We start from the raw sequence: 72,089 nt of genomic DNA on the forward strand, positions 1-72,089 counted from the left end.
GGAATGAAGATTAACAGCTTAAGAATGGATCTAAATACATTGAATAGGCCACTGACACAGTGTGTGCATAACTGTGTTTTAATTATGATATATTTTCAATTATCAGAACAGTATGTTGGATAATATGTATGTTGAATGTGTCTGAATAAATAAAATACTAATCCAAAAAAAAGAATGAATTCAAAAACCAAATTTCTATATGTTTGCTGAACATCGAAATAGAAGACATCCTTGATCATTTATGTTTGAAGACCCATGTGAAGTATCCTTAATGATTAGGTAAGTTTAGGTGTAATTTATCTGATGGCCAAACCAAATGAAATGATGTTTTGATGCTTTTATGAGAATACAAAAATCCATGTCTCAAACAAAAATTTATAGATTTTGTCAGTTGCATTTAATGTGTTAGTTTTATGAACTATAACATGGCAAAGAAATACCTTTGGTGGGCTTATGCAAGTGTTGCCCTTGAGAAATTACACCATGCAACAGACCTAGTATGAAGGGATTTATTGGGAGACGGTAGAGGAGTGAGGAACTGGGAGAGGTACAAAGGCATACAGACAGAAGCAAAATCATTAGGTCAGAAAAAAGTGGAGCAGAGAATAGATAGAGGGGAAGCTGGGAACAAAGAGAGAGCCAGAGAGCTACAGAAACAAGAAAAATGGGCATAGAGAGGCTGAGCCTGGAACAGAGAGAGGGGGCTAATCAGTTCTTTTATTCTGCCCCACAGTTAGTAGTTTAGTTTGTTTCAAGAAAGAAATATAATTTCTTTCAATGAATTTTTTGAGTAAACAGAAAATATTTTCATCTCTCAGAGCTGGTGGTGTTAATTTTATAGTTTTTATAAATTTTTTTTGTTGTTTTTTTTTTTTTTTTTTTTTTTTTTGGTGGGACTAATTTCTTAAGAACAATATAAGCCAGGTATGTTGTCACATACCTGTAATAACACCTACATGCAATGCTGAGATCACGTTGATCCTAAATATTCTAGACCACCCTGGACAATACACAACATACTAAGTGCCTATCTCAAAAATGAAATAAATCAATCCAATTTACCTTCTATATTTGTATCTTGTACCTTTGGAAACTAATAAGATAATGAATCAAAAACAAATTTCAATTATCTGTATGAATAAAAACAATAAGAAATGTTAAAAAGTTTAAAAAAAAAAAACATGACAGTGATGGGGAGGGAGGAGCCTGGGTGGGAAAGGGGACAAGAAGGTGAAGAAAGGAACATGATCAGGTATTGGGGTGTTGAACAGTACTGAAGCAGTGAGGACAAGCAAAAAGAATGGAAACAGGCAACTTTGTCAGATAGGAGGTGAAAAACCCTCTAGAATATATCAGAGACCTGGGATGTGAGAGACCCTAAGGACCTGGAGGAGGGACCTAAGAGGAAATGCCCTACAAGGGGGAGAGGGAACTTGTAGAGTCCTCCTCCAGTGGAGGTACAGGACATCAAGTTGAAAGATGGGATTATCATCCCAAAGTTAAAAGCTCTAACACAGAATTGTTTCTGTCTGAAAGAACTGTAGGGAAAAAAATGGAGAAAAGCCTAAAGAAAAGGAGATCCAGTGAATGGACCAAATTGAAATCCAGCTCAAGGAGAGGCATCAAGGCCTGACACTATTACTGATGCTATCATATGCTCACAAAAAATGAGCTTATCATGACTGCCCTCTGAAAGATCAAACCAACAGGTGAAAGAGTCAGATGCTGAAATTTATATGCAACAAATGGACAGAAGCTGGGAACCCCTGTGGATGAATTGGGAAAAAAAGCTGAAAGAATCTGAGGAAGAGGGCTACCCAGTAATAGGACCAACAGTCTCAGATTTCCCAGGATCACTCAGACACTGAGCCAGCACCTAGGCATCATACACCAGCTGATATGAAGCCCTCAATAAATATACAGCATAGGACTGCTGGGTCTGGACTCAGTAAGATAAGGTACATCCAATCCTCAAGGGACTTGAGGCCCCAGGGAGCAGGGAGGTCTGGTGGGGTAGAGGCAGGATGGTGGGGACATACTCTTGGAGATGGGGAGTGGGGGCTTGGGGGCATGGGGGTATGGGGGCATATGGGAAGGGGGTATGGGATTTCTAACAGTCAGAGGGTGGACAAGGGGGGCGGTAAAGTCTGAACTTAGAAGAAAGATTAAAGAATAAATTATAAATAACTCACTACAATAGTGTGGGAAAGTTTGGTCCAACGGGCTATTTTCCATTCACATATTCTTTTAGATTTTATTTGGAAGTTAATATAAATATACTCTTATAATTAAACAAGAAAATGATTAGAGATGTTAAAAAATAAAGGAGTTGTATTTTGACTCTAAAGGTATACCTCCTAGTTAACTTTGTAATCACATCATTGAAATTTAACTTCCTTCAGAGAAGCATCAGAATAACAAGGATTAAAGAACCTTTCAAACTCTGTTTTATAGGAGACAAAAAAGTTAGCAATTTTTTTTATTTGGTTACAAATGTACAAGCAAGTGAAAAATGTGCATGCTTCATTAGTCTGAAGATTGGAAATTAGAAAAGTACTTCAGAGTATTCTCCATGATGTCTCTTTTAAACACAGACATTTTTTCTCCGTTCACCATCTGTATCAAAAAGCATATCTTAGTTGTTGGTCCCCAAGTTCATCAAACCCTAAAACAGAAAAGAACTTCATTAAATAAACTCCCAAGGATACAAATATGAAAGATTCTGTGAAAATGATTTATAGGCTAAGGGTTAGGTAGGGTTGGGATTAGGGTTAGTGTTAGGGTTAGGATTAGGATTAGGGTTACTTTCAATGCTTGTTTTTCTTTTTGATAATTGTTCTACAAAGGTAAAAGGAAAACATTACTATAACAATTTTGTTTATTTTTGGTGTTACTGCCATGCAGCATGAATGCTAGGCTAACAATCAAGCAGTTATGTATCTCCAATACTAAAATATTTACATGAGCAAAAATAATTCCATATGAAACATAAAAGGAATAATCTTCCAACTGACTTAAATTTTTGACAGCGATTATGTCTAAATATACTTATATTTTTAAAATAACATAAAATAAAATTATGCTACCAATTGTGGGGTAAGAAAACTTTTTTTTTAATGAAAAAGAATTTTCCATAATGCACAGAATGACCTTAGCCTCCCAAATACTTATATTTATAGGCATGCACCATGCAAACATAGATTTGGAAATATCCTAGTCTGGGAAGCTTAACTCTAGCTAGCGTTAATGCTTTTACCATATAATGTCATCATTTTGCTAAATAGCATAAGCAATCCTAGGAGGTAGTTCACTACATCATCTCCGTATCTACCTCCCCCCACACACACACACATGTGTATGTGCCATGTCTTCTACCTTCTCTTCCATTCTTAAGGATGACATATACTTGTTTTTTACTAAGTTCAAGGTTTTCCTTTGTCTCAACTATTGTCAAAAGTTACAGCAATTGTAATTTTGATTTTACATTTATGACTCTAGCTGGCCGTCAATGTAATACCTATAGAACTAAATTTTATAAAGTTTGATTTAGAATGATCACAAGGTCATGAATACTCATGATCAATAAATATACACTGTCTCAAAATAAAGTATAAAAATATGTCTGAGGACAAATTTTAGTTGCTGATTGGTTTTCTCTAGGTTCCAATCTCAAGTAACACAGGAAAGTAGTAACATAAAGTTCTCTTTGTATTCTTTATGTTGGCACAGAACCATGGTAATTTTCATTTAAAAAAAATATTAAGACAAGCCCTTTACACCTTTTCTCCTTGGGCTATTACATACCTATTTTGTCCTTTATTCACTGTGATCAGTTTTGTACCTCACATTTCCACTCAAATCATCTTTATTAAGTAAATTGACCTCCAATTTGTTAAGTTTATCTTTTAAAAAAAATGCACCTGCATACATATGTAGACAAAGGGTTAATATTGGGTGTCTTCTTTGGTTGCACACTACTCTTTCGGAGACAGAATCTCACTGAACCTAGAATTCATCCATTACACTACACCTGGTTGCTACGAAGATCTGGGAATCTTCTTATCTCTGAATTAAATCTGAGTATGGTCTTTGTAAAATGCTCACCAACACACCAACTTTTTTGTTATTGTTGTTGTGTTGGTGGTGGCTTTTTTTAAGTTTTGCTAGTTTGTTGTTGTTTTTGGTGATGGTGGTGGTGGTGGTTGTGGTGGTGTTGGTGGTGGTGGTGGTGTTGTTGTTGGTGGTGGTGTGTGCATGCATGCTGATCAGGGAATATAAGCTCGGGTCTCCATGCCTACACAGGAGAAAGATTACCAACTAAACCATCTTCCAGCCCTGAAAATCAATCTTATTTGGCCCATTTGCAGAATATGACACAGTTAGTGATCTTTTCTTCCTCAAAATTTTCCTTCACTCACGGTAGTTTTCTTTCTACCAATTGTTCTCTTCCATTAATGGCTCCCACTCACCAGCTGCCTCATGCAGAGTTACAAATATTGATGTACTCTGAGGGGCTGTCTTTAGATTCCTCATTTACATGGATGATCACTCATCCTTGAAATTTCATACCGAGTTCAATGTTTAAAAATTGCCTTCAATTGGAGTATTTATTTATTTATTTATTTTTTATTTATTTATTTATTTAGTCTTTAGTTCCCATCACTTTCCTGGACTGACTCATAATGGTACCTTCATCAATGCCTTCGGAGGCAAGAATTGTTTTACTGTTCTTTTCCAATTGAATACTTTCCAAACTATTAACCAATCAAGTAAAAAATAAAATTAGTTAATAAGATCATCGTTGTCTCAGATCTTACTTGGAAACCATATGATGACTGCAGTGATTGGTACAGTAATGGAGAGATGATATAAAATGTTTTGGTGATAGTCTTCCAAAGGAATATTCTGCCAGTACTGTTGAGAAAGGTTGTTTACATCCACTGTTGTTACTAAATTTGTACTAAGTTTAAGATTGTAAGAACGTATTTGCCAATTTGAGTTGGTTTTCTAATATTAACAACAGAGTCCAGATGACAACAGTAAATAAGCTTTCTCTCTCCTTTCAGCTCTGGTGTATTGTGCTTCATTTTGTAGACACTGGTAATCCTCTCTTCATCTTTCTGCAAATGTCTGCCTCTTGAAAATTTATGATCTGGTCTACCATAAAACGCCTAGTGTTTTTCATTGATATAGTATGTGATCAGTGGTTTACATCTCAGTAGGACTACAACAGAGCCAAGGATAGATAGATATTGAAACTTAATTTAGTTTCATGTGCCCAAATCAAGGCATGTTTCTCCATTCCTACTTGATACTTAGTTATACTAGGTTAAATACAAAGTTAGTTATGGTACCAACCGTTGATTTTCTTTTTCTTCATTGAATTTCTATACATCCATATCAGACTTCTGAAATGTAGTTATATACTGATCACATAATTTTTTATTGATGTTCTTCCTGTAAAGCACAGTAGTGAAAGCAGTCACATTTCATACCAATATGAAAAAGAACACTCAAAACAAGTTAAATTGATCATTTCATATTATAAAGAGAAAAATAGCAGTATAAAATTATCTAATGGGAAATCATTATAGATTTTTTCCCATAACATATTATGAGAGAAGTATTCTTTTATATTTTAGCTTTTCAAAATTCAATTAGTTTGTGTGTATATATAAATATAAATATATATAAATAAAAATAAATATAAATGTAAAAATATGAATATGAATACGAATATAACTATAAATATAACTATGAATATAATGATAAATAAAAATGAATATAAATATAAATAATATATCTATGAGAAATAATTATATTTCACAATATTCATTATTTCCTACCAAATATAAGGTCTAATTTATTTTTCATATATTGCCTCAGTTAAGACTTAGTGTAAAACATAAGTCAATTAAAATATAGAAAATGCCCACATATGTAACTGTAGTTGTTGTTTTTCCATATTGTTAAGCATAATACTCCATAAATTACATTTCTAAGACTATGTGCAGGACTTCTGTATTTCCACAATGAATGTAAATTAAATTTAAAATCTCATTAACAGTTACTTAAAGAAGAAAATAAAAGTTTCACAGATTTCTAAGAATTTGATTTAGTTTCCTTGAAGGCATTAAGTTATAGGGTTAACTCTTTAGACAAAATCAAAGCCACATATTTTTACTAAAGGATCAGACATGATATATTTTTTAAACTTCAGCCATATATAATTTTTCAAATGATACACATGTGGTCCTACAAATCTAACAACTCTACCTCTTTCGATTTTTCTTTTTGCAAAGCCTTTCTAATTTCTGGTTGCTGCCATTGAAAGAATCTTTCATATACATTTTCATCCATTTTTTCTTTATGTGAAGCTTCTTATAAATGTCACCTATATTAAAAATTAAGGGTCATTTTGAAGAAACTTTAGGTGATTCCATGTATTCATAAAAATAGATATAGATAATAGATAAAATCCATTCAATAATGCCAAGAAAACTTAAAATTAAATGAAAGATATCACCAACATGCTTCATACTTTAGAATACTTTAGGGTTTTGAATGTTCAGATGAAGGATGTTCAACCAGTAAAGTCTACAGAAATGTTCCACAACACAGAAAAAACAACAACAAAAAAAAACACAAAACACTCCATGTATTTTAGACAAGAAATATCTAATCTTATCTGAATTTTAATTTCTGTAAGTAAAATAATTTTAAGCTTCAAGAACAGTTTCCAAAGAACAAGTGCACGAAACAAAGGATCAAATGTGGGCTTTAATTCTTCATAGGGAAACAGTTTTAATACTGGCTAATTCTTTTCTAAATCTACAAAAGATGATGCAACTGAAAGAACAAATTTGACTGTGGAACTGTTAGACTCATTATTTAAAATATTCAGTTTTTGGTTTCCCTGCACCCACAAGGTGGCTCACAGCATATAACTTCAGATGCAGGAGATTCAAAGGTTTCATCAAGACTCCACAGGTACCAGACACACATGTTGTACACGTACACACTTGAAAGCAAAACAACCATACCTATAAAATAAACTGTAAAAAAAAGTAATAAGGGTTACTTTAAAGAATTCAGTTTTCCACTGTGCCATATAAAGAAAGAAGCACAGAGGCGTCCTAGAAAAGGAACTGACTAAATATAAAATTAAAACTGGGTCAATGAAAATATGTTTCATGTACATAATTTTGTATACATATCACTTAGGTTTAAGTACATGGAACTGTAAAAGTGTTTACATCAATTTTTTTCCTCTTAAAATCCCTTCAAAGAAGTTATGAAGATGCCTCAATACTTGAGGGCCTACTGTGAAAAGAGGAAGTTCACAAATTAGAATCTAGTACCCATCTACAAAACCAACCATGGATGGTTGTTTCTACAAGAACAGCACTGTGGTTGACAGAGTGAGAATTGCTAGGTCTTGCTGGATGCTTGTCTACCTGCATGTTTGGTGAAAGACCTGTCTTAAGGAAATAAGATGAAAAGTAATAGAGCATCACCCAACATCCTCCTCTGCCCTCCACATGTGTATATATGTACCACAGACAAAAACATACAAAACATAAAAATTAAGTTTCATTAATGTCACACCAAAGAACCATTTTCACTTTCTGTATCACAGGAAAAAAATATTCCACGATGCTAAATCAAAAATATTTGCAAGAGTCTGTGTCATGAGTAGACCTTGGGATTGGACTCTGCACCTAATCCCACAAGAGCCAGAGGAAACTCAACTTCCAGGTGCTCTACCACTTGCAGGATCATAGGAAAGGCCCCCACATCAGGAGTAACTGAGTCCCAAAAGATCTAGGGACAGAGGAAATCCTGCCTGGCCAGTGGCCTGGATTTCTTCCTGACTGAACCTGTACATAGGGCAGACCTGAGGTCCTGGCTCAGAAACCACTCTTAAGACATCCAGAGGGAGTCCCACTCCAAGGTACTCTGAAGTGCCCAAGATCACATGATCACAAAGGAAGCTTGACTCTCAAGAGATGTGAAAACACACCCAGGAACACTGGAGTTCTGACAGAAGATTACAGCTGAGGACTCAGCATCTTTTGCAGCACCCTGTGTAACTAGGACCACCACAAGATCCAGGGCAACAAAAACAACCTCCCAAGCAGAGTCACGGGTTCCTTGTGGCTTGCATCTCTGTCCAGAGAAAACCTCGGGATCTGGCACCCCACCAAACCTTGCAACATACAGAGAAAGCTTAACTCCCAGGAGCTCTGACACAGCGGGATCTCAGGAGATTTTTCACACCAGGATTTCAGGATTCAAGAGGCAACTTGAGGCCAGCACCTGGGCACTTAGGCATGGAATCTGCAGACACCACCAAGGTCCCCACAGGACTCTCCACAGAATCTTAGAACCTCTGGTGAATTGAACACAACTTCTGCTCCAATCCAATCTTGAAGGACCTGAGACAGCATTAAGGAGGGAAGCAGAAAACCCGGCCTGACCAGAGTCACAAATCCCTTCCAGTTGGCACTAGCACTGGGGCAACATGGGCTCATAGTCTACGGACACCCCCAAGGTCCCCAGAGAAATTTCCATGGGATCTTAGGCCCTCTGGTGAGTGGAACACAACTTCTGCTAGGAGGCAGATTTGAACACCACATATCTGGGCACCTTCCCTGCAAGAGGAGAGCTTGCCTGCAGAGAGTACTTTGACGACTAAAACTCAGGAGAGAGCTAGACACCCAGGTTTTCTGATAGAGCCTAACATAATAACCTGAGGAACAAGCTCTAACCAGAGACAGCTATAACAACTCACTCCAGAGATTACCAGATGGAAAAAGTCAAACATAAGAATTTTTTAACAGAAACCAAGACCACTCACCATCATCAGCACGCAGTACTCCCACCCCACCCAATCCTGGGCACCCCAACAAACCCAAAAAGATAGACCGGGATTTAAAAACATATCTCATGATGATGGTAGAGGACATCAAGAAGGACTTTAATAACTCACTTAAAGATATATAGAAGAACACTGCTAAACAGGTTGAAGACCAAAAAAAAAAAAAAAAAAATCCCTTAAAAAATTGCCAGAAAACACGACCAAACAGGTGATGGAATAAATAACATCATCCAAGACTTTAAAAGAGAAGAGGACACAATTAAAAAAAAAAAAACCCAAAATGAGGCAACGCTGAAGATAGAAACACTAGGAAAGAAATCTGGAACCATAGACTTGAGCATCAGCAACATAATACAAGAGATGGAAGAGAGAATCTCAGGTGCAGAAGTTTCCATAGAGAACATTGGCACAACAATCAAAGAAAATACAAAATGCAAAAAGATCCTAACTCAAAACATCCAGGAAATCCAGGACACAATGAGAAGACAAAAACTATGGATAATAGGAGTAGATGAGAATGAAGATTTTCAACTTAAAGGGCCAGCAAATATCTTCAACAAAATTATAGAAGAAAACTTACCAAACCTAAAGAAAGACATGCCCATGAACATACAAGAAGCCTACAGAACTACAAATAGACTGGACCAGAAAAGAAATTCCTCTTGACACATAATAATCAAAACAAAAAATAAAGAGAGAATATTAAAAGCAGTAAGGGAAAAAGGTCAAGTAACATATAAAGGCAGGCCTATCAGAAAAACACCAGACTTTTCACCAGAGACTATGAAAGCCAGACGATCCTGGACAGATGTTATACAGACACTAAGAGAACACAAATGCCAGCCTAGGATACTATAACCAGCCAAACACTCAATTACCATCGATGGAAAACCAAAGTATTCCATGACAAAACTAAATTCACACATTATCTTTCCACCAGTCCAGCCCTTCAAAGGATAATAACAGAAAAAAACAAAACTAACAAACAAAACAAAACAAAACAAAACAATACAATACAAGAACAGAAACCACGCCCTAGAAAAAGCAACAAAGTAATTCTTCAACTAACCAAAAAGAAGGCAGACACAAGAACAGAATGCCAACTCTAACAACAAAAATAATAGGAAGCAACAATTACTTTTCCTTAATGTCTCTTAATATCACTGGACCCAGTTCCCCAATAAAGAGACATAGACTAACAGAATGGCTATAAAAACAGGACACAATATTTTGCTGTTTAGAGGAAACCCATCTCAGGGAAAAAGACAAACACTACCTCAGAGTGAAAGTCTGGAAAACAATTTTCCAAGCAAATGGTCTGAAGAAACAAGTTGGAGAAACCATTCTAATATTGAATAAAATCAACTTCCAACCCAAAGTTATCATAAATGACAAGGTGGGACACCTCATACTCATCAAAGGTAAAATTCTCCTAGAGGAACTCTCAATTCTGAATATCTATGCTCAAATACAAGGGCAGTCAAATTCATTAAATAAACTTTAGTAAAGCTCAAAGCACACATTGCATAGTGTGAGACTTCAACACACTTTCATCAATAGACAGATTGTGGAAACAGAAACTAAACAGGGACACAATGAAACTTACAGAAGCTATGAAACAAATAAACTTAACAGAAGATTGTATCCTAAAACAGAAGGATATACCTTCTTCTCAGCACCTCATGGTATCTTCTCCAAAACTGACCATATAATTTGTCACAAAACAGTATTCAACAGATACAAAAATATTGCAAATGCTCCATTGCATTCTATCAGACCACCATGGACTATGGATGATCTTAAATAACAACATTAATAATGGAAAGCCAACATTCATGTGGAAACTGAACAACATTCTTCTCAATGATACCTTGGTCAAGGAAGGAATAGAGAAAGAAATACAAGACTTTTTAGAGTTTAATGAAAATGAAGCCACAGCATACCCAAACTTCTGGGACACAATGAAAGCATATCTAAGAGGGAAACTCATAGCTCTGAGTGCCTCAAAAAGAAACTAGAGAGGGCACACACTAGTAGTTTACAACACACCTAAAAGTTCCAGGACAAAAGGAAGCAAATTCACCCAAGAGGAGTAGAAGGCAGGAAATAATTGAACTCAGGGGTGAAATCAACCAAGTGGAAACAAGAAATATTCAAAGAATCAATCAAATGAGGATCTGGTTCTTTGAGAAAATCAACAAGATAGATAAACACTTAGCCAGACTCACTAGAGCGGACATGGACAGCATCCTAATTAACAAAATCAGAAATGAAAAGGGAGACATAACAACAGATCCTTAAGAAATCCAAAACTCCATCAGATCCTTCTACAAAAGGTTATACTCTGGAAAACATGGACAAAATGGACAAATTTCTAGACAGATAGCAGGTACCAAAGTTAAACCAGAATCAAGTTAATGATCTAAACAATCCCATATCCCCTAAAGGAATAGAAGCAGTCATTATTAGCCTCCCAACCAAAAATAGCCCAGGACCAGATGGGTTTTGTGGAGAGTTCTATCAAACCTTTAAAGACGATCTAATTCCAGTTCTTCACTAACAATTCCACAAAATAGAAGCAGAATGTACTCTACCCAACTCAATCTGTGAAGCCACAATTACTTTGATACCTAAACCACAGAAAGATCTAACAAAGATGGATTACTTAGGACCAATTTCTCTTATGAATATCAATGCAAAAATATTCAATAAAATTCTTGCTAACTGATTCCAAGAACACATTAAAATAAACATCCATCATGACCAAGTAGGTTTAATTTCAGGGACGCAGGGATGGTTTAATATATGTGAATCCATCAATGTAATCCATTATATAATCAAACTCAAAACAAAAACCACATGATCATCTGCTTAGATGGGGAGAAAGCATTGAAAAAAATCCAACACCGATTCATGTTAATAGTCTTGGAAAGATTAGGAATTCAAGGCCCAAACCGAAACATGATAAAAGCAATCTACAGAAAACCAGTAACCAACGTCAAAATAAATGGTGAAAAACTGGAAGCAAACCCACTAAAATCAGAGACTAGACAAGGCTGCCCACTTTCTTCCCTCCTATTCAATATTGTACTTGACATCTTAGCCAGAGCAGTTCGACAACAAAAGGAAATCAAGGGGACACAAATTGGCAAGGAAGAAGTCAAAATATCTATTTTTGAAGAGGATATGATTGTATATATAAGTGACCCTAAAAATTATACCAGACAACTCCTAAACATGATAAACAGCTTCGGTGAAGTAGCTGGATATAAAATTAACTCAAACAAGTCAATGGCCTTTCTCTACACAAAGAATAAACAGGCTGAGAAAGGAATTAGGTAACAACACCCTTCTCAATAGTCACAAATAATAAAAAATACCTTGGCGTGACTCTAACTTCTGGGATCAAATTAAATGGAGAGAAACTTGATGCAATCCTACTAAAATAAGACAAGACAGGACTAGACAAGGATTCTCAGTCTCTCCCTACTTGTTCACTATAGTACTAGAAGTTCTACCCAGAGCAAATAGACAACAAGAGAGGTCAAAGGAATAAAAAATTGGAAAGGAAGAAGTCAAAATATCACTATTAGCAGATGATAAAATAGTATATTTAAGTGACCCCAAAAATTCCACCAGAGAACCTGTAAAACTTAAAAACAACTTCATCAAAGTGGCTAGATATACAATTAACTGAAACAAATCAGTAGCTTTCCTCTACTCAAAGGATAAACAGGCTGAAAAGAAATTATGGAAACAACACCCTTCAAAAGTCACAAATTATAATACCTTGGTGTGACTCAAACCAAGCAAGTGAAAGATCTCCATGACAAGAACTTCAATTCTCTGAAGAAAGAAATTACAAATCTCAGAAGATGGAAAGATCTCCCATGCATCATAGATTGGTGACCCGATTAATTTAGTAAAAATGGATTTCTTGCCAAAAGCAATCTACAGATTCCATGCACTCTCCATCAAAATTCAAATTCAATTCTTCATAGCGATAGAAACAGCAATATGCAAAATCATTCGGAATATCAAAACCCCAGAATATCGAAAAACAGTTCTCAAAAATAAAAGAACTTCAGGGGGAATCATCCGTGACATCAATCTGTATTATACAAAAATAGTGATTAAAAAAAAAAGTGTATGGTAATGGTACAGAGACAATGGCTTTATGAAATTCACAGGAAAATGGATGGATCTAAATTATATCATCTTATATGAGGTAACAAAACCCCAAATTAAAAAACATGGTATGCACTCACTGATAATTGGGTATTAGCCTAAAAGCTCAGAATACCCAAAATGTAATTCACAGTCCACATGAAGCTCAAGTAGAAGGAAGACAAAAGTGAGGGTGTTTCGGGCCTTAGAATGGGGAATAAAATACTACTGGGAGGAAATATTGAGACAAAGTTCAGGGCACAGACTGAAGGAATGACCACACAGAATCTGCACAACCTGTGGAACCATCTCATATACAGACCCACTACAGACACCAGACCCAGTCACCATTGTAGATACCAACAAGTACTTGCTGACAGTAGCCTAATAAGGCTGTCTCCTGAGAGGTTCTGCCAGAGCTTGGTAGGAACAGAGACTGAATCTCACAGCCAGCAATCAGACTGATCATGGGGTTCCCAGTGGAGGAGTTAGAGGAAGGACTGAAGGAGCTGAAGGGGTTTGCAACCTTATAGGAAGAATATCAATATGAAAGAAAACAAATCATCCAGGGTCTGCCCAACATATGGATCCATCCCATACACAGACAGCAGACACATTCACTATTGTCGATACCATGTGCTTGCTGACAGGAGCTGAATATGACTGTCTTCTAAGAGGCAGTGCCAGAGCTTGGCAAGAACAGAGGGTGATGGTCACAGCCTGATCATGGGGTCCCCAGTGGAGGGAATGAGGAAGAACTGAAGGAGCTGAAGGGGTTTGCAACCTTACAGGAAGAACATCAATATGAAACAAGTAACCCCCCAGAGCACCCAGGGACTAAGCCACCAAACAAAGAGGGGGACCCATGATTCCAGCTACATATATATTAGAGGATGGTATTGTCAGACATCGGTGAGAGAAGAGGTCCTTGGTCCTGTGATCCTGTGAAGGCTGTATGCCCCAGTGCAGGCAACTGCCACAGTAGAAATGTGGGAGTAGGTGGTTGGGAGAACATGCTCATAGAAGCACAGGAATAGAATGGAATAGAAACTTTCTGGAGTGAAATCAGGAAAAGGCTAATATTTGAAATGTAAATAAACACAGACACACACACACACACAATGATGGCTTTAACTGTGACTTCAAGTAGGTTTATATGTAATCTCAGGATGATATAAATTTTGGTACCATTCCTGCTAAGTTTTTGATAAATTAGAGTAAATGTCTCTGCATCTCAGTCTCCAAATGAAATCATGGTTGCTTTTATCACAACCAAGCTACTCAATCTTTTTCATCACAATAAAAACCTAAAGCAGATCTAAAATATAAAGTTCTTTCTGGTTGGACAAATATTTTACTGCTACAGCAAGAAGTACTGGTTTCAAACTTCAACAATGAAAATAAAAAGGATAAAAAAATAAATATAAAAAAATAAAATATTCATGTTTCCTCAGGTCAAGGTACATTTGTAAGGATGAGGACTTTAGGTTCAAGGCCAGTCCAAGCTGCAATTGAGGATTCAGACAATCCTGAGATATAGAGTTACAGCTTACTTCCCTAAACCAAAACAACATATAAATAAAGACTGCCTGGCCTAAATTATGTCTGAAGTCCCAGTACTTCTGAGGCTGACAGCAGCCTCTGTATTTTGAGGCAGTTTGGAGACTATATATAGACATATAATAATATATAATATATAATAATATATAATATCTGGCATTTTAACAACAGGTAGAAGAAAATGAAGACTGGTCTTTAGTTTATTTATAATGAATTCCTGTTGGGCAGCACCAGCAAAAAGAAGGTTTTAGTCTGTTGGTGCCAGTACCTGACATCCAGTTTACTCACACCTCACATCTCCAGGCCCCAAGAAGACTTTCATGGTCTGCAATACCCTGGCATTCCTGCTTTCTGCTAGGAGCTATTCTGTGCAAACTCCTGCCCTTAGTGAAGTTCTCTGTTTTTCTCAGCAGATGCCGATGGGAAAGTCAATTGTGAACTTGGAAGCAGTACCTTCCTGAGTCCAGCGAGAGTCACCTACTCTCCTTACTCCTGAAGTAACACGTCCACCCTTCCACCTTCATCCCAACACAGACCTCCAGCTCAAACAGGATTAACCATCTTTCAACAGACAATTGACTACCTCCACTGAGACTTCTCCCTACCATGCTTCCTCACGCACTTTTCTTCCTCAAGAACTGGGCTTCGTGACCACCACAAAGCATACTGGGTAACAGGGTTTGGATAGCAGGAAAGCAATCTCAGCAAAGACCCTTGCTGATTGGCCGTGTTTTCACATGTGTACTAAGGGCGAGTTAGGCTCTATCACTCATCTGTCATCCAAGCAGCAAAAGGGAGGTAGTATTTTAGCTGCTACTAATACCCAGAGGCTTTCCATTTTCCAAGTTTGCAATAATAACTTGAAAGTTAAAATAAATGAACCCCTAAAAAAACTCTCCTACTTTTTTTTTTCAGATTAAGGGCCTCTTGATTGTAATTTAAATTGTTTTATTTTTTATGTAATGTGTTTTTGTGTGTTTGTATTTATACAACCTGCATGTATGTTGTTCATAGAAACTAGAAGAGAATTCCAAAACCCCTGGATATAGAATTAAAAATGGTTGTGAGCCACTACGTGGGTTCTAGGAACTAAAACTTGGTTCTGTCCAAGAACAACAAGTGCTCTTAATTTCTAAGCCATCTTTCCATCCCTGTCCTTTGCATGTTTTAAGGTGTGCTGGATCATGTCTCTCGATAGATGTTCATTTTTACTATACAGGAGAGATCATAAAATTATGACACTTTCTTAATATTATCTATTTCAAGAAAGAGAAAAAATACACCATAATTTTACTGGATTGTGTAAATCTTAAAAAGAGTTTCGGCAAAAAAATGATGTGTATATATTTCAATATGAGTGTACACAAGAAAGCCACAAATAGACATCTACTGCATTCTAATCATATTCCAACTTACTTTTATTTTATTTTTTTATTCAAGACAGGGTTTCTCTGTATAGCCTTGGTTGTCCTGGAACTCACCCTTTATACCAAGCTGGCCTCAAACTCAGAAATCTCCCTGCCTCTGCCTCCCAATTGCTGGAATTAAGGCATGTGACATCACTAGCTGACCAAACTTAAAACTTGAGACATAGTCTCTCAGAATCTGCAGCTCACAAATGCCACTAGCCTTGCTAGCCAGCAATGTGTCTCCACCTACTCAACACTGGGTTGCAGCCTGCATTTTTTAAGTGGATTCTATGTCCCCACCTTCACTCCATATACTTTCGAGGCAAGCACTTTACTAAAACAGCTTGTAGCCACTCTCTTCTTTTTTTTTTTTTCCTCTCTCTCTCTAATCATGCCTAAGTTTAGGCTCCTAAAATGCTTAATGCTGGTTTTGCTCGTTTCCTTACAACAACAAATTAGGTTTCTTGCTCACTTTACAATCTGAAGTTGATTTGGAAAACTGCACAAACTAACATTTCATTTGAGAGGCTTATTTCAGAGTTTTGTTTGTTTGGTAGTTTTTTTGGTAATTTGGTGGGTTGGTTGGGTTTTGTTTTGTTTTTGTTTTTGTTTTTTTTTTCTTTTTTTGTTTTGCCCACTGAAGATGAAACTCATAACTTTTACATGGTATTTTACCACTGAGCGACATCTTCAGCTAATCATTCATTCTGAATGTTGGTTGAGAAGTCATCTCATATGGGTTTTAAAGAGAACTACAATTACTGTGAAATCTAAAATTATCCCCTATGGTATAGGGGTTATAGAGATCTGATTCCCTCTTCTGACCTCTCAAAAACCAGGCAAAAACCTCCAAAAACACATACCTCCAGATTTATCCAACATACTGTCTAGTTCACCTCTGTTAAGAAAGGAATATAAAATTAATGTAAGAAATATCGTGAACTGGTAGGACATTTTTCTTCCCCACAGAAAACTTTAAACAGAACCTTCTTTTAATTATTTATAATAAATATATGTTTGGTTCGGAACAAATGACATATACATATAAAATACATGGTGGACTACCAAAGTGAACTTGTATGATTTACTTTTTACAATTCATACATTTACACCCCACAGTAGTTTATTCATACCTCTCCGACTCTTGCTGAGACCCTTCTTCTTCCCAGATGGCCCCCCTCTTATTCTTTTGATGTTTTTCCTTTTCTTTTTGTGTATATCTGGGAAGATCTCATGCAGGTGGTCCTATTGTATGAGTTGCTATGGGTTTGTGATCACAATGTCTCAAGGACCTCAATCTGGGCTTGAACACAACATATAGCAGTGTCTGACTTTGAATTGTTCATCTTCCTGAATCTACTTCTCCAGTGAAGGGATCACAAACACTACTTATGAAGTACTCTATTGAACTCTATTGAAATACTCTATTGAAAATTTTACCCCATATCTCCATCGTTTTTTACGTGAGTCGATATATTCTCATCTTTGTCAAATGTTGGGCTCTTCTTTACTGTATGGACAAGAGAAAATAGAAACATTTGAATGGATGCTATATAAGTAATAGTTAATAAAGTACTAACGATTTGAATTTCTCTCAAGAAACTGCCCATGTGAGTTTTTGAAATAGATTTTAGAAAGGAAATAATTACATCGATGAAATCCAGGACACAAAGAGATGACGAAACTTAAGGATAATAGGTATCGATCAAAAGTAATTTTTCCAAACTACAGGGACAGTGAGTATATTCATCAAAATTATAGAAGAAAATTTCCCTAACCTAAAAAAAGTGTTTCCCGTGAATATACAAGAAGCATACAAAACTCCAAATAGTTTAGACCAGAAGAGAAATTCCTGCCATCATATAATAATCCAAACATCAAATGTAAAAAAAAAAAAAAAGGAAAAAGAACAGAAAAAAAGAATATTAAAAGCAATATGGGAAAATTCAAGAAACTTATAACGGAAGACTTATCAGAACTATACCTAACTTAACCTCAGAGACTATGAAAGCCATAAGGTCCTGGGCATATATCATACAGAAATGCCAGCCAAGGCTATAATACACAGCAAAAATATCTTACCATAGGTTGAGAAAAGAAGGTATTCCATGAAAAAACAATATTTACACAATATTTTTGAACAAACCAAACCCTCCAAGGGATAATAAAGGGAAATCTCCAATATAAGGAGGGAAATTACACTCTCAAAAAAGCAAGACATTTATCTTGAAGCAAACAAAAAGAAGATAGCTACATGAAAAAATTCCACCAAAATATCAGGAAGCAACAAAGACTTTTCCTTAGTATCTCTTAATATGAGGGGATTCAATTCACCAATAAAAAGACATAGACTAACAGACTGGATGTGTAAGCAAGACCCATCATACCAGAAACAAACCTCAGGGACAAAGACAGATATTACTTCAGAGTAAAAGGCTGGAAAACAATTTTCCAAGCTAATGAATGGTCCAAAGAAACAAGCTTGAGTAGCAATTCTAATATCAAATAAATTTGACTTTCAACCCAAAGTTATGAAAAAATACAAGGAGGGACACTTCATATTCATCAAAGTTAAAATTTACCAAGATGAACTCCCAATTCTGAACATTTATACACCAAATGCAATGGCATTCACATTCCTATAAGAAACTTTAGTAGAGCTCAAATCACACATTGTACCCAAGACAATAATTGCGGAACTCCCCTCTCTCATTAATAGACAGATACTGGAATCAAAAATTAAAAAGGGACTCAGCGAACCTAACAGAAGTTATGAAACAAATAGATTAGTTGATATCTATAGAACATTTTACCCTAAAACAAAATGATGCCCATTCTTCTCATCACCTCATGATGCCTTCTCCATATAATCAGTCCCAAAACATGCCTTAACAGATATAAAAATGTTGTAATAATCCCATGCATCCTACCTGATCACCAAGGACTAAGGTTGATTTTCAATAATGTTATAAATAATTGAAAACACACATAAACATAGTAGGTGAACAACAATATAGTGAGTGATAACTTGGGCAAGGAGGAAATAGAAATAAATTTAAGACTTTTTAGAGTTTAATGAAAATGAATCTGCAACATACCAAAAATTATGGGACACAATGAAAGCAGTTCTAAGAAGGAAACTCATAGCTATGAATGCCTCCAAATAAAAATTGGACAGAGGATACAGGAGTAGGTTGACAGCACACCTAAACATTCAAGAACAAAAGGAAGTAAATTCACTCAAGAGGAGTAGAAGGCAGGAAATAATCAATCTCAGGGTTGAAATCAACCAAATGGAAACAAAGGAATTCTACACACACACACACACACACACACACACACACACACACAAAATCAAACAAATTAGGAGCTGATTCTTTGAGAAAATCAAGAAGATAGATAAAATATTAGCCAGACTAACTACAGGGCAAAGGGACAGTAACCAAATTCACAAAACCAGAATTGAAAAGGGAGCCCTCACAACAGAAACTTAGGAAATCTAGATCAGATCTTATTAAACAAGCATATATTCAAAAAAAATGAAAATAAGGAAAAAGGAAAAAATGCACACTTATCTAGACAGATAATAGGTATGAAATTGAAATCAGTATCAGATAAATCCTGTAATTACTCCCATAATGCCTAAAGAAATAGAAGCAGTCATTAATAGTCTCCCAACCAAAAAAAGCCCAGGATCTGATGAACCCATCAGATTTCTATCAGATCTTCATGTGTGAGACCCCGACTTAGAGCGTTTCTCCCTGGAAGGTAAAGCCCCTGGACTTTCCCCAATCTTGTTTTCTCTAATCTCTAAACATACAGCTAGAAAGAAGCTCTTTGTTCACTATAGCCTGCAAAAAGCCTTTTTTGTTTCTGAGCCTTACAGCCAGAGATGTGATAATTGTAATTTTATCAAAGACATCTGGGCAGAGAAGAACATTCCTCCCAACTCTTCCCATCTCCTCCCAACTGCACCCAGTTCCTCCCAACTCCTCCCAACTCCTCCCAACTCTACCCACCTCCTCCTAGCTATCCTCCCAACTCTTCCCAATTCCTCAGCTAGCTGTTAAAAGCCCCCACTGTCACCACTAGGGGTTGAAATCCCCACCCTGTACAGTAGAAGGACTTCATCCTCAGCTAGCTGATAATAAAACGTCTTGTAGTTTGCATCAGGTGTGATTATCTCTCGAGTTTGCAGTCCAGCTCATTCCGGCACATGAGTGGAAGCCCAACTTCGGGAGTCTTACATGTGCGTTCTCATACACCAGGAGGCCTACCCCAGTTCTCAGAGACCCCACTTGGAGGTAGGATCCTGTCTTTGCTATATCTTTGTCTGTCGGCTGTGTTTGAATTCAGCATTATGGTTTGCAGTTGTCTGCACTCCTTAGAGCAACGACCTCCCTGTTCTGGATGGAGGGCAGGGATACTGACAGACATGTTAGTCGTAACCGCTTGCTGCACTGGGAGACGTCCCAGAAGGTCTGAGGGAGCTCCAGGGATGCATGGAGATCTCCAATCGAGGTGCCAAATGAGAGTGTGCTCACTTGGCTGTCTGTTTCTGTTACTGGGTGCCAAGTGAGCATGTGGCAGCTGTCTGTATATATATATATATATATATATATATATATATATATATATATATATATATATATATATATATATATATATATATATATATATATACAGTTTTTCTCCCTGTATGTGACTCTGATGATGGGACAAACTATTAGCACTCCTCTTGGACTGACTCTTGAGAATTGAACTGAAATTACTATTAGGATTCACATTCTTTTTGTAGATGTCAGAAAGAGATTTAGGAGAACTTTCTTCTCAAGGAAAGGGCACTATTGAACTGATTGTGATTTCTGCAGTTAAAGATGTTGTTGCACAGAAGAGACTAGGTTTTCAACCAGAACAAGCACCCTACATTGACATCTCGGAAATTTCTGCGCAGGAAGCCTCCCCTGACCCCATCCTGGTTGAAGCCTTGGGTTCAGAAGAACAAGCTGGACTCCCGAGTCCTAGCTTTCCACCACTCAAAAAAAAAAAAAAAAAAAAAAAAAAACCTAAGATAAATATGTTGGGGGGGTGAACTGCAACCCTTGGCTCCTCCCAAGATCTATCCAGAGATAGAAGAACCTCCAGAATATTGTAACACCACACCCTCATATCACAAACCGGTCTCTCCCAGATACCTCACCAGGGTACCACTGGAGACACGGGGGAGGTACCAGCTGCTGGAACACAAGACAAATGAGCATGGAGCCCAGAGAGACCAGACTCAACAACCTTGCTGGCTTTAGGTACTTATGGCCTACTCCAGCAGACCCGGGAACTGCAGCCTCTTCATTACTGGTCTTTTTCCTTCTCTGATCTCTATAATTGGAATGCAAATCACGCCGCCTTCTCTGAAAACCCCTCTACCCTTACTAATCTATTGGAATCTCTCATGTTCTCTCATCAGACCACTTGGGATGACTGTCAACAGCTTTTAAGGGTTATTTTTATCACACAGGAGAAGAAAAGGATTCTGCTGGTGGTAAGAATGAATGTGCTGGGGGCAAATGGATGGCTGACACAATTTCCAAATGAAATAGATGCATGCTTCCCCCTGACACATACTGACTGGTACCCTAACAGGCCTGAAGGTAGTGAGCAGTTGACAGTTTGGTGCAGGGATACATTACCAGGAATGAGAGGATCTGACAGACAACCCAGCAATGTGGCCAAGGTAAAAGGGATCCTACAAGAGGAAAAGGAGCTACCAGTAGAGTTTCTAGAGTGCCTCTTAGAAGCATACAGGCATTACACTCCCTGTGTCAGAGAGCCAGCAGGCCGCTCTGGCCATGGCTTTCATTGGGCAGTCTGCTTCTGCCATTAGGAGAATGTTACAGTGTCTAGAGAGTCTGTAAACACTATCTTTGCAAGATCTGGTTAAGGAGGCAGAGAGTGTACCATAAGAGAGAGACTAAAAAGAAATAGGAGAAAGAGAATAGAGAGCAGCTGAGGCAAGAGAAAGTAGATGAGATGGAAGGCAGGCAAAAATTTTAAATAGGATTTTGGATACATTTGCAAGTGATAAGGAAGTTTATAAAAAAGTTGGAGGGAGAAGGCAGACAGGGTACCTGGGCAACACAGGGCCAAAAAGACCTCAGAACTCCATAGGACCTTTATGACCACCTCTACATAAGGACCAATGTGGGTACTATAAAGAAAAGGGACACTGGGCAAGAGACTGTGCCATGAAAGAGACTGATATCAGAACAACTAAGTCCTTACTCCAGAGGATGATGACTAGGGGATATGGGGCACAGACCCATTCCCTGAGACTAGTGTAAACCTAACTGTGGAAGAGACCCCTACTGCTTCCCTTCTTGGTATCAGAGCAGTTTTTTCAGTCCTGACAAAGTCACTGGAGAAATTGAGTAACCAGAAAAACGAAGTAATTGGGGCTACTGTTCAGAAACCATTCTCACCTTGCGTGGTAGCACACGCCTTTAATCCCAGCACTGGGGAGGCAGAGGCAGGCGGATTTCTGAGTTCCAGGCCAGCCAAGTCTACAGAGTGAGTTCCAGGACAGCCAAGGCAACACAGAGAAACCCTGTCTCGAAAACACACACACACACAAAAAAAGACAGAAAACATACTCTTGGACCACTGATAAGAAAATTAATCTAGGAGTAAGCCAAGTAACTGATTCCTTCCTCATCATTACTGAATGCCCCACCACATTGTTGAGAAGAGAAATAGTAGCAAATTAAAAAGTCCAAATAAGCTTTTCTTTTGAAGGAACTTCAATCCCTTGGCAAGCCTCTATCTCTATAATTTGAACTTTAAAATTAGAAGAAGAATATAGATTACATGAGCCTCAATCCCTGTCAAGAAAAGTATTAGAAGGGACCAGGTAAGGGAGATATCTTAAATGCTGGGCAGAGACTTGGGATATAAGAGAGGCAAAGAGGGTGCACCCCATCCTTGTGACACTGGAAACTGATACAACAATACCCCATGAGCAAAGAGGCCCAAGAGGGCATCAGACCTCATATTCATAGTCTCTTAGAACTTGGTGTTTTGGTCCCTTGTCAGTCTTCCTGGAATACTCTGTTGCTACCAGTTAAAAAGCCAGGCTTTGCCACCCTGGCACTCTTTACCATACCCCCTTACTAAAGAGACTGTGACTTTCTCATGGACCCCCAAACACCGGAAGCGTTTAAAGAGATTAAAAAATCTTGCTTATTGCATCAGCTCTATTCCTGCAAGACCTGACCTAGCCTTTCATTCTCTATGTAGACCAAACAGCCGAAATAGTGAGATGGGTCCTGACCCAAAATCTGGGGAAATAGAAACTACCTGTGGCCCAATTGTTAAAAAAAAAAAAAAAAAAATTAGACCCAGTGTCTAGTGGATGACCATCTTGCTTAAAAGTTATCGCTGCTGCTGTGTCAGTATTTCTCAAAGAGGCTGACAAACTGACTCTAGGTCAATGAACTATAGTAGTAGTCCCTATATCCCCATGCCTTAGAAAGCATCATTAGACAGCTGCCTGATTGCTGGATGACTACTGCTCACATGACCCATTAACAGATCCTTTTACTGACTGAAAGAGTATAGTTTGCATCCCCTCCTATCCTGAATACTGCCACCTTGCTGCTGGAAGCCAACGACTTCCTACAAGTACACCAAGGTATAGACATCCTGGCAGAAAAAAACTGAAATTAAGAAAGACCTCAGTGAACAGCCATGGCCAGGCTGCCCTAACTGGTACACAGATGGTATCCACTTTTTGGTTGAAGGTAAAAGAAAAGCAGGGGCAGCAGTGGTCAATGGAAAAAAAACCATTGGGGACAGCAGCTTGCCTAAAGGCATGACAGCCCAGAGAGAAGAGATAATCACACTCACCCAAGCCTTGCAGCTGGCCAAAGAGAAAAACATCAATATCTACACAGACAGCAAGTATGCTTTCACCACTGCTCACATACATGGGGCGATCTATAGAAAACAGGAGTTACTCACATCTGATGGGAAAGATATTAAAAATAAAAAAGAAATCTTGAACCTATTAGAAGCCAAACACTTTCGAAAAAAAACTAACTGGCCATCATACATTGCACCCATCTCCAAAAAGTTCATGATGCCATAGTGAAGGGAAATCAGATGGCTGACCTTGCTGCCAAACATGCGGTCCTAAGGAAAAAAAAAAAAAAAAAAAAAAAAAAAAAAAAAAAAAAAAAAGAACTTAAAAACCATTATAAACTCAAAGACGCAGGCTTGGACTACAGTCTAGAAGATCAAGAACAGAAAAAAATACCTGAGATATGTGTATATACTACCCAAAGAGTGGCTAAGACCCAAGATGGTCACTGGATCCTGCCCACCAGAGAAGGGATACAATATGTAGCCAATCTACACAGGCTCCCCCACTTGGAAACTAAGAAGCTAAAGAAATTGTTAAGAGCTCAAACTACTATGTTACTAGATTGCCAGATGTTGCCCAGGAGTTTGTTAATGAATGCCAAGCCTGTGCCCTCACCAATGTTAGCCACCAGAATAATGCTCCCCAGAGGGGGGTTAAGAGGTGACGGCCTGGTACATTCTGAAAAGTAGATTTTACTGAAGTTAATTTCGCCAAGTACAGTAATAAATATCTATTACTTTTTATAGACACCTTTTTAGGCTTGTTCGAAGCCTTCCCCACTAAGGAGACTGACAATGTTGTGGCAAAGAAGATATTAAAGGAAATATCCCCATCATTTGGCATCCCTAAGGTACTTTCATCAATCAAGTGTCCCTCCTTCTTTGCCCAGGTAAGCCAAGGGTTAGCCAGAAAATTGGGGATTGATTGGAAGTTACATTGTCCCTATAGACCCCCGACATCAGAACAGGTAGAGCAGATGAATAGAGAATTAAAAGAAACCTTGACTAAATCGGCTTTAAAGACATGCAGAAAAGATTATGAAGCTCTCCTTCACTTCACCTTATTGTGAGTATGGAACACCACAGGAAAATTTAAACTTACACCCTTCCAACTCCTCAGTTGGGGACCACCTTCCTTAACAGAAGCAAGGGGAATGTTTGACCCTGATGTTCCTTTTTCTGAACCCCTGCTAGCTTGCTTAAAGACCCTAAAACTGGTCAGAAAAATGCCTTGGAATTGCTGAAAAATAAAACAAAAACAACAAAACAAAAAATAAACAAACAAACCAAAAAACAAACAAACAAACAAAAAACACCTACCTGCTGCTTTTCACAAGCCCCACAACTGCTACTCCAGCATGTGCTAGGCTCCTGCACCCAGCCCACCATGGCTCACTGGCCCATTGCTGCTCACATTCACCAGGCAGTGAACAGGAACCTCCTCCCTCCCTTGTACCATGGCAAGAGAAACTTTTGTCTCATTCAAGTGCATTTTGAGGCTCTCAAGGTTACAAATCCTAGAGCTGTGACCTCATGTTGTCTTTGTTTGGCAGCTGGGCTAGCGGTTATTTTTCCTAGTTTTAAGACTAGAACTATGTAGAAGAAGTAGTGGGGAATGTGAGACTCCAACTTAGAGTGGTTCTCCCTGGAAGGTAAAGCCCCTGGATATTCCCCAAGCTTGTTGTCCCTGATCTTTACAAATGCAGTCAGAAAGAAGCTCTTTGTTATTTATAGCCTGCAAAAAGCCTTTTTGTTTCTGAGCCTTACAGCCAGAGATGTGATAATTGTAACTTTACGAAAGACATCCGGGCAGAGAACAACATTCCTCCCAACTCTTTCCAACTCCTCCCAACTCTTCTCCCAACTCCTCCCATCTGTTCCCAACTCCTCTGAACTTTCATCCCAATTCCTCAGCCAGCTGTTAAAAGCCCCCTTCTGTCACAGCTCAGGGTCAAACTCCCCTGCCCTGCACAGTGGAAGGAGTTTGTCCTCAGCTAGCTGATAATAAAACCTCTTTCTGTTTGCATCAGGTATAGTTTACTCTTGAGTCATTGGGGTGCTGGCCACCTCATTCCGGGACTTGAATGGGCTTCAGTGGAGGTCCAGTTTCGGGGGTCTTACACATGGAGAACTAATACCAATATTCTTCAAACTATTATGCAAAATCAAAAGAGAAGGAATACTATTGAGTTTATTATATGAAGCGAGATTACAATTATATTCAAATGATACAAAGACCCAATGAAGTTAGGAAACTTCAGACCATTTTCCCATATGAATATCAAAGCAAAAATACTCAATAAAATCCTTGCAAACCAAATCAAAGAATACATCAAAACGATCATCCATCATGGTCAAGTAGGCTTCATCCCTAGGATGGTTTAATATATGGAAATCCATCAAATTAATCCACTATAGAAATAAACTCAAAGACAAAAACAACATGCTCAACTCATTAGATGCTGAGAAAGTATTTGACAAAATGCATACCCATTTATAATGAAAATCCAAGAAAGATCAGGAATGCAAGGCCCATATCTAAACATTAAAAAAAAAAAAAAAAAAAAAAAAACAATGGACAGCAAACCAGTAGCCAGCATTAAACTAAATGGTGAGAAACTTGAAACAATCCCACTATATCAGGGACTAGACAAGTCTGCCCACTTTCTCCCTACCTATTCAATATAGTAGTTGAAGACCTATCCAGAGTAATTAGACAACAAAAGGAGAACAAATGAATAAAAATTGGAAAGGAAGAAGTCAAAATATCACTATTTCCAGATGATATGATAGCATGTATCAGTGACCCAAAAATTTGCCAGAGAAATCCTAAACCTGATACACAACTTCAGTGCTGTAGTTGAATATAAAATTAACTCAAACAAGTCAATGGCCTTTTTCTACACAAAGGAAAAGCAGGATGAAAAACAAACTAAACAAAAAACAAACAAACAAACAAACAAAAAAACACCCTTCACAATAGTCACAAATAATATAAAATACCTTGGTGTGAATCTAACTTATGAAGAGAAAAATACATATGGTAAAAACTTCAAATCTCTGAAGAAAGAAATCAAAAAAGATCTCAGAAGATGGAAAGATATCACATGCACATGGATTGGAAGGATTAATCGAGTAAAAAATGGCTGTCCTACCAAAAGTAATCTATAGATTCAATGCAATCCCCATGAAAATACCAACTTAATTCTTCACTAAGTTAGAAAGGGAAATTTGCAAATTCACCTGAAATTAAACAAACAAACAAAAAAAAAACAAACAAACAAAAACAAAAACAAAACAAGACAAAAAACAACCCTAAGATAGGAAAAACTATCCCCAACAATAAAAGAACCTTTTGTGGATTAACCATGCGTGAACTCAAGCTGTACTACAGATCAATTGTGATAAAAATGGCATGGTACAGGTAGAGTGATAGACAAGTAGATAAATGAAATAGAACTGAAGACAGAGAAATAAACCCACACACATATGGACACTTGATCTTTGACAAAGGAGCTAAAACAATCCAGTGGAACAAAGACAGCATTTTCAAACAGTGGTGCTGGCTCAATCGGCAGTTAGCATGTAGAAGAAGGCATATTGATCTATTCTCATCCCTTGTACAATGCTCAAGTCTAAGTGGATCAAGGAATTGTACATAAAACCAGAGACACTGAAACTTATAGAGAAGAAAGTGGGGAAGAACATGGAACATAGGAAAAGGGGGAAAATTCTTGATGAAAAGAAAAAAAAGAGCAGCAATGGCTTGTGCTGCAAGATTAAACATGGAAAAATGGAACCTCATAAAATTGCTAAGCTTCTGTAAGGTCAAGGACACTATCAATAGGACAAAACTGCATCCAACAGATTGGGAAAAAAAATCTTTACCAATCCTAAATAAGATAGGGGTCTAATATCTAATACATATAAAGAGATAAAAAATCTGGACTCCAGAAAATCAATTTTCTCTATTTTTAAAAATTGGGACAGAGCTAAACAAATAATTCCCAACTAAGGAATACCGAATAATTTAGAAGCACCTAAAAAATATTCAACATCCTTAATCATCAGGGAAATTTAAGTCAAAATAACCCAGAGATTCCACCTCACACCTGTCAGAATGGCTAAGATGTAAAATTCAGATAACAGCAGATGCTGGCGAGAATGTGTTGAAATATGAACACTCCATTGCTGGTGGATTTGCAAGCTGTTACAACCAGTTTGGAAATCAGTCTGGTGGTTCCTCAGAAAATTGGTCATAACTCTACTAGAAGATCCAGCATTAGTCCTCCTGGGCATATACCCAGAAGATGTTCCAACTTGTAATAAGGACACATTCTTCACTATGTTTATAGCAGCCTTATGTATAATAACAAGAATCTGAAAAGAAATCAGGTGACTCTCTTTAGAAGAATCAATATAGAAAATATGGTACTTTTTCTATACTGAATTACTACACAGCTATTAAAAGCAATGATTTAATGAAATTCTTAGACAAATGGATGGATCTGGATGATATCTTCCTAAGTGAGATAACCCAATCACAAAAGAACACACATAATATGCAATCATTGATAAATGGATATTATCCCTGAATCCCAGAATGACCAAGGTAAAATTTGCAAAACCCATGAAACTCAAGAAGAAAGACCAAAGTGTGATTATGTTGTTCCTTCTTAGAATGGGGAACAAAATACTCATGGGAGGAGTTACAGAGACAAAGTTTGGAGCTTAGACTGAACGAATCCATACACTGCCTCACTTCGGGATCCATCCCATAAACAGCCACCAAACCCAGATATTATTGAAGATGCACCAAGAGCTTGGGGACAGGAGACTGATATAGTTGTCTCCTGAGAGGAACTGCCAGTGCCTGACAAATAAAGAAGTGGATGTTCACTGACATCCATTGGACTGAGAACAGGGTCCCCAAATATGGAGCTAGAGAAAGTACCCAAGGAGCTTAAGGAGTTTGCAGGAACTTAGGAGGAAAAAAAAAAAACATAAACTAACAAGTAACCCCACAATTCTCTGGGACTAAACCACCAATCAAAGAAAAGAAATAGTGGGGCATATGGACCCAGCTGCATATGTAGAAGAGGATGGACTAGTTGGTCATCAATGGGAGGAGAGCCACTTGTTCCTATAAAGGTCCTATGCCCCAGTATTGGGAAATGCCTGGGCTAGGAATTGGGAGTGGGTGTGTTGGGGAGCAGGGGGAGAGGGGAGAGGACAGAGGATTTTTGGAAGGGAAAGTAGAAAAGGGGATAACATGTGAAATGTAAATAAAGTAAGTATATAATAGAAAAAGAAATGAAATAATTTATTTGCAGGTATTATGAAATAAATTCATGTATGGCAAACATATTATAGGAACTATGTTCAGGTTTTTTTCCTGGGGCAAAATCATAGCAAGTTATTGTTTCTCAACATATTGTGACTATAGTTTCAAGAGTAGGTATATGTGCTGCTAAAACTCATGTATAAGAATAGATAAATATAGGTAAAATTAGAAATGAAGTCTATGAAAACTCTTAACAAAGATTTCTTCCATTTTAGGAGACTAGGTAAAGGTCTAATGAAATGCAGGACACAATTAATGCCCAACACTGGATAAGCTATACCTTTAGTAAGAGACTCCTCTGAAACAGTTATGTCATCTTCTTCATCATCACAGTCCAAAAGTAATAAGTAACCTTCCTTTGGTATCACCATCATTTTCTTAAGCGCCATTCTTCTCTTAAGAACTTAATAGTCCTCTTAGTTTAAAAAAAAATAAAAATTAAAAGGAAAAAAAACAACTTAGTTATCTGAATAAAAGGTATCATTTAAATAATTAAAATGACAAAAAATCAAATAATTATCTTAGCTCAATGAAAGATCATTTCTTTTGTTTTTTAACATATAGTATTTTTAATCATTTGTCTTTATCAGAGAGTTCTGTATACATATTCAATATGGTGATGCATATATATGTGTGTGTGTGTATATTCACAAATATACACATACACACACACACATACATACACACATATACCCATACACACACACACACACACACACACACACACACATATATATATATATACTTCCCAGGAACATTTTCTCCATGTATCCTATTTATCATGTCCCTTTCCCTCACAACTTGTTTCAAAAACTTCTTTAACTTATTAAAAAAAAAAAAAACCTCCTTCAGAACCAAAGTTAACAATCTGCCATTTCTCAGTTTAAAAAAGACATAACCTGGCCACACTTCAATATGTGATTCCTCCCCTCCTTCCAGAAAACGATGAGCAAAATTTGTTCGCCTGTAATTTTGAGGCATCTGAATTTTGGTCGTATCTCCCATACATTCTTTTTAAACAAAACATAAGCAATTCTGTTTATCAGTTTATCTCAGTCTAAGGTAAACTCATAGTTCTATCCAGAAAGATAACGAACATGGTAACTGTATGTTCATATCAAAAAGACCCAACGCTTAGTCTACAAGAAACACTCATCACCACCACCCACACATAAAGGCCTTATATTGGAGAAAATGGGGATTTGGGGAAGCCGAGGATTTCAAACATCTGAAGATTGTAAGTTCGAGGCCAGCCCAAGACAGGGCAGCCGGAACTACAAAGATAGATCCCATCCTACAGAAATAAAATTTAGAGAAAAAGCTGAACATGGTAGTGCAAGTCTTTAATCCCAATAAATGGGCAATTGAGATGGAAGGATCCGTGGTCAGAATCCATCCCAGTTGACTTATGAATCTCTTGCAATATCTCCTCTTCTTCTTTTCATTAATTCTTCTTATACAACTCTACTGTCTGCAATGTCCATAAAGTGTATATCAAAGGAACACACCGTAGACAAGACAACGAGGAGGGAGGAATCCTCAGTGTGTTTCTATTGGATCCTGAACAGCACACAGGACAAGCGCCAAGGCTTCTCACCCATGGCTCCCTGGCCCCCGACCCCTAGTCCTGCAGCCGGCTCTCTGATCCTATCCCAAGGCCCCAAGCTTTTCTCTTCAAAGTGTTCCCAATCCTCTATGCCCCTGACCTGTTCAATCCTCTTCCATGAATACGGTCCTCCACCTTCCATTCACCCTCAGATCCCAGAGGAAATGACTATGAGGAGACTTTTCCTCACATAATGGCCATCTGGGCCTGAGATGCCCCACCCTGTAACACCTCGATTAACTGTCCAACAACCATGATCAGAGCCAACTATCACTTACAGATCATATAAGAGATGAACACCTTCCAACCGCACCCTTCCGTGCTCAGATCCTCAAAGGAAAAAAAAACCGTTGTCAGGAGCCAGGCCCGGATGGAGGTCTCTAAGGACCCTTTGTGATGCCAAATGGACAAAAAAGGTCTCACCCAAGGCCTGCGCTGATTGGCTGAATATACCCTGAGCATGCGTACATTGAGTACCAGGTACCATCATTTTGAAGGGAGTTTTCAGGAGGTGGGAATAAGCTACTGGCTTTAAGACAAATGATTTCCTGTTTATAGGTTGATAAGCCCTTACAAACTTGAAAAACTTGAACAAATGTGTAACATATGAAACACTGCAAATGACACTAGTTAATTTCAACTGTAGAGGCTCTTGTAAGCATTTTTGGATTTTATTTATTTATGTGCGTAAGCATTTAATGTTGTGGACTTCTGCATGTACATACGCAAACTAGAAGAGTCTATGCTGTCCTAAGGGTTCAGAAAGGAGCATCCAGAATCCCTACAACCTCTGGTACCCTCCTGTCTCCACCTTCCTATTATTGAGCTGTATTAGAAGAGTGTGCTAGGCAGTGCCGGCCCTCTCTCTCACTTATGTGCTTAGCCTCTCAGGCCCTCTCTCTCACTCATACATTAGGCCTTGCATGTCCTCTCTTTCACTTATGTGCTTGACTGGGCAGTCCCTCTCTCTCACTTATGCTTCTGTTGCATACAGAGACTGGAAGAGAGCACTGATTCTCTGAAAATGTGACTGTGCACAAATTGTGAGCCACTATGTGGGTGCTTTGTGCCCCGTCCTCTGCATAGAACAGGTGCTTTTTTTTTGTTTGTTTGTTTGTTTTTGTTTTTTCTTGTTTTTTTTTTATTATTATTATTATTTTTCTAAACCGGGTTTCTCTCTGTAGCCCTGATTTTCCTGGAACTTACAACAGGCTGGCCTTGAATTCAGAAATATTTGGCTTCTGCCTCCCAAATGCAGGCATGAACCACTACTGCCGAACCAACAGTTGCTCTTAAGAGCTAGTTTTTCTTTTCTTTTTTTCAACTAGACTAGTGTGTATTTCATGCAACCTAGGGCATTCTGTCCATTTACTTTCAATGTTTTCCTACTTGTATATTAGTTTTTCAAAAAGGCTATAACTTTAAAAAAGACGAAAGAGGGATATATGGGGTGGTTTGGTGGAAAGAAATGGAAGGAAGAGGTTAGACATAATAATAATAATAATAATAATAATAATAATAATAATAATAATCAATAATAGAAACATTTTAACGTTTTTAAGTCTATCATTATTAAAATGTGTGAGTGCTCTGTTTATGTGGTCACCTACATGACAGAAGGGGGCATCAGATCACTTTATAAATGGTAGTAAGCCACCATGTTTTTGCTGAGAATTGAACTCAGGAACTGTAAAAGATTAGCCAGTGCTCCTAACTGCTGAGCAATCCCACAAGTTCTAGAAATAGTTTTGATTTAAGTTTTAATGCATTATGATAAGAAAATATACATAATTTCAATTTGTCTGAATTTGTTAACATCTAAAAGCATATTTTAGGTAAACAGACTTACATCACATTCTTATTTTTCTTTTGTACCACAACTCCTCTAGCTGATGCCCACTCAAAACCTATTAAACCTTTCATTTTTTATCATGTTCCTTAATATTTATAAAATATTGTAACAATAAAATGAATATTAAGTTTTTTTGATATAACACAACAATCAATTGAATAGTCTTATGTAGATGTTTGCAGCAATACTGAAAATACATTTTTCTCAATATAAATTTTAAATAACTCCAAATATATTAACTGTATGATATTTTAAAATAATATATCACTATTAGTTTTTTTAATGAACATAAATAGTATTTTTTTTGTTTTTTTGTTTGTTTGTTTGTTTTGTTTTTAGTAGACCTTAAAAATCTTGACATACAGATTATGCTAACAGGACTCTGAAGCTGCCTTGTGTGAGGCTAGTCCAATGACTTGCAAATACAGAAGTAGATGCTCACAGTCACCTATTGAGTGGAACACATGGCCTCCAATGGAGGAGCTAGAGAAAGTTCCCAAGGAGCTGAGGGGAAACCGTAAATAAGGAACAAATTATGAACTAACCAGTACCTCCAGAGCTTGTGTCTGTAGTTGAATATGTAGCAGGGGATAGCCTGGTAGGCCATCTGTGGGTGGAGAGGCCCTTGGTTTTGAGAAGGTTATATGCCTCAGTACAGAGTACTGCCAGGGACAGGAGTTGGGAGTAGGTGGGCTGGGGAGCAAGGACGGGGAAGGGTGTAGGGGAATATTGGAATATAAATGAAGAAAATATCTAACAAAAAATGAAATTAAAAAAAAAAATCTTGGCTTACTGTGATTCAAACAAAATAAGAACAGTTTATGAACACTGGATTTCATTGTAATAAGGATCTACTTAAATTTCCCTCACATCACCAAAGAATTTTACCTCCATAGTAGCTAAGATAAGAGTTCACATTTCTGCTGCACCAAGGAATGAATTGTAGGCATGATTTTGGATAGTAATTTCCTGCTATGGTCAAAGCTATTTGACTTGAGTGATTGTTGTCATTCTCAGAATACATGTTACAGCGTACATTCACTTAAGGAATAGTGTGTGTATTAAGATGGTCTATCCCTGAAGTCATTCATCAACTGTTTCAATGAAGAATGGTTCTGCTTGGAGGGTGACACAGAAGTTAGTTGAGGGTAGGATTCAGTTTCATTGGATGTGATTTTTTTTCAAAAGCATTCATCTCAGAATAGTAGTAACTTATAAAGTCCTCTTCTTCAGAATTGATACAATAATAATAAATATCAAGCAAAACCTTCAGTCTCACTCTTTGTTTTTCTCTTATAAGCCACCTCCCAAATTAATTGTCTACATTAATTTTGGTTTATAAACCGTTTTGAAATATATAACCTGTTTTGAAAACCATAGTATAGTGTAAAAACAACAAATAAACAATCCTACAAATAGAGAGGCTGAGATAGGAGAAGCATAATTTCAAGACCATTATGTGGCACACAGCAAGACCGTGTTATGTACAAAAAAGCAGAAAGACTATATGGATTGTACAACATTGGACCTATTAATCCCATTTTCCAAATTAGGGACAATAGAATGACACACGGCTAATTTCTAAATACTCACATTTTTGAATTTCAATTAATTAGGTTATGTTGGTAATATTAATTTTCATATTAACAGATATTAATGTATACGATTACTTCATATTAATTTTCTTGTTAGAGGTGGAAGTACGTTTGTGTGGATTTGTTGAAAGATTACTTTCTTGCTTCTTCTAGGGTGTAGTTTCACTCCTTCAGTGGGTGTTTTCCATCTATTATTCTTTCTGGGGCTGGATTTATGGAAACGTTATGTGTAAAATTGGTTTTGTAATGGAATATATTATTTTCTCTGTCTATGGTGATTGAGAGTTTTTTTCAGTATAGGAGCATGGGCTAGCATTTATGTTCTCTAGAGGCAGAATAGATGCTGGGACTCGTATCCTTTTATGAAAATACATCCATGAGTTGAGAGAGGAGGACTTCCACTGGCCTGTGTACCCTAGTGCGATGTTCTAGGTGCTGCTAGTGATGTGGGAACTAAGTGACAACAGAAAACACCTCTTTCATAATCCAACCTAAGAATGTCAGGCGGAGTTTATTTTGGCTGACTCATGGTAACCGGATCTTATATAGAGAGGTTGGGACTCATGTATCACTTCAGATAGTGCTTTTAAGTTCAGTCTTTTATATTTTACAGAGAAGGAAAAGAGAGATATCACTTCATGAAGGATAACACCCAAGAAAGCAAATGATCAGGGCAGTTTTATGGCAACAAATCAATATGCCCAACACTAGTGTTTCCTAGTGGTTTGGTGGTGTTAAGTAGCCATGAAAGCTACTGGACCTTAGAGGGGCTGGAGAAAGTCAGATTGCGTTTTGTTATTTTTTTCTTTTATTTTTACATTTCCCTTTTTCAGGCAGTCTCATTTAGTTTTTCCCCGCTGCTAAGACACTAAATGTTATCAGGTACATTCGACCTTACTGATCTCCATGGGACTATATTTGGCAGGATCAGAGTGGAATCTGGGTATTTTGCAACCAATTAACTTGTCCACTTGCCTACCTCTGGTCATCTCAATTTCTCCACCTAAATCCTTTACTGATAATTTCTTCAGCATGCAGCCTATGACATGATTCACAGGCAGGTACTAGAACTGCTTCTGCTTCAGTACGAAATTCAAGTCCTTTCTCTTCTTTAGGACTTGTTAACATTTGAAGATATACAAATGCATTTATCTGAGGAAGAATGGGCTATACTTAACCCATCCAAGGAGGCACTATACAGTGCTGTAATGCTGAACATCTACAAGCTAACCACCTCTGTAGGTAAAAATAACTCCTTTCCTTTGTGTATGCATTGTGTAACCTGGACTGTGCTCATGAAAAATACACCTTGGGAGAAATTACCTTTTGGGTTATAATTGATTTAGATTGCTTCTTCACTGTTGAATCAGGAACTGCTACAGAAAAATATTTCTTTTCTATGTTATTTTTTGTTTTTTGGGTTGTTTGTTTTTCTATATATATTTTCTCTGCAAAACCCTGGCCATCTTCAAGATAACTCTGTACACAGGCATGACCACAAACTCACCTGCCTTTGCCTCTCAAGTTCTGAGTTAAAAACATGTACTACCACCACCACCACCACCACCACCACCACCACCACCACCACCACGATCCAGCTCAGCATATAAATTCTTAGTTTTAATGAGGATCAATTATTCCTTTTAGAATGAATATTTCTTCCATGAAATCTAGAACTCTTAATTCACTTAGTCATAGATATCTTCCAGTTTTCCTAAATCTTTTATTTTGTTCTTACATTTAAATCCATGCCCTTGTGAATTAATTTACAAACAGTATGAAGTTGAGATTGAGGCTGATTCTTTTACCTATTATGTGTCATGGCTCTCAAGGGAAACAAAACGTATAGCAAAAATAATTAAGTAAATAAATAAAAAATAAAAATTATATATATATATATATATAATGCATGATATTATAAAACTATGATGTATATGTATATATTATATTTTATTTATTTATTTATTTATTTATTTATTTATTTATTTATTTTTTAGCTATTTTCCTCAATTACATTTCCAATCCTATCCAAAAAGTCCCCAATACACTCCACCACCAGTCCCCCACCCAAACCCCCCCCCACCCCTTGGCCCTGGCATTCCCCTGTACTGGGGCATATAAAGTTGGCAAGTCCAATGGGCCTCTCTTTCCAGTGATGGCCGACTAGGCCATCTTTTGATACAAATGCAGCTAGAGTCAAGAGCTCTGGTTACTGGTTAGTTCATAATAATGTTCCACCTATGGGGTTGCAGTTCCCTTTAGCTCCTTGGGTACTTTCTCTAGCTCCTCCATTGGGGGCCCTGTGATCCATCCAATAACTGACTGTGAGCATCCACTTCTGTGTTTGCTAGGCCCCGGCATTGTCTCACAAGAGACAGCTATATCTGGGTCCTTTCAGCAAAATCTTGCTAGTGTATGCAATGGTGTCAGCGTTTGGAAGTTGATTATGGGATGGATACCTGGATATAGCAGCCTTTAGATGGTCCATCCTTTCTTCACAGCTCCAAACTTTATCTCTGTAATTCTTTCCATGGGTGTTTTGTTCCCAATTCCAAGAAGGGGCACGGTGTCCACACTTTGGTCTTCGTTCTTCTTGAGTTTCATGCGTTTAACAAATTGTATCTTATATCTTGGGTATCCTAAGTTTTTGGGCTAATATCCACTTATCAGTGAGTACATATTGTGTAGTTCCTTTGTGAATATGTTACCTCACTCAGGATGATGCCATCCAGATCTATCCATTTGCCTAGGAATTTCATGAATTCATTCCTTATAATAGCTGAGTAGTACTCCATTGTGTAAATGTACCATATTTTCTGTATCCATTCCTCTGTTGAGGGGCATCTGGGTTCTTTCCAGCTTCTGGCTATTATAAATAAGGCTTCTATGAACATAGTGGAGCATGTGTCCTTCTTACCGGTTGGAACATTTTCTGGATATATGCCCAGAGGAGTTATTGCTGGATCCTCTGATAGTATTATGTTCAATTTTCTGAGGAACCGCCAAACTGATTTCCAGAGTGGTTGTAACAGCTTGCAATCCCACCAACAATGAAGGAGTGTTCCTCTTTCTCCACATCCTCGCCAGCATCTGCTGTCACCTGAATTTTTGATCTTAGCCATTCTGACTGGTGTGAGGTGGAATCTCAGGGTTGTTTTGAGTTGCATTTCCCTGATGATTAAGGATGTTGAACATTTTTTCAGGTGCTTCTCTGCCATTCGTTATTCCTCAGGTGAGAATTCTTTGTTCAGTTCTGAGCCCCATTTTTTAACGGGGTTATTTGATTTTCTGGAGTCCACCTTCTTGAGTTCTTTATATATATTGGATATTAGTCCCCTATCTGATTTAGGATAGGTAAAGATCCTTTCCCAATCTGTTGGTGGTCTTTTTGTCTTATTGACGGTGTCTTTTGCCTTTCAGAAGCTTTGCAACTTTATGAGGTCCCATTTATCAATTCTCGATCTTACAGCACAAGCCTTTCCTCTTCTATTCAGGAATTTTTCTCCTGTACCCATATCTTCTAGGCTTTTCCCTACTTTCTCCTCTATAAGTTTCAGTGTCTCTGGTTTTATGTGGAGTTCCTTAATCCACTTATATTTGACCTTAGTACAAAGAGATAGGAATGGATCAATTCGCATTCTTCTACATGATAACTGCCAGTTTTGCCAGCACCATTTGTTGAAAATGCTGTCTTTTTTCCACTGGATGGTTTTTGCTCCCTTGTCAAAGATCAAGTGACCATAGGTATGTGGGTTGATCTCAGGGTCTTCAATTCTGTTCCATTGGTCTACTTGTCTGTCGTTATACAAGTAACATGCAGTTTTTTATCACAATTGCTCTGTAGTACAGCTTTAGGTCAGGCATGGTGATTCCACAAGAAGTTCTTTTATCCTTGAGAAGAGTTTTTGCTATCCTAGGTTTTTTGTTGTTCCAGATGAATTTGCAGATTGCCCTTTCTAATTCGTTGCAGAATTGAGTTGGAATTTTGATGGGGATTGCATTGGATCTGTAGATTGCTTTTGGTAAGATAGCCATTTTTACAATGTTGATCCTGCCAATCCATGAGCATGGAGGTCTTTCCATCTTCTGAGATCTTCTTTAATTTCTTTCTTCAGGGACTTGAAGTTCTTGTCATACAGATCTTTCACTTCCTTAGTTAGAGTCACTCCAAGGTATTTTATATTGTTTGTGACTATTGAAAAAGGTGTTGTTTCTCTAATTTCCTTTTCTGCCTGTTTATCCTTTGTGTACAGAAAGGCCATTGACTTGCTTGAGTTAATTTTATATCCAGCTACTTCACCGAAGCTATTTATCAGGCTGAGGAGTTCTCTGGTGGAATTTTTAGGGTCAGTTATGTATACTATCATATCATCTGCAAAAAGCGATATTTTGACTTCTTTTCCAATTTGTATCCCCTTGATCTCCTTTTGTTGTCTAATTGCTCTGGTTAGGACTTCAAGTACAATGTTGAATAGGTAGGGAGAGAGTGGGCAGCCTTGTCTAATCCCTGATTTTAGTGGGATTTCTTCGAGGTTCTCACTATTTACTTTGATGTTGGCTACTGGTTTGCTCTATATTGCTTTTACCATGGTTGTGTATGGGCCTTGAATTCCTGATCTTTCCAAGACTTTTATCATGAATGGGTGTTAGATTTTATCAAATGCTTTTTCAGTATCTAACGAAATGATCATGTGGTTTTTGTCTTTGAATTTGTTTATATAATGGATTACATAGATGGATTTTCGTATATTGAACCTTCCTTGCATCCCTGGGATGAAACCTACTTGGTCAGGATGGATGATTGTTTTGATGTGTTCTTGAATTTGGTTAGCGAGAACTTTATTGAGGATTTTTGCATCAATATTCATAAGGGAAATTGGTCTGAAGTTCTCTATCTTTGTTGGGTCTTTTTGTGGTTTAGGTATCAGAGTAATTGTGGCTTCATAGAAAGAGTTGGGTAGAGTACCTTCTGATTCAATTTTGTGGAATAGTTTGTGAAGAACTGGGATTAGATCTTCTTTGAAGGTTTGATAGAACTCTGCACTAAACCCATCTGGTCCTGGGCTTTTTTTGGTTGAGAGACTATTAATGATTGCTTCTATTTCTTTAGGGGATATGGGACTGTTTAGATCATTAACCTGATCTTGACTTAACTTTGGTACCTGGTATATGTGTAGAAACTTGTCCATTTCATCCAGGTTCTCCAGTTTTGTTGACTATAGCCTTTTGTAGAAGGATCTGATGGTGTTTTGGGTTTCTTCAGGGTCTGTTGTTATGTTTCCCTTTTGATTTCTGATTTTGTTAATTAGAATAATTTCCCTATGCCCTCTAGTGAGTCTGGCTAAGGGTTTATCCATCGTGTTGATTTTCTCAAAGAACCAGCTCCTCGATTGGTTGATTCTTTGAATTGTACTTCTTGTTTCCACTTGGTTGATTTAACCCCCGAGTTTAATTATAAAAAATTATATATATATATATATATATATATATGCATGGTTTTATAAAACTATGATGTATATATTATATATTACTGATTTGTTTATTTATTTATTTATTTATTTATTTATTTATTTATTTATTTTTAATTTTCCTCTGTAGAGTTCTTTTGAGATGATATTAAATATATGCTCAACCTCAACTGGCAGTTTTGTTTTCTTTTTTTTTTTATTACATATTTTCCTCAATTCCAATTCCAATGCTATCCCAAAAGTCCCTCATGCCCTCCGCCCCACTCCCCTACCCTCCCATTCCCACTCTTTGGCCCTGGCATCCCCTGTACTAGGACATATAAAGTTTTTTTTTCAATGGGCCTCTCTTTCCAGTGATGGCCTTCTAGGTCATTTTTTCATACATATGCTGCTAGAGTAAGAACTCCGGGGTACTGGTTAGTTGATAATGTTGTTGCACCTACATGGTTGCAGCTCTCTTTAGCAACTTGGATACTTTCTCTAGCTCCTCCACTGGGGGCCCTGTGATCCATTCAATTTTTGACTGTGAGCATCCACTTATGTGTTTGCTAGGCCTCGGCCTAGTGTCACAAGAGACAGCTATATCAGGGTCCTTTCAGCAAACACTTGCTAGTGTATGCAACGGTGTCGTCGTTTGGAGGATAATTATGGGATGGATCTCTGGATATGGCACTCTTTAGATGGTCCATCCTTTTGTCTCAGCTCCAAACCTTGTCTCTGTAACTCCTTCCATGGGTGATTGTTCCCAATTCTAAGAAGGGACAAAGTGTCCACACTTTGGTGTTCGTTCTTCTTCAGTTTCATGTGTTTTACAAATTGTCTCTTATATCTGGGGTATACTAAGTTTCTGGGTTAATATTCACTTATCAGTGAGTATATATTGTGTGAGTTCTTTTGTGATTGGGTTACCTGACTCAGGATGATGCCCTCCAGGTCCAACCATTTACCTAGGAATTTCGTAAATTCATTCTTTTTAATCTCTGAGTACTCCATTGTGTAAATGTAGCACATTGTTTGTATCCATTCCTCTGTTGAGGTGCATATGAGTTCTTTCCAGATTTTCCACATCCTTACCAGCATCTGCTGTCACCTGAATTTTTAATCTTAGCCATTCTGACTGGTGTGATATGGAATCTCAGGCTTGTTTTGATTTGCATTTCTCAGATGATTAAGGATGCTGAGCATTTTGGAGGTATGTAATATTTTCTACCATTTGTAATATTTTGTTATATAATATACTTTACATATACTTTAAATAACTTTAAAGTTACATGATGTGAATCAACAATTGCTTTCTACCAAATGATGTTCAAAGAATCTAATAGTTGTTCAGTCAATGAGGCTGGATGTCTCAGGTCATGTTCAGTGTCTTCTGTAATTCTGAAAAATGGCCTGTAATACCAGGGAAGGAATGGACTTGTCAATGAGGGCAAACAGGCAAAAAAAAAATAAAATAAAATAAAAAAAAACAAAACAGAAAAATAAATAACCAAAAAAAAAAAAAAAAAAAACAACAACAACAAAATAACTTTCTTTTTCCATGTCTTTTATATAGACTGCAGAACTTTTATATAGCTGTGTGCCAGGTTGAAGGTAACTTTTCCCATTTGAAAAATACAGATTCAAAGTCGATCTTACCATTTCAAATTATAAAGAAGAAATTCCTTTACAGTCTTGCCCAGTCAGTTGGGTTTTAGTTAATTCTAGACGTAGTCAAGTTCAAAACCAAGAACACTCATCCCCGTTTCCAATTGGCGCCGCATCATTTATTGAAATTTCAAGCCTTCCTTCATTGAATTTCTAGTGTGTTTTGTTGAAAGTTACTTGGCATCTTGTATATATATGCCTAGACTAAGATGTTTTACTTTTTGTTGTGATTATTGAACTCTTATACAATTATAGATAAGCCCTCATATCCATTGTACATAATTTTTCTACCTGATTCATCCTTGTTATTTTTTGCATTGTGATGGGAGAGATGGCTCAATGGTCAACAGTACATGTTAAATTTCCTGTTCTTTTTATAGCCCCAAATATAGTTAAAAATAAATAAAATAAAACTGCCTGATGCTAGGCAGTGGTGACACATGCCTTCAATCCCAGGAATTGTTGAGGGCAGAGGCAGGGAGATTTCTGAGTTTGAGGCCACCCTGGTCTACAGAGTGAGTTTTAGGACAGCCAGGGGTAAACAAACAAGCCTCGTCTAGAAAAAAACAAACGAAACCAAGCAAACAGACGAAAAACAAAGACATAAAAACCACTTGTATCTCCAGATCTTCTGTTCTCCTTGGGCCGTGCACACATATCAAATACACACACACACACACACACACACACACACACACACACACACACACACACACATGCAGAAGAACACAATTCAGATTTTAAAATGCATTACCTGACTCACCAATAAATAAAAATACATCAGTGTTCCTAGTGCCAGAAAACCTTTAGTCGTAATACAAACTTAGTAAAACACCAATGATTTCATACAGGAAAGAAGCCTTTTAACTCTATTGAATGTGGGAGACTATTTTTTCAGAAATGACACCTCAATAAACACCAGCTGACCCACATTGCTGACAGTCCCTATACATGTAACCTGTGTGAGAATACATTTAACAGATGATGGACCCTTCTCACTATGAACATACATAGTCAGAAAACTCAGACAGAATTCCCAGACTAAGGAAAATTAGCATATTGCAGGGAAAGAATGTAAAGAAAGTTAAAAGTCTAGAAAATTTGGAAGAGTTATAATTCATATCATAAAAATGATATGATAGAAAATCTATGCTGCTTCCCACTGTCTTTCATTTTCAGTGTTATCTACACAATTTTTGTTTGTGTTAGGAATAAAAGAAATGGGTATTTGTTTGACATCTGTGTCCATAGTTATGTTTTTGTTTGACATCTGTGTCCATAGCTATGCTTTTCTAAGACCCTATCCTCTGGTGTTATTTTTTTGTTTGAAATCTGTGTCCATAGCTATGCTTTTCTAAGACCCTATCCTCTGGTGTCAGGTATCATTCTACACTCTTTCTCAGAAGGGCCCTTGAATTCAGAAAGAAGTAGTATTTATTGCATAGTTTCAGTGGCTATAATTTTGATTGCCATAGAAGACCAAAACAAAGAATCGGGTAACTTTATACAAAATGAGAAGACTGTGTCTTCCTTGAGTGTTACCACTGTAGTTGTTACCCAGAGTTTTTCCTGTGACATTGATTATTTTCAAGGAAGCTTGAGGAACACAAGAAGACATGAAAGCCAACACAAACCTAAGAAACTTGTAAGCATTTGAAGTCCACTTGCAGTTCTGTCAACACTAGTTATCCATCTGTGTGGAAAAACAAGAAAGCAGTAAATTTACTTTGAAAATTTTGACTTTTAATACACACAATGAAAATTTTTAAACAGGTGCATACCACTCCTGTTACTAATGGGATATCCACTTTGTGATTTCTTCATTCTATAGGAGAATAGTAGGTTTGTCTATAGAAAAGTTTTAGTATTTAATTTACTGATAAGTGCAATGCATGGGAGCTTATGTACCCTCTCCAACATGTTATACATCTGACACTAGAAGGGCTCATCCACAAGTAGGCTGGTAGAGAAACACATGTAGCTTATACTTATGATCCCCATTAGAAATAGGGTAGATTGAATCCCAGGTTTATGATAAAATAGTAACTGCTTGGCCAGGAGGATTGTTCAAAAGATTGCCATGGAGTCAGGGAAGTGAATCCAGGCTTGTGAGTTCATGAAAGATGGATTATATTGTGCTAGATACTTTAAGTGACAGGGTAGGTTCACACACACAGACTCACAGACACACACAAAATCACATACACAGACACACAGAAACACAGACACATACACAGACACACAAACACACACACACACACACACACACATACACACACACACACTAGTGTGAATTCACTCCAGGAACTCAGAGAATAATAAGCTCCTTTATTAATAATTGAGTGAGATGAGTTTTCTCTAACAGCAGAAAAAAAAAATCTGTTCTGGAGCTGAATTTTTTAAATTAATTAACCAATTAACATCCCAAACCTAGTTTTCCTTCTCTTCTCTGCTCCCTGTTATCTCCTCCACTCCTGCTACCCCAATCCACTCTTCCTCGTTTTCACTTCAGAAAAGAGTAGATCTCCCATAGTAACACCCAGTCTTGGCAATTGTAGTTGCAGTAAGACTACTCATCCTCTCCTATTGATGATAGACAAGGCCTGGAAGAATTGCATCACATTTGCTATGGAAATAGAACACAGTGGAAGGCAGGCTAGGTGAACAAATCTTAACAAAAATTTACCCTCGGTAACCATACACTCATAACTATATTTCAAGGACAGCTTTACATTTTTCTCTTTAATCTAATTAAAGTTTCTATATCATCCAAGCCTGGTTGAAACAGTGCTCTTTTAGTTAAATTAAACTTTTTCATAACAGTATTGCCCAGAGAGGTATCTTGGTAAGCCCTTTAGAGCATCAGTTTCTTGATTTCAGCTGTTCCTTCATCGTGAGGAATAAAGTAAAAACGCAGTACCTAGTCACAGTTTCTGTGGATGGTAATAAATAAAATAATTTAAAAAAATGGAAAAAAAAAAGAGCTGGTGCTTTAGAGGAGAGACATTTGTCCCTGTGGAATATGAAAAGTTGTATACATTTCTTGAATGTCATCTACTGAAATTTAATAAATTTTAAGTTTAAATTATTTAATAACAAAAAGAAAAAGATGAAGATGAAGAAGGAGAAGGAGAAGGAGAAGGAGAAGGAGAAGGAGAAGGAGAAGGAGAAGAAGAAGAAGAAGAAGAAGAAGAAGAAGAAGAAGAAGAAGAAGAAGAAGAAGAAGAAGAAGAAGAAGAAAGAAGAAGAAGAAGAAAAGAAGAGCAAGAGCAAGAACAACAAGAAGAAGAACAACAAGAAGAACTACAACAACAACAACAACAACAACAACAATAACAATAACAATAACAATAACAATAACAAGCAATAACAATAACAATAACAATAACAATAACAATAACAATAACAATAACAATAACAATAACAAGCAATAACAATAACAATAACAATAACAATAACAATAACAATAACAATAACAATAACAATAACAATAACAATAACAATAACAATAACAATAACAATAACAATAACAATAACAATAACAATAACAATAACAATAACAATAACAATAACAAGCAATAACAATAACAATAACAATAACAATAACAATAACAATAACAATAACAATAACAATAACAATAACAATAACAATAACAATAACAATAACAATAACAATAACAATAACAAACAATAATAATAATAATAATAATAATAATACAGTGAGACTGATAAGCCAGCAGTGACACGACTTTAGCTCCCATGACAGAATTTGAGTCAGGCATTGTGTACTCACCCATAATTTAATTATGAGGATCTTGCTTAATTTTTTTTATATATAAGTGCATTATCACATGGATGTTTTCGCCCTCTTAAATTCTGAGTGTGTCAAGAAAACTGATGTTTCTTTTACTTATACTATTAAGCAGATTGCATAAAAGCTTGTTTATCTTTTACCATTTCTAAATAAGCATTTTATTTCAATTTGTTTCCATATTGTATGCTTTAACTGTTTGATAGTTGTCTGTTAATTTTTGGTTGATTTTACATAAAAAGTCAATTTGACAAAAAATTTGGTATAGAATACTATGTATTTTATAATTTTAAAATATTTTCCACTCACCTCAAAGTGCTCTGTGGTCATAAATTGGCATCTAAGTTAGCAATAAACAACACAAATTCTATTCCACTTAACCCTTCTGGAACTGAACTTGTATGGTATTATCTGATTTGAAACTAAAAATCTATTTAACTAAATCAGAGCCATGTTCATTAGCAAGGAAACTACTACTGTCTGTTATTCAGAAAATGGAAAAGATACCTCTTCAGTAAAAGAAAGAAAGGAGGTCCTGCCTTCAGCAGTTGTGGGAAGTCTATGTTGCATGTGCATTTTCCTGATTCTCCAGCATCTAGGACACTCAGAATATACAGAGTCTTCTGCAGATGTGTCGAGAAAAACGAACTCTTAAAGAATCACAGGCACGTGCTTCAAGGCAAGTCTTACTTGTGGGAAAGTTGGTGTAAAACCTCCCGTCTGCATGGAGGTTTGTGGGAAAGAAACATGCTCTAATTCCTATATCTATAGTCGCTCTGAAACTTCCGGTTTGAGGTCTGCTTGTTTTTATATTATTTTATACATTTTAATGTATTCTCATTGTGTGTACACCTGTTTGAGTGTGTACATATGTATATAACTGTGCACACACAACTGCATATATAAAAATGACACTAAAAACATTAAAAGCATACAAAGAAAACCTCGAAGCTTTTAAAAAATCATATAAATGTAAATATGCATACACCTACATCTACACCTACACCTACACCTACACCTACACATATATTAGTTTTTTAGAACAGTGTTTTAGAGATTTTAGGCATTAAGTGTTTTAGTATATGTATAGTGTTGTTTTGTTTTGTTTTGTTTTGTTTTTGTTTATTAAGAACCAGGCCAGCCTGGTGTTCAGAGTGATTTCCATGACTGCCAGTTTATACACAGAGTAGCACAGTCACCAAAATCACACACAAATTAAAAAAAAAAAATTAAGAAAAGAGGATTTAAAGATAGAAGGAAATTGAGAAAGAAGGAAAGAGAGACAGAATCATAGAAAAAGAAAGACAGAATTAGATAGATAGATAGATAGATAGATAGATAGATAGATAGATAGATAGATAGATAGATAGACAGAAAGACAGACAGACAGACAGACAGACAGATAGACAAACAAACAAATATATATATTCAAGGACATTTCGGCTATGTGTGTATTTATTTTAGATTTCTAGAATTTTTAAAATGTTTGTATAGTTTTTACAAGAGTGATTTAGAGTTTTTGTTGAATGCTAAAGTTCTAAAAAAAAAAAAAAAACCTCTAAAATTCTAAAAAAAAAAAAATAAATAAAATAAATTACAAGAAATCTAAGATGAGAGCATGCCCTGCTTATAGACTATGGTAAGGCAGCTGTTTAACTTTCACAATTTTGGGTGATGTATTCCGGGAGTATCAGATTGAGTAATGGGGATTATTCCTCCAGATGATCCTGAATCACATGCTTTTGAAGAGTCAGGACTAGTGGTACTCAATTTTCCCAATATTGTGGCCCTTTAAAACACAGCTCCCAAATCATAATGTTATCTCCTTGCAAATTCAAACTATTATTTTGTTATAGTCATTGATTGTAATGTATATATCTTATAAACAAGATATATGATATGGGACACTTGTATCAGCGTTGTTTGAGCACTGAGAGGAGTCTCAACCCATGGTTTGAAAACCATTAGTCTGGACAGGATGGGGGTACCATTACCAATGTATATTGTTTATCTAGTGTTGCTGGGCAGATGTCTCCCACCCTTGAACGCAGAGGGTTTTTCAAGAACAGGCTTCTTCTGAGTCCCCAACCTTCTTTCCACACCTGTACAGCTTGTTGATGATCACTGATCTATCAAATGGCCTTACTTAGTAAATTAAAGTAATCCAGTTATCTCTTAAAATCTAGAAAATGGTGATTCTAAAAATGGTTCCACTAGCTAAAAGCAGTGGCTGGCACTCTTCCTAGGGATCCCTTATGTAGTGTCCCTTTATATCTCCAAGGTCAACAGCAGATGGCTGAGTCCCTCCTGGGCTGTACCTCTCTGATCTATTCTTACCCACTATGCAGCTTTCTTTCATGAAGAGAACGCATGATAACACTGAACTCATCTCATCTTTAGTCAGCACAAATAGCCTAATTATTTTCCCCTATGGTTCAGTTGATCATGATTCTGAGACATAATCATACAAGTTGTATTGACAAAAAGAATGACACTGATTTCTAGTATATAATAAAGCCTATTTTGCATGACTTCTTTTCAGGAGTCAGGAAATTCAAGAAGAAGACACTATCAGTAGATAAAGATATTCTAGTGAGATGTTGAAATCACAGAAGGGATCCAATGGGCTAGAAAGACAAAAGAGGGAACCAAACTCCCTGTCATAATTAAACCTTTTCTTTGACAGCATTATTCATTGATTTTTATTTGTAGGTCCTATCCCTCCTGACCCAGTCCAATTTTTCCTAATATATTAAAACCTGAGGATTAGTCTACAGAAAATTACATTTGGGGAAACACATTCAAACAACATATGAAGGTGAATATTTGAAAATCTATAGTCATGTGGGGGCATTTTTCTTTCTACCTCAGGTACACTTAAAATCTCTAGCTACTTCCTTCCCTATGAAAGCATGGCAGCCCACTGAGTGACATGTGTTTAGGGTGAATAATGTTATACAAAGATGTAAACACCTTGCCATATCCTGTCAACCATATCTAGCCAAAAATGCAACATCCACATGAGAGTAGAAACATAAAAATAAATTTTATAGTATCTTGAAGCTAAAATTCCCAATTTAATCAAACCATCATTTAGAATCTGCTACTTAATACCAATGTGCTTTAAGTGTACAAGTCACTGGACTTTGTTGTGACTCTTTTCACAGGTTTATACTGTCCTTTAACCATCTTCATCCTCCCCACTATTCTCCATTTCTACCTGCTCAGCCCCCCTGCTGCTGCCCATACTCTTTCAAAATATCTCCTTTTATTTAATGTGCCTTATTAAAATTATAATTTGACAATTGTCATTTTGAGTTTGGCTTGTCTCACCTAACATAATTCCCATTGCCATCTATTCTTTCTGAAAACAAAACCCTTCACTAGTAAACTTAGATGAGAAATACCTCTGTCTCTCTCTCTGTCTCTCTGTTTCTCTGTCTCTGTCTCTCTGTCTCTCTGTCTCTGTCTCTCTCTCTCTCTGTCTATCTCTGTCTCTCTGTCTCTCTGTGTCGCTGTCTCTGTCTCTCTTTGTCTCACTCTCTCTCTCTCACACACACTCACTCTCTCTCTCATTTTAAGAAATTCATCGTGTGGTTGACATCTATATTTCCTCCATAGCTTGTCTATTTCACACAGTATAACAATCAACATTGATAATATGGATGTTTAGTGGTCCTTCTTAGATTATTATTGGAATGAAAATCAAACTGGGAAGATAGTACCTCAGATGAAGACTGACTCCCATCACACTGACATATGGCCACATCTGTAAGGAATGATCTTTTGTTGATGGCTAAGCTGGAAGAGTCTAACTAATTAGTTAGTGTCATTTACTATGAAGAGGATGTACAGTGTGGTGGGGACATTGGAGGAGACAGAAAAAGATTTTTTTTTGAAGAACTGAAGATCTATGTGGCATGAACAATTAAAGTGCCCTCTAATTTGTAAGTAAATTCCATACTTACCTGTGTCCAGTATTCTGTCTACCCATATTTCAAAAGTAAAATTACATTATCTATTTCATCCTGTTTTACTGCATTCAATCTATGAAATTCTTTGTAACCAGAAATGGTGGTAAATTTTAAAAAGTTTTAAAATGTGACTGTTAGATATCGGGTTGTTTTAAGGTTATCTCAAATTTGTAAGCAGGCCCAAGGACTATGATTTCCTTGCACTTTGCAAAGAATCCATAATTCATGATTGCCATTGGCTTCAATACAAGGTGTTCAATCCTGTCAAACTCCAGCTTTCTTTCAATAAAAAATTGTCTTCCTCTAACTGTGGGTTTTGATAAAGTGAATAGTGTGCTATCCAGTGTGTTGCCTCAAGAGTCTGGCAACATTTCTGATTCCAAGAACAGCATAAAGATAACCAAAGGAAAGATTGGTACAGGGAAAATAACCACCAAGAATGTTGGTGTGTCAGACACTGAAGACTTTCACAGAAGGAAAATAAAAACAACCCCCCCAAAAAAACCCGAATAAACAAACAAGCAAACAAACAAACAAACAAATACACAATAAAAATGATACAAGAGTGAATCTACTTGGGCAGAATGTGAATCAGGTAATCAGGCCATTTTTGTAGGGATTTATTTTGGATTTCTAGGAGGCCATATGAAAATGTAAATTCTAGATGCTCAATGTTTCTGAGTGTAACTCCAGAAGGAACCAGCCTGATAGGGGTTCTATGATGTAAGCTGAGATAGGGTGATGTCACAGAGCACTGGTCAGAGTTTGCACATCTATTCCACTTGGAGACACTAGAATTCCTTGAAGCTGGCTTCAGTATCTTCACAGTGGTGTGTGAAACCAGGTCAGCTCCTGACCCATAAAGTTGTTCCAGAGGCTTTTGGTGCCTGGCCTGGTTCAGAAGACAGAATCTTGAAAACTAGGACATTTGTTTGGGGTATGTACATTTATGGAGTATCTTGGACTCTCATGGCTCCTTAAGGCTATGTTTTCCCTCCTACAGTGAGTAACTGTACTTTCTAATTTCTCCCACGTTTGGGATCTAGGAGGGTGGATGTTATAGGATATTTGATCTCCTGAGTTTATTAACCTTGCTAACAATATCTCCTTCACGATTCCACTAATATGCCAAAACTCCCCTTTGTCGATGTGCATTTTAGAAGATATTACTTCTAAATGGCTGATATGGCATGGACTTGTTGAGATCTTGTTGAAGTCGGAGATGCAATAGCTTCAATAATATGCCTGAGACTGGGTCTGGAGACACAATACAGAAGGCCAGTTGTGTGCTCTGTCCCTAGGTAGATGTTTGTGAATGTAGCCACCTAGCTCAGAACATGCAAATACAAGAGAGGTATGGTGACCACTCTTGCTCATTTTTTAATTCTATTCTGCTTGATCCTTGGGGGCAACAGACATACCAACTTCCACACTGACCTACCCACTTAAGGAAAGTTTCTTCAGCAGAGGAAAATTAGCTCAGGGCTGAAGAAATGTTTATCTGAGTATGTTATTCTGAGCTCTAGAGAATTACTTGTTAATTTCCCTATGTTCATTTCCTTGAATCCCTTGTTTGTTGGTTTATTTGTTTGTTTAATTTTATTTTGAGTTTCTCTGTGTGTAGCTATGGCTGTCAGACCAGGCTAGCCTTGATGTCACAAAGGTCAGCCTCCCACTGCCCCTTGAAATCTGGGATTAAAGACTTAGGTCAAGACAATCTCCTATTAACTTCTCTTTTTATTCGTTTGTTTTCTTTGTTCATTTTTTGTTATTTTGTTTTTGTTTTTGTTTGTTTGTTTTGTTGTTGTTGTTGTTTTTGAGACAGGTATTCTCTGTATATCACTGGCTGCCCTGATCTAACTTTGTAGACCAGGTTGGCCTCTAACTCAGAAAAATGCCAGACCCTGCCTCCTGAGTGCTGGGAATAAATGCATGCACCATAATGGCTGGCTTATGAACTTCTTATTTTGATAAAATTGACTTTAGAAGCACACACCTGATTAGCATAGCCTTCTTCACCTACCCAGAAGTTCTCTTAAAGAAGAGCATTGGTCCAGCATTCTCTTGCACCCCACACCCATTGCCCTTTAGGATCTCATATTTATGACAGAGTCAACAGCATTGTTTCTGGTTTTAACAGGCAAGATCTTCAAACCCAGACAATGGCCAAGTATGATGATTTAACAAAGAATGATAGTCACAAGACAGTGGACCAGGGTTGCTGTGGCCTACTACACCAGTTCTACAGCCATTTAGAAGACAATACCTCTGAAGAGGCTGAGCATGACATCCCTCAAATAAAAGAGCAGGAGGATGCCTTCATCCCAGGCCCTGAGAATTATTGTAGGCTGCAGAATTTCTCATAGTTGGAAGGAAGGTAATGAACCTGTCAGCCATTGGAAGGCCATAGTTCTAGATCAACTGCCAACAAACCCTTCTCTTTATTTGCTGAAGTATGACGGTATTGACAGCGTCTATGGACAGGAGCTCCACAGTGATGAGAGGATTTTAAATCTTAAGGTCTTGCCTCACAATGTAGTATTTCCTCTGATAAGGGATGCCCACCTCGCCAGAAGCCTGGTTGGCAGAGCGGTGCAACACAAATTTGAGGGAAAGCATGGCTCTGAGGAAAACTGGAATGGGATGATGCTAGCCCAGGTGCCAGTCATGAAGGACTGGTTTTACATTAGATACAAGAAGGATCCTGTCCTCTACATTTATCAGCTCCTGGATGACTACGATGAAGGTAACCTTGACATCATTCCAGAGACTCCTCATGATGAGGTGACATCACATGATATCAGTGACTTCTTAATAGGAAACTGGGTGCAATACACCAGAGAGGATGGTTCCAAAAATCTTGGAAAGGTTGTTTACCAAATTCTTGCCAATCCTTCTGTGTTCTTTATCAAGTTTCATGGTGATCTCCAGATCTATGTCTATAATCTGGTGTCAAAGACTCCTTAAGGTGAAAAAATCACAAAAGTACAGGCCCATAAACTTGTATAATAGGAAAAAAATGTTTTGTTTTTCTGTGTTGTCTACCTAAGTGTCTTTGACAAACCCAGTATGATTGCCAATAAAATTTGTTTTGCTCTAAAATTTAAAACGTTTGATATGACATGCTGTGAGTGAAGACTTTGGTGGAAGAGATGGGCTATGGTGGAAGAACAGTACATACATCTGATATCACACATGGTAAAATTAATAGGACTTAGTATCTCTGCTCTGTATGGAGGACTGGAATTGGAGATGGGATGTGGTGGAACAGGGATCACAGCAAAAGAAGGATGTTTATTAAGTAGGGGAGAAGGATATAACATCAATAGAATCTCTGGTATGATGTCTGAGGAAGAAACAAAGTTGGTGAAAGAGTGACACATAAAAGGAATTTGGCCTTGGATCATAAGGAGTAACCCATAAAAATGATCCAAACAGATTCAGCAATTAGAGAGTATCAGGTTTCATTTGAATAAAGAAGTCTAGTGAAACTTGTCTCTCTTTTTAATATTTTTATCTTTTCTTATATGTGTGAGGGTAGGACATGTGCTTGTGAGTTCAGGTGACCACAGAGATATGAGTTGTTGGGTCCCCTGGAGCTGCCATTAATGGTGATTGTGAGCCTTGGATATGAATTCAAGAAACCAAATCCAGTCTTCTGGATTTAGAGTCATCTCTCTAATCCCATAAAGATATCTATGTTAAGAAATACATGCAGAAAAGAAACCACGATGAAGGTAAGAAAGATCAAATTGATAGTGAAATTTAAAAAGAACAATGGACACACAAAGGAGTAGAGGACACTGAGGGATAAATAAATTCAAAGAAGGAATTCTCACAAAATGAAGCAGGAGACTCAGGAAGAATAGAAAGTTCATTTACATAGTCAAAATTGTGCCATATCCACATTGGCTTCTTTAGTTTCTTAACAAATAGCCAGCCAGTCATTACAGAAGGATGTGGTGTGTGTATGTGTGTGTGTGTGTGTGTTTCTTAGAGTACATTTTACCAGAATAACTAGTGAATCCAAATCTAAGAGTATATATATGAGTCTCCCTAAAACATCATAAACACCATGATTTTTTTATGTTCAGTTCAAATAAGTAATTCAGAAAATAAAATGAGTATGCTGTTAGGTAATTTCAGGTGTTGAATAGATCCTGTGTTCCTTCCCTGAGCACTCTTTGCCTCTGATGAATCCTGTGATCTTTTGGATATCTGTGATGAATGACCCAGATGACCATCAAAATCTTCCACACTGCTCTGTTCCACCTTCTCTCCACCAAACATATGACTCTCTACCTATCTGTGTGCTACTTCAACCTGTCTATGTCCTTGAAATTCCAGTCTTTTACTTGTCTGTGACCTCCTTCTCAGAAAACATAGAAGGTGTATCAAATGCATTTGTGCTGACATCTTTCCTATGCTGTTTGTCATGGGTTTCAAAAGCTTTGAGGTTGCCCACTTGGTAGGTCACTTCTCCTGAGGAGCCCCTGAGCTTCATGGGTGTCTGCCTTGGACTCATCTGCACTCTAAGCGTGTCTTTTGAGGGAGGCTTATCATGTACTCATTCATTGCTGTTTTTCTCTCTTGAATAAGTTTGTATGCTGCATGACTTGAAAATACTCTCTATTGTTGATTAATTTTGATATCTGGGAGAGTTTCTGTACTAGCTGGTTGTCTTAGTTAGGGTTTCATTCATTTGAAAAGCCACCATGACCAAGGCCTCTCATAAGGGACAACATTTCATGAGGGCTTTTTAACATTTCATTACATGTTCAGAATTTCAATCCACCATCATCAAGGCAGGAAACAGGACTGTGTCTTGTCAGGCATGGTGGTGGAGTGTAATCTGAGTGTTATGCATCTTGATCCAATTGCAGCCAGGAGAAAAGATTTGTTTTGCATGCAGCGAGGAGGAGAGTCTCTTCCACACTGGACAGAGCTTTAAAGACCCAGAATGATATGTTTCCTCCATCAAGGAAACACCTACTCCATCAAGTCCACACCTCCTCATAGGCCAACTACATTCAGACTGCACACTGGTTTCATAGCAACTTGACAAGATCTAAATTCTTTAAAGAGGAGGAGCCTCAGTTGAGAAAATGCCTCCATATGATCTAACTCCCAAGCATTTACTTAATTGGTGGGAGACTGCCCAGTCCATTGTGCATGGTGATATCCTTATATTGGTTGTCCTGTGCTCTTTACGAAAGCAAGATTTGAGGAGCAAGTCAATAAGCATCACCACTCCATAGCCTATGCATGAGCTCCTGGCTCCATGATCCTGTGTTCTTTCAGGTTCTGTCCTAACTTCTTTGGTGATAAACAGCAATGTGGAAGTTTAAACTGAATAAAACCTTTTCTATGTAGTTTCCTCTATGGACCTGGTGTATCCTTACAACAATAGAAACAGTAAATGTGACAGATTCTTACAGAAGCAAAATGTCTAATAGTATCACTGTCACTTATCCTATAACCACACACAATAATGTATAGATGTTTCATTTTAATTTAAAGGTAAGATGTACTCATGTACCTATATGAGAGGTAATTGTTCTAGTTTGCTTCTTTCTCACCATAAAGAATACTTCAATCAAAAATAACTTGGGAATAAAAGGGTTAGTTGCTTACAGGTTACAGACTATCTCCCAGGAAGCCAAAAATAGGAACTTGAAGTGATAACAGGAAACACTGTTTATTGGCTTGACCCTGTCTTAGTCACTGTTCTATTGCTGTGAAGTGACACCATGGTTAAGGCTATTATTAGAAAATAAAGCATTTATTTGGACGATGGGATACAGCGTCAGAACTTTGGTCAATCATCATGGCAGGGAGCACAGAACTGAAGCAATAGAGAACTATTGATTCTTAGGCAGCCTGAGAGAGAGAGAGAGAGATATACAGAGACAGAGACAGAGACAGAGACAGAGACAGACAGAGACAGAGAGAGGCAGAGAGAGGCAGAGAGTGACAGAGAGAGACAGAGATACAGAGAGATTGAGAGACAGAGAGATTGAGAGACAGAGAGAAAGACAGAGATAGACAGAGAGACATAGAGACAGAGAGAGAAACAGAGAGACACAGAGATACACAGAGAGACAGAGACAGAGACTTAGACAGAGAGACAGAGACAGATACAGAGAGAGGGACAGAGAGATTCTGCCATTATATGGGTTCTTTAAATACAAAAGACCTCTGATTTTCCAAAAGAGCCATTTTCACAATCTTAATCTGCTAATCTAAGAAGAAACAAACTGAAGCAAAAAAAATTCCACCAGAGAGAAACTAAATCTGATAAACAGCTTTTATCATAAATGGGTGTTGGATTTTGTCAAATGCTTTCTCAGCATCTAACGAGATGATCATGTGGTTTAGGTATGTTTTTTTAAAAGCCTTAAACAACCTAAAATAATAATAAAAAATCTCTAGAACCCTAAAAAGACACGAAAAAACCTTAAGTCTAAAAAATCAGAAATGTTGATGTGAATAATTCCAGTACTTTGGGAGGTAGAGGTACAACCCCTAAAAATTGCCCTAAAATTCAACAAAACCTAAAGAACCCTAAAAAGACCCCAAAAATTATAAAACCATTTTGTGAAACAATGTGCTATAGTATTTGAAGACTCATAAATTGATGATCGAGGTCATAAAATGTACCCCGTTGACCCAATCGGCTCTCATAAAAATAAAATAAAAATAAAAAAAATAAAAATCCCTTCTGTTCAGGAACTCATGGGATATTTTTTATTTAAATATGACAAGCTGGTGCAGGGGGAGTCCCAGGGCACTGAAGACACTGATGAAGCCTCAGACGGAGGCCAGAAAGGCGAGGTCCAGGGGCAAGAGTAAGCTGCAGGGGGCGGGACCAGGGGATCAAGGCTTTTCAGTCACTCAGGCCCAGGGCAGGAAGTGCATGGCATGGGAGGGGCCTGTGACGTCAGCCTCCTTCAGTGTTTCTCCAATTCAACCAATGATGCTGTCCACTAGTTCTTATATCCTGACTATTCTATTATTTTGTTGAATTTATACATCTGATCTAAGAGCTTTCTAGAAGGTCTCTAGGGTTTTTTCGTGTCAGATTATGCAATTTATTACTAAAATTATGTGACTTCCAATTTCTCTATTTGAATCACTTTTATTTTTTTTTTTTTGCCTTGCTCTCTAGGCAAGATTCATAATAAATTCCTTAAAAAAAACTACAATTCTATTCAACATAGGTGTTTCTCAGCCATTCGGTGTTCCTCAGGTGAGAATTCTTTGTTTAGCACTGAGCCCCATTTTTTAATGGGGTCCTTTGATTTTCTGGAGTCTACCCTCTTGAGTTCTTTATATATATTGGATATTAGTCCCCTATCTGATTTAAGATAGGTAAAGATCCTTTCCCAATCTGTTGGTGGCCTTTATGTCTTATTGACGGTGTCTTTTGCCTTGCAGAAGTTTTTCAGTTTCATGAGGTCCCATTTGTCAATCCTCAATCTTACAGCACATGCCATTGCTGTTCTTTTCACTGTATTAAATACTATTGGAAAGAGTACATGACCTTGTTTCTTGATTTTAGTTGTTTGAGTTTGTAGAGACTGGGTTTCTCTGGCTGATCAAGATCTCCCTCTGTAGACCAAGCTTGTCTTGAACTCAAAAATCCTTCTAACTGTTTCTCCCAGTTGCTGGGATTTAAGTCATGGGATACCACTGCTACAAACACACACACACACACACACACACACACACACACACACACACACAAACACACACACACACTATATATATGAATAAAATAATCAGTTCATAGATGTACTGTGCAAAGAGGTAAAACTGTGTTCTAGGAATTTCAGACATGTCAGGAATAGTCTAATTCTAAAAGGAATAATAGATGACATGTATAGTATAATCTTACTGTTCTTAACAGCAGTTCTGGAAGATGAGTAGCATTACTTGTATGTGAGTCCAAACATCCTAATAATCATATTACATTTAACAACACTTTGACAAAGGAGACTCCAGAACTTCTGCTAAAATGGGACTTGCATAATTGTAAAGTGCCCTGTTCAGATGTGGTAGATCATATGCCCATCTGCACAGATGGGGAAGGTCTTAATGTGTCTTGTGTACCTGTGCAAGACTTGACTGTGGCTTCAGAATGAGGGGAAGGGTCTAGAGATACCTGTGTAGATGTGGCCTCTCCTAGAGCATCATGGACATATTTGAGAGATCAAAGAGACTCTAGGGCAGGTAGGGAGATTTCTAGCCCTACTTGTGTACTCATAGAAGTTCCAAGAAAACTTTCTTCAGCTGGAGAAGGGGATAGCAACTTCTGTCTAGAAGTATTAGGTGTCTTAGCCAACTTGATGGTCAAAACAGGTTCCACGGGGCCTTTTAAAGATGAAGTAGAACCCAGAGCTTTCTGGGCATTTGGAAGATATTCTGGAGACATGTGTTGGCATGGAGAAGGACCAACGGCCCTTTGTCGATGTGGATAAGAGTCTATAGAATCTTGTGTATTTGGGGAAGATGGCTGATCCTCTTGAGGAGATAGGGTAGTTCTCATAGTCTCCTGTGAAATTTAGGGAGGTCCTATGGATTCTTGTGCACAAGTAGAATCCAAGGAATTCCCTTCTTTAGCTGTACAGGATGCTACAGTCCCTTGTGTGTGCAAATCACGTCCCATAGCACCTTGTTCACATTGCATTGGATCCAGAACCTTCTGTACAGATGGAATCTGTCCTAGAACATCTTTTGTAGATGTGTCACAACCACGAGTCCTTTCTAAAGATGGGACTGTGGCTATAATTCCTTTTGTAGAGGTATCCTGTCCTACAATCCCTTTATGTGATAGGGTAATACTCAGAGAATCCTATACAGGTTTTGGAAATCCTAGCATCTTTGGTGTATATGGGGAATTCTTTACAGCCTCTCCTACAGATACATAATGTACCAGCGCCCCCAAGGGCTGCATGGAGGGTTGTATGGTCTCAGCACACTGTACAAAGATGGAGCTTGTTTGGCTCCCTGGAAGCATTTTGGCAGAATCTTGGTTGTTTGGGACCTGATGACAAGTCAGGAGGGCCCTTTTGGCTGGTAGGGGATATTTGAATAATTCTTGATCATATCAGGACTTTCTGAGGACCCATTGTTTGGAGAGACCATCTTTCAGTCCTCTGCTAGAATGAGAATGTTCAGGGTCACTTTTCATAGCAGGAGAATGATTTAATCTTCCTTTCTATGGGAGAGCAGATTTAAGAACATGTCTTTGATGCTCTTCCATAGAGGGGGATAATCTTAGTGGCCCCCTTACAGATAGAGAAGTTTTCAGAACCCCTGGCGAAGATGTTGATGTTTCTAGTTCACTTTGTGTTTGTGCAGAAGGCACAAGAGTCCCTTTGGAAGACTCGGGAGTTTCTATCACATCTAGCCTATGTGTGAAACTCTCAAGAGCCCCTTCTAAGGATGGCAAAGGTCCTTGAGCTCTAGGTATAAGTGTGGAAATTTTTGTCTCTGATTGGGCAGATATGAGCAGTTTGAGGCTCACTTGGGGAATCATGTTTGCATTTCTTTCCCTTTGGACTGTAAGAGATGATCTGAGCCCGTTTTTTAATGGTAGAGGACTTTGAAAGCCCTCTTGGTTTAAAGGGGAAGTTCTGAAATCCCCTTGGTCAGCAGGGTCAGGTCTCACACTAACTTTACTAGAAGCAGATTGCATAGAGCACTTTGGGGGAGAAGGGGAACATCTTTGGCTGTCTTTGTGACAGGACTTATCTCCATGCTCTGCTTTGGCAGCTGTCAAACATGTTGAACTCTCTTGGGGAAAGGAGATGGAACTCGGTGCATTTGGGACAAAGGAGAAATCTCTGACGTTACCTTTGGGAGAAGGAGGTTTGGATCCCTCCTTGTCTGATGGGGCCTCTGGTAGGTCCCCTTGAACAGAGGAGTCTTGTCCAACATGCTTTGGAGGAGAATTGGAAAGATGAGAGTTATGTAGGGTAGGGGACATCCTTTTAGAACTCCTTCTGGAAGAGGAGGCATGTATGATTTTCCTTTCAGCACAAGTGGGAATTCTTTGGGATGCTTGGGCAGAAGTGGAATGTCCCATAGACTCTTGGAAATATCTGGTTAGTTCCAGAACTACTTGGGTTGATAGGGACAGTCCCTGAGCATGTTGGGTGGATAGCAACAGTCCCTGAGCATCTTGGGGAGAAGTGGAAGATCCCAGATCTTCCTGGCTAAATCGGGAAGGGTGTGGGGAACCTTGAATGTGCTGGGAAATTACCTGTCCATGTTGTCCAGCAGAAGATGGCCCATGCACTGTGTGATCTTTTTTGAACTTTTGACTGGCATCTCCTGCCCCATGTTTAAAAGATTTTGCAGGCACTCTGGCACCCAACTGGTCAAAATCTATTAGTTCTTCAAACAAAGTGGATATAGACTGGCTTCTTGTCACCTTCCCAGGGATGGGCACAGAAGAGGAGGCTACTCTTTTTCTGGTGGCGGGCTGTAAAACAGATGGTCTGGTATCCCTGGTCAGTGGGTGACTCGTGCTCTCAGGAACCCTCAGAGGAAGTGTAAGTGTCCATTTTTTTGTTCATTTTAGATCCTTCAGAGGGTCCGAGGTCCTCTTCTTGGCCGAAGCCTTGACAAGAGCTTTGAGTTTCAGTAGCTTTTCTGTCACATGTGCATCAGGTTTTTTGAATCTCTGGTCTTCATAGGGATTTGGGCACCTGAACTTTTACCCAGTTGGTCTAAGGGGCCCCAGAGTAGCAAAGTTCCTCGGGTCTCTGCTGGTCAAGTGCTGACCCTGTTGGGGTAAGGTGTTACCATCTGGTTGGGGGACAGTGAAGGGGGTGCCAGGCTGTGGAGGCTGGGAAACCGACGGTCTGGGGTCAGAGGGTAAACTCCAGGCTGAGGCTTGCTGCCCCCTCTCCACTGTCTTGCCATTTAATTGTGAAGGACATTGTTCAAGAAACGTGAAATGGGTCACTGCCCATGAAAGGGGCAGCGAATGTACTTGCAAATGGTTACTAGAGGCTAAATAAATAAATAAATAAATAAATAAAATAAACGCTTAAGCAGCTTCCTCTGAGAGAGGCTCTCTCTCCGTAGAACTGTGAACATGTCCTGAAGGCCAAGCACACAGATCTAGAGTGGCCGTTGGCCTCAGGAATCAAGCAAACTTTGAGAACCGCTGTCCTCATTCCTGCACGGGCCAGTCCCGAGCCTAGAGAGAGGCTGTCCTCATGCCTGAATGGGCCAGTCCTGAGCCTTGAAAGTGAGTGTCCTTGCGTCTGCACGGGTCAGTCCTCAGCTGGAAAGTGGCTGTCGTCAAGCCTGCACGGGCAAGTCCGGAGCCCGTGGAGAAGCTTTCCTTGTGCCTGCACTGGCCAGTTCTGATCTTCCTCACTTTGCAGTTCTGCTTGAGGTAGCAATGCAATCATCCAAGCTTTCTGAATGAGGAGGGACACTGAGGAGCCCCTTCTTTTGGGTTAAGAGTGCTACCTGGTCCGGTGTTTTAGTGATTTTCAGTTCTTATTAGGCTTTAGGGTATTTTTAGCATTTTACTGTTTCTATTTTTTGTTTTCTTGAGTTTTTTTTTTTTTTTAATTTAAGAATTATAATTTTGGGGTTTAAGACTTTTAGTGTTAGCAGGCAGTGGAGACCTTGCCTTTAATCCTACACTTGGGAGGCAGAGGTAGATAGATTTAAGAGTTCAAGTTTATCATGGTCTACAGAGGACGCTCCAGGACAGACAGGGTTACACAGAGAAACCCCGTCTCTAAAACTCAAAAAAAAAAACTCAAAAAAAAAAAAGAGGAAGAAGAAAGAAAGAAAGAAGAGAGAGAGAGAGAGAGAGAGAGAGAGAGAGAAAGAAAGAAGTAAAGGAAGGAAGGAAGGAAGGAAGGAAGGAAGGAAGGAAGGAAGGAAGAAAAAAATAAATTTAGTGATATTTTTGGCTTCTTGTGTGTTTTTTTAAGATTTTTAGGATTTTTTTTTAGTGTTTGTAGGGTTTTAAGAAGAGTGTTTTAGAGTGTTTATTTGTCTTTTTTTCAGGCTTCTATTGTATTTTTAGTATTTTTTTTCTGTTTCTTTAAATGATTTTAGTGTGTTTTAGGGTTTTGAGGTTTTATTTACACTTCAGGTTTTTTTTTATTTTTTGTTTATTTTTTTTATTATTATTATTTTTTTTGCATTTTAGTGGTTTTCTTAGGTTATTTTGCTGTTCTTGTTCTTGAATACTTATTTAAAATTTGAGTGTTTTTAATTTTGGTGTTTCATAGTTTTAGTGTTGCCAAGCAATGGCGGCCCATGCCTTTAAACCCAGGAATGGGGAGGAAAAGGTAGGGGATTTTGAGTTCAAGGACAGTCTGGTCTACAAAGGGAGCTCCAGGACAGCCAGGGATACACAGAGAAAAACAGTCTCCAAAAAAACTCAAAAAAAAAAAAAAAAGAAAGAAAGAAAGAAAAGAAAAGAAAAGAAAAGAAAAGAAAAGAAAAGAAAAGAAAAGAAAAGAAAAGCAATATGAAGAAATTATGAAATAAATTAAGCCTTCTGGTCCACTCCAGCACTGGGGTGCCTTGACCGGGGAGTCTGCTGACACCTGCAAGGACGCACACAGGATCCCCCACGGGATCCTAAGATCTCTGGTGCGTGGAACACAGTGTCTGCACCAATCCATTCACGCAGGACCTGAGATTGCATTAACTAGGGAGGCAGAAAACCCAACCTAAACAGGGGCAAAAGTCCTTTCCGGTCCACCCGAGCACTGGGGTTACTTTGACGTGGAGTTTTTGAACACCCCCAAGTTTCTCACAAGACCCTCCATGGGATCTTAAGACCTCTGGTGAGTGGAACACAACCTCTGCCAGGAGGCAGGTTCGAACAACTGATATCTGGCCACCTTCTGTGCAAGAAGAGAGCTTGCCTGCAGAAAGTACTCTGACCACTGAAGCTAAGGATAGAGCTAGTCTGCTGATAGAGGCTAACAGAGTCACCTGAGGAACAAGCTCCTATCACAGACAACTATAACGACTAGCTTCAGAGATTACCAGATGGCGAAAGGCAAACATAAGAATCCTACTAACAGAAATCAGTTCCACTAACCATCATCAGAAAGTAGCACTCCCAATCACCTAGTCCTGGGCACCCCAAAAAATCCAAAAAGCAAGACCCGGACTTAAAAGCATAACTCATGGTGATGGTAGAGGACATCAAGAAGGACTTTAATAACTCATTAAAGAAATACAGGAGAACACAGCTAAACAGGTAGAAGACCTCAAAGAGGAAACAGAAAAATTCCTAAAAGAATTGCAGGAAAACATGACCAAACAGGTGATGGAATTGAATAAAGCCATGCAAGACATAAAAAGGGAAGTAGACACAATAAAGAAAACCCAAAGTGAGGCAACGCTGGAGGTAGAAACCCTAGGAAAGAAATCTGGAACCATAGATGCAAGCATCAGCAACAGAATGCAAGAGATTGAAGAGAGAATTTCAGATGAAGAAGATTCCATAGAGAATATCGGCACAACAATCAAAGAAAATACAGGTCGATACCACTGTCTTCTGCGAGAGATAGACCCGGAGCTCCTCTATTATGGCTTCACCATGTGGTCGACACCTCTGTCTCCTGTGGGAGATATGTGTTGGCACGGAGCACCGTCATTAAATTAACTCATGCTTTTACATTAAGATGGTCGTCTGTTCGTGATTCTTGGATGCACACCGAACAGGAATTGAGTGGGGGTTTCCCCACTAGGTTCTTTCATTTGGAGGTTCCATGGAGATATGCATGATCCAGGAACCCTGAAAGACCTCTTGGAGCTGCATGCAGCTACAGGGCTGGACTGAGAACTTCAGCAGCAGCGACATGCACTGGCCGAGACAAGGCACTATGTGGGAAACTGTGGCCCAGGAAAACTGATATGGAGGTTTCCCCGGGATGCCTGCCCCACCACCACCACACATTTCACCACCTGCAGGACGGGCAAGAAAAGAAAGAGAGGCGAGGCCTGTGGGGGTCCCCCAGAGCAGGCCTCTCCTGGCTTCCTAGGGCCAACTAGAGTCACCTCTTCTGCCGCCTTCCCTTGCATCCCTGAGTTGGCCTGGTGCAGCCATCTGTGAGAGCTGCCTTCCCTTCCCTGCCTCACATGTTTTCTCTTCTAGGGTGGTCCCACCCTAAGCTGCTAACCAGCGAGGGAGACATCTGCCCACTTAAAACTTCTGTCCCAGGTAAAGAGCACCTACAAGTCTAATCACCAGGCTCTGACAAATGCGTATAGAGGTCTAGAAAAAGGTGAGCTTAGAGTGTAAGAAAAAACAAAGCTTTGGCAGACTGAGGAAAAATAGATAATAGTAAAAATAGAGATAAAAGTGATTAGAGAGGTCCGAGATGAGAGAGATACCCCAAATGAAAAATATTTAGAGTAAAACCAGTAAGTAAGAGGCAGAAAAGCAATATTACAAACGGAGATATATATATATATATATATATATATATATATATATATATATATATATATATATATAGAGAGAGAGAGAGAGAGAGAGAGAGAGAGAGAGAGAGAGAGAGAGAGAGAGAGGCGAGAGGCAAAAAGAGAGAAGATAAGAGGAATCATTAACAAGAGAGAAATTTGACTAGAATCTTGGCCACAGTGATAAGAGAAAAAGAAAAAGACAAGATCTAAAGAAGAAATCTGGGCAACAGAAGACCGAGCCTCAGCTAAAAAGGCTCAGCTGTGTCAGATTAAAGTTACTTATTTAAAATACACCTTTCAAGATGGGAAGAAGTGGCCAAGTAAAGCCAAAAAAAAAAAAAAAAAGTCTATAACTACACCAAGGCAAGTAAGAAAATTCTTGGGCACCGCTGGTTTCTGCAGGCTCTGGATACCTGGGTTGGCTACCTTAGCTGCCCGTTGTACCCCCTAACCAATGAAGAGGAAGTGTCTGTGTAGACCCCAGATCACTAGAAAGCCTTTAGTGAAATAAAAAAGGCCCTAATGATGGCCAGCCTTTGCCTGACCTAAGCAAGCCTTACACTCTTTATGTAAAAGAGAGATCAGGGGTCACCAAAAGAATCCTTACTCAGACTTTAGGACTTTGAAAAAGGCCAGTGGCTTACCTATCCAAGAAGTTAGACCCTGTTGCCAGCAGGTGGTTTTCTTGCCTACAAGCTACTGCTGCAATAGCTCTACTTATCAACGATGCTGATAAGCTCACTTTGGGACAGCAAATAACTGTAGTGGCACCCCACACACTTAAAAGCATTATCTGAAACCCTCCTGACTGATAGATGACTACCAACGCTCCTGTGACACATTATCAGAGCTTTTTGTTAACTGAACTAGTGACCTTCGCTCCACCTGCTGTCCTCAATCTCTACCCTACTGCCCAAAACTTCACCTACTCATCCCTGCACTGACGTTCTGATAGAAAAAAACTGGTACTCAAAATGATCTGAAGATCAGATCATTCTTGGTCTGAGAGTACAAGCTGGTACACGAATGGCAGTAGCCATACAGTTAAAAGACTGAGACGGCCAATGTGATAGCCAAAAAGATCGTAAAAGAAATCTTCCCGAGGTAATGGACCTGCCTTCCTTCCCCAGGTAAATCAAGGACTGGCCAAGATATTAGAGATTAGTTAAAAGTTACATTGTGCATACAGGCTCCAAAGCTCAGGACTGGTAAAAAAAAAAATAAAAAAAAAATTCTAAAAGAAAAAGAAAAAAAGAAAGAAAAGAAAATACAAAAGGCAAAAGGATCCTAATTCAAAACATCCAGGAAATCCAGGACACGATGAGAAGACCAAACCTACAGATAATAGGAGTTGATGAAAATGAATATTTTCAACTTAAAGGGCCAGCAAATATTTTCAACAAAATTATAAAAGAAAACTTCCCAAACCTAAAAAATGACATGCCCATGAACATACAAGAAGCCTACAGATCTCCAAATAGACTGGACCGGAAAAGAAATTACTCCCTACACAATAATCAGAATAACAAATGCACTAAATAAAAATAGCATATTAAAAGCAGTAAGGGAAAAAGGTCAAGTAACATATAAAGGCAGGCCTATTAGAATTACAACATTCTTCTCATCAGAGACTATGAAAGCCAGAAGATCCTGGACAGATGTCATGCAGACCCGAAGAGGAAACAAATGCCAGCCCAGGATACTATACCCAGCAAAACTCTCAATTACTGTAGATGGAAAAACCAAAGTATTCTATGATAAAACCTATTTCACAAAATATCTTTCAATGAATCCAGCCCTTCAAAGTATAATAAAGGGAAAACACCAATATAAGAACGGAAACTAATACCAACAAAAGCAAGAAAGTAATCCTTCAACGAACGTAAAAGAAGACAGCTGCAGGAACAGAATCCTAACTTTAAACAACAAAAATAACAGGAAGCAACAATTAATTTTATGTAATTTCTCTTAACATCAATGTACTCAATTCACCAATAAAAACACATAGACTAATATACTGGCTGCCCCAACAGAATCCAACATATTGCTGCTTATAGGAAACACAATTCACGGAAAAAGGCAGACACTACCTCAGAATGAAAGGCTGGAAAACAATTTTCCAAGGAAATGGTCTGAAGAAAAAGCTGGAGTAGCCATTCTAATATCGAATAAAATTGATTTCTAACCCAAATTTATCAAAAAAGACAAGGACGGAAACTTCATACTCATCAAAGGTAAACTCCTCCAAGAGGAACACTCAATTCTGAATATCTATGCTCCAAATGCAAGGACAGCCGCATTCATTAAAGATGCTTTAGTAGAGCTCAAAGCACACATTGCACCTCACACAATAATAGTGGGAGACTTCAACACACCACTTTCATCAATGGACAGATCGTGAAAACAGAAACTAAACAGGGACACAGTGAAACTAAGAGAAGTTATGAAACAAATGGACCTAACAGATATCTACAGAACATTTTATCCTAAAACAAAAGGATATACCTTCTTCTCAGCACCTCATGGGACCTTCTCCAAAACTGACCATATAATTGGTCACAAAACAGGCCTCAACAGATATAAAAATATTGAAATTGTCCCATGCATCTTATCAGATCACCATGGACTAAGGCTGATCTTCAATAACAACATAAATAATAGAAAGCCAAGATTCACGAGGAAACTGAACAACACTCTTCTCAATGATACCTTGGTCAATGAAGGAATAAAGAAAGAAATTAAAGACTTTTTAGTGTTTAATGAAAATGAAGCCACAACATACCCAAACCTATGGGACACAAAGAAAGCATTTCTAAGAGGGAAACTCATAGCTCTGAGTGCCTCAAAAAAAAAAAAAAAAAAAAAAAAAAAACCTAGAGAGAGTACACACTAGCAGCATGACAAAACATCTAAAGGCTCTAGAACAAAAGGAAGCAAATTCACCCAAGAGGATTAGACAGCTGGAAATAATCAAACTCAGGGGCAAAATCAACCAACTGGAAACAAGAAGAACTATTAAAGGAATTAACCAAACGAAGAGTTGGTTCTTTGAGAAAATCAACAAGATTGATAAACCCTTAGCCAGACTCACTATAGGGCACAGGGACAGCATCCAAATTAACAAAATCAGAAATGCAAAGGAAGATAATCAACAGATCCTGAAGAAATCCAAACACTATCAGATCCTTCTACGAAAGGCTACACTAAAAAAAACTGGAAAACCTTAACGAAATGGACAAATTTTTTTTTTTTTTTTTTTTTTTTTGGTTTTTCGAGACAGGGTTTCTCTGTATATTCCTGGCTGTCCTGGAACTCACTCTATAGACCAGGCTGGCCTCGAACTCAGAAATCCGCCTGCCTCTGCCTCCCAAGTGCTGGGATTAAAGGCGTGCGCCACCACGCCCGGCTGAAATGGACAAATTTCTAGACAGATACCAGATCAAGTTAAGGATCTAAACATTCCCATATCCCCTAAAGAAATAGTATCAGTCATTAATAGTCACCCAGCCAAAAAAAGCCCAGGAGCAGATGGGTATAGTGCAGAGTTCTATCACACCTGCAAAGATCTAATTTCAATTCTGCACAAACTGTTCCACAAAATAGAAGTAGAAGGTATGCTACCCAACTCATTCAATGAAGCCACAATTACTCTGATTCCTAAACCACAAAAAGATCGAACAAAGATAGAGAACTTCAGACCAATTTCCCTTATGAATATCGATGCAAAATACTCAATAAAATTCTCGCTAAACGAATCCAAGAACACATTAAAGCAATCATCCATACTGACCAAGGAGGTTTTATTCCATGGATGCAGGGATGGTTTAATATACGGAAATCCATCAATGTAATCCGGTATATAAACAAACTCAAAGACAAAAACGACATGATCATCTCGTTAGATGCGGAGAAAGCATTTGAAAAATCTAACACCCATTTATGATAAAAAATCTGGGAAAGATCATTAATTCAAGGCCCATACCTAAACATGATAAAAGCAATCTACAGCAAACCCGAAGCCAACATCAAAGTAAATGGTGAGAAGCTTAAAGATTTATTTATTATATGTAAGTACACTGTAGCTGTCTTCAGACACTCCAGAAGAGGGCGCCAGATCTCGTTGCAGATGGTTGTGAGCCACCATGTGGTTGCTGGGATTTAAACTCTGGACCTTCGGAAGAGCAGTCGGGTGCTCTTACCCACTGAGCCATCTCACCAGCCCAACAAATAATTCTCACCTGAGGAATACTGAAAGTCAGAGAAGCACCTTGTCTTAGTCAGGGTTTCTATTCCTGCACAAGCATCATGACCAAGAAGCCAGTTGGGGGAGGAAAGGGTTTATTCGGCTTACACTTCCATGCTGCTGTTCATCACCAAAGGAAATCAGGACTGGATCTCAAGCAGGTCAGGAAGCAGGAGCTGAGCAGAGGCCATGGAAGGATGTTCTTTTACTGGCTTGCTTTCCCTGGCTTGCTCAGCCTGCTCTCTTATAGAACCAAGACTACCAGCACAGAGATGACACCACTGACAAGGGGCCTCCCCCCTTGATCACTAATTGAGAAAATGCCTTACAGTTGTATCTCATGGAGGCATTTCCCAACTGAAGCTCCTTTCTCTGTGATAACTCCAGCTGTGTGAAGCTGACACAAAACTAGACAGTACACACCTGAAAAAAATGTTCAACATCCTTAATCATCAGAGAAACGCAAATCAAAACAACCCTTAGATTCCATCTCAAATGAGTCAGAATGGCTAAGATCAAAAATTCAGGTGACAGCAGATGCTGGCGAGGATGTGGAGAAAGAGGAACACTACTTCATTGTTGGTTGGATTGCAAGCTTTACAACCACTCTGGAAATCTGTCTGGCGGTTTCTCAGAAAACTGACCATAGTATTACCGGAGGATCCCGCAATACCTCTCCTGGGCATACATCCAGAAGATGTGCAAACCAGTAAGAAGGACAGATGCTCCATTATGTTCATAGCAGCCTTATTTAAAATAGCCAGAAGCTGGAAAGAAACAGATGCACCTCAAAACAGGAATAGATACAGAAAATGTGATATATTTACACAATGGAGTACTACTCAGCTATTAAAAAGAATGAATTTATGAAATTCCTAGGAAAATGGTTGAACCTGGAGGGCATCATCCTGAGTGAGGTAACATAATCACAAATGAACTCAAATGATATGGACTCACTGATAAGTGGATATTAACCCAGAAACTTAGCATACCCAAAATACAAGAGACAATTTGAAAAACACATGAAACTGAAGAATGAAGATCAAAGTGTAGACACTTTGCCCCTTCTTTGAATTGGGAGCAAAACACCCATGGAAGGAGTTACAGAGATTAAGTTTGGATCTGGGACAAAAGGATGGACCATCTAGAGACTGCCATATCAAGGGATCCATCTCATAATTAGCCTCCAGACGATGACACCATTGCATACACTTGCAAGATTTTGCTGAAAGACCCTGATATAGCTGTCACTTGTGAGACTATGCCGGGGCCTAGCAAACACAGAAGTGGATGTTCACAGTTAGCTATTGGATGGAGCACGGGGCCCCCAATAGAGGAGCTAGAGAAAGTACCCAAGGAGCTAAAGAGGTCTGCAACCCTGTAGGTGCAACAACATTATGAACTAACCAGTACCCCGGAGTTCTTGAGTCTAGCTGCGTATGTATCAAAAGATGTCCTAGTTGTCCATCACTGGAAAGAGAGGAACATTGGACACACAAACGTTATATGCCCAAGTGCAGGGACCAAAAAAAAAAAAAAAAATGGGAATGGGTGGGTAGGGAAATGGGGGAGAGGGGGGAGGGTATGGGGGACTTTTTGGATATAATTGGAAATGTATTTGAGGAAAATATGTAATAAAATATATTTAAAAAGAGAATAAACAAGAATTATGCTGAAAAAAGAAAAAAAAAAAAAGAAAGAAAGGGAATGTCCAAAAGCCTCTAAGGAAGATGAAGAGCCTAGAGTTCCTGGTGAAGATAAAGAAATTCCCAGAGACTTCTATCAGATGACAAAGACTCTGAGACCACCGCAGTGATTTGGGTAGACCCCAAAGGTCCTGGAGTGGAATGCAAAGTTCCCACAGTCTGATTTGCAGACATGGGCTTTCCTATATAGCTTCCAACTATTGGATGCCCAAGAGCATCTTGTCATTCCAAGGCCACCTCAAACTTGAATTTAAAGCCATAATACTTTAGTGCCATTCTCTGTGACCAAGATTGCCAGGCAAGCACAACTGCAACCTCACAGTGGGACCTCACATCTTTCTGGGTGTAGGAGAGTGGGCAGAAAATAGAAATCTAAATCTAACCTGCATGTAATCTTCATAGAGTTTGTTGTCAGAACAGCTGTTTTCTTATCTCTATTTATGGATATCTACAGACCAATACAACATTGAGGGATTCTTAGAGTTCATACAACCACTCACCCTGTTGTAAAGGCATGTTGATCTTGTATTCCTTCCAATAGTATATACGATATTTGGAAACTGGCAAGAACAGATGGAATCAAATGATGCACTGCCATTCTGTTCTCCCACTACCCAAGGTAAACTAGATTTTCCTCTACTGCACAGTGTGGTGACTGGATCCTGCTATTTGGTTATACATGACCAGGGACATCCATCCATCCTTCCTTCCTTCCTTCCTTCCTTCCTTCCTCCCTCCCTCCCTCCCTCCCTCCCTCCCTCCCTTCCTTTCCTCCCTCCCTCCCTCCCTCCCTCCCTCCCTCCCTCCCTCCCTCCTTCCTTCCCTCCCTCCCTCCCTCCCTCCTTCCTTCCTTCCTTCCTTCCTCTCTCTTTCCTCTCTCTTTCCTCTCTCTCTCTCTCTCTCTCTCTCTCTCTCTCTCTCTCTCTCTCTCTCTCTCTCTCTCTCTCTCTCTTGAGTTTGGAAGGTTGTGTTTTCCTGTGTATCTCTGGCTGTCTTGTATAGCTCTGTGGAAACCACGCAGATCCTATGTAAACAAAACAAAACAAACAAACAAAAACAAAAAACAAAAAACAAAAACTTAACAACAACAACAACACCAAAAAAAAGCCTTCAAATGGCTCCCAATTGCTGGGATTAAAGGCAGGGGCCAACAATGCCTGGCAAACCAAAACAATAAAACACCAAATATAAAACCCTAATGTTTTTTTAGTAAAAAACAAAAACAACAACAACCACAACAAAAAAAAACAATCCGTAGGAAATACTGTAAAATGTTAAAAAACTGAATTCAAATGAAGGCTAAATTAAATCCCAAACACAAAAACACGCTAAAATCATTTCAATAAAGAAAAAAACAATAAAAATACACTGTAAGACTGAAAACAAAACAAAACAAAACAAAACAAAAAAAACCAAAAACTCTAAATCACTCTTTAAAAACACTCCAAATCTTTAAAATAATCTAGAAATCTAAAAAGAATATGTAAGAATTCGAAATATCCCTAAAACATTTATTTACTTTTTTATTTATTTATTTTTATTTATTTATTTATTTATTTATTTATTCATTCATTCATTCATTTAATAAATTCTGTCATTCTATCTGTTTTTCTTTCTTTCTCTTTTTCTTTCTTTGTCTCCATGTCTCTTTCTTTCTCCCTTTCTCTCTCTCTCTCTCTCTTTTTTGACCTGTCAGTCTATCTGCCTGCCTGCCTTTCTTCTTGCCTTCCTTCTTCCCTTCCTTGCTTCCTTCCTTCATTCCTTCCTCTCCCTCCTTTCTCTCCTCTCTCTCTCTCCTCTCTCACTCTCTCTGTCTCAGTCTCTCTGTCTCTCTCCGGATATTTGTCTCTCTGTCTCTGTCTCTTTCTGTCTCTCTCTCTGTCTCTCTCACTGTCTCTCTCTCTCTTTCTACCTGTCTGACTATTTACCTGCCTGCCTGACTTACCATCTGCCTGTCTGCCTGCCTGCCTGCCTGCCTGGCTGCCTGCCTGCCTGCCTTCCTGCCTGCCTTCCTTCCTTCCTTCCTTCCTTCCTTCCTTCCTTCCTTCCTTCCTCCCTCCCTCCCTCCCTCCCTCCCTCCCTCCCTCCCTCCCTCCCTCCCTCTCTCTCTCTCTCTCTCTCTCTCTCTTTCTTTCTTTCTTTCTTTCTTTCTCTTTTTCATTTTTATCTTTCATTCTGTCTTCTTTCTTTCTTTCCTTCTTTCCTTCTTTCCTTCTTTCCTTCTTTCCTTCCTTCCTTCCTTCCTTCCTTCCTTCCTTCCTTCCTTCCTTCCTTCCTTCCTTTTTTCCTTCCTACCTTCTTTCTTATGTGTTTCTTTGTTTCTTGTTCTTTCTTTCTTTCTTTCTTTCTTTCTTTCTTTCTTCTTTCTTTCTTTCTTTCTTTTTTTTCTCTTTCTTTTTCTTTCTTTCTTTCTTTCTTTCTTTTTTTCTTTAATTCTTTCTTTCTT

General features: G+C 38.2%; 1 protein-coding gene across 1 annotated transcript; it reads right to left on the reverse strand.

Annotated features, from left to right (window-relative positions):
• Positions 1–6,272: 6,272 nt before the first annotated feature.
• On the reverse strand, positions 6,273–31,207 carry LOC147000013 (synaptonemal complex protein 3-like). The gene is made up of 5 exons (XM_085834366.1): positions 31,160–31,207; positions 29,556–29,690; positions 17,458–17,527; positions 16,881–16,915; positions 6,273–6,394 (listed from the first exon to the last, which is right to left on the reverse strand). Exons 2-5 carry the CDS (start codon positions 29,662–29,664, stop codon positions 6,273–6,275), a joined length of 336 nt encoding a protein of 111 aa, XP_085690492.1. The 5' UTR covers positions 29,665–29,690; positions 31,160–31,207.
• Positions 31,208–72,089: the final 40,882 nt, after the last annotated feature.

The sequence above is a fragment of the Mus caroli genome, unplaced genomic scaffold (genome assembly GCF_978045245.1).
Source record: "Mus caroli unplaced genomic scaffold, Mus_caroli_1 scaffold_22, whole genome shotgun sequence".
Taxonomy (NCBI): Eukaryota; Metazoa; Chordata; class Mammalia; order Rodentia; family Muridae; genus Mus; species Mus caroli.

Bases quoted from the DNA above. Each gene is read 5' to 3' on its own strand.
- LOC147000013 (XM_085834366.1), bottom strand. From the start codon at position 29,664: ATGGCGCTTAAGAAAATGATGGTGATACCAAAGGAAGGTTACTTATTA. The intron at 17,528-29,555 runs GTATAGCTTATC...TTGTCCATACAG, and splicing joins AGAGGAGTCTCTTACTAAAG to TAAAGAAGAGCCCAACATTT. The intron at 6,395-16,880 runs GTATGTGTTTTT...TTTTTAATATAG, and splicing joins TATGTTGGATAAATCTGGAG to GTGACATTTATAAGAAGCTT.